The sequence below is a fragment of the Ochotona princeps genome, chromosome 24 (assembly GCF_030435755.1).
Source record: "Ochotona princeps isolate mOchPri1 chromosome 24, mOchPri1.hap1, whole genome shotgun sequence".
Taxonomy (NCBI): Eukaryota; Metazoa; Chordata; class Mammalia; order Lagomorpha; family Ochotonidae; genus Ochotona; species Ochotona princeps.
In genome coordinates this window covers 26379677-26447084 of record NC_080855.1, presented here as the reverse complement: position 1 = coordinate 26447084, position 67408 = coordinate 26379677, and the positions used below count along the sequence as shown (strand labels likewise).

The following is a 67408-nucleotide window of genomic DNA, read 5'->3' as shown; positions in this document are numbered from 1 at the left end:
TGTGGGAGGTGGCAGGTGACAGCTCGGTGCTTGGGTACCTACCACTCAGGTGAGGGACCTGCCTTGAGTTCCCGGCTGGCCCCGCCCCAGCCATTGCTGGCATCTGGGATAGGTACCAGTGTATGGCAAATTTCTGGCTGGCTGCCCAGCTATCTTTCCCTCTCTCTTTCAAACAAAACAAAACATAACAATTGAACCTGGAACTGGGTCTGACACCACCATCCCCACTACCACCCCCAAAGGAAAAAAAATCTAGCCAGCCCTGATCCTGGACCTGTACCCCAACGTGGGGAGAGGCTCTTCCCGCCACTCCTGCTGCACCCCTATCAGGTCAAGAACTAACAGGACCCAGTGAGTAAGAGCTGATGCAGGCAGGCGAGTAAGTGTTGTTCACATGGCAGCAGTGCCTGGGGACAGCCAGGGTCAAGGGTGCAGAAGGGGCCACAAGAGGCAGCTCCAAGGGACAGATAGTGGGTTGTATTTAGTATTGGTGGCAGGGGCATCTGACTTGGGTATGTGGGCCCAGGGAGCAGAGCCTACCCCCACTCCCCTTGCAGAACCATACAGGAAGTCCCTGGGGCAGGGGGGTTGGCACAGGTTGGGGCAGAACCACCCCTCCCCATGATGATGTTGGGGGCTGGCCTTGACCTCAGCGGCCTGTCTCTGCATTCATTGTCTCTCTCTAGGCCAGGAGGGTCTTGACCCCAACAGGGGAAGCAGCTGCAATTCAGTGTGAGGCCCAAGATGGCCGGATATATCCCCTAGCTGCGTGGACCCTCTTGGCCCATCCAGCAGAGTTGCTCCCCTGGCCTGCCACCTCCTGCCTCCTCTTCAGCCCTTCAGCCTCTCATGCATGGTCAAGCTCATGGCCAGGGGCCAGCCTGTCTGGACAGGAGGAAACCGAGATGGGGACAGCTGGAAGCTGAGTGTTCAAGAGCAAAAATTCCACCGGAAAGAAAACAAATGCGCAGGGCACAGAGTCACCTCCAGGGAACCCAGGGGCAGGGCCCCTGGCGGCTGGGCCTTCCTGTCCAGCAAGATAAACAATCCGGTCAGGGGCAGCCCCCCACTCCTCCTGTCTTCCAGGTGTGGACACCAAGGAGGAACAGTGAGGAGCAATGATCCTGGTACTCTCTCTGGCCTCGGAAAGCAGATGGGAGAGACAGGCAGCTCGCAGGAGGCCCGGGAGGTGGAGGGGACGAAGATCTTGTGACTGCAGAAGCCAGGCTGTGGCTGAGGCCTGGCTGGCCACAGCCCCCAGTGCTTCTCTGGCTGCAGAGACCCAGAGGGGCAACAAGCAAGGGAATGGAGTACCTGAGGGGATCTCTCTCTCTCTCCTCTGGGATCCAGACCCTGTGAGACTCTGGGAGATCCCAGGCAGTCCAGGCTGGGGTGCGGGGAAAGATGAATGCCAAATGTGGGAACACACTGGCCAAGACAACACTGGTGACACCCTTGTTGGCTTCTGCAAGTGGCTTGTGGTCTGCCCATTTGTTAGGATTCTGGGGTCAGCCTGCCTTTTCTTGGCTTTTAAATGTTCTCTTTGTCAGACGGCAGCAGTGGCGCATGCTGAGATACCTGGAATCGCTGCTGCTCACCGGATGTCCTACTCTTTGTCTTATTTTCGTGTGTTTTAAAGAGGAGCATTGGGCGGCTGGAGTTGTGGCATAGTGGGTCAAAACTGCCACCGCCATACTGCCGGCATCCCAAGTGGGCGCCAGTTGGAGACCTTGCTACTCCACTTTTGATCCAGTTCCCTGCTAATATGTCTGGGAAAGTATTGGAGGATGATCCAAGCCCTAGGGTCTCTGCATCCTATGTGAGAGAGGAACAAATTGGTAGGCATCTTGGTCAAGGCCAGTAGGCTACACAGAGGAGCTGGCTCCACCTCTTCCTTGTTTATTCTTGCATGTTTGACCCCCAAGTCAGCACAGATCCTTGTGGCCCACAGGAGTCAGCCAGGGCTGGAGTGAGAACTCCATGTTAGATTCTGCTGCTGGTATTTGGAGCTTGGCTGACTTACAGCATATTCCTCCAGGACGGAGACCAGCCCCAGTGCGGAATGGCACACACCTGTTGCCACTAGCAGGTGGATAGAGGAGGCCCTGTTATCTGAGGGCCCCCAGAGGCCAGGTCACCAGGCAAGCAAAGCCAGCATCCAGCAGAGGGGGACGTGGAGGAATCACGGCCTTGCCTTTTGGCCCGGTTGTCCCTGGAGCAGCTCTCTCCCCACCCCCTGTCCTGTGCCTGTATCTGATTTGCTCGTTTGCTGCCGACCCTGGACTTGGGCTGCTGCACTCTGGGGTGGCTGCTGGAGGGAGACAGAAGACAGGAGTGCAGACTGGCTTCTGATGGCTAGTGAGACGGACCTTGAAGAATGACTGGCTACTGTTGATTGTCATCTGTCCCTAGACTGGAGCTATGGCTTAAACTCTGGATGTCCTTAAGGTCCTGTCCCACGATCAGAGTCAGCTGCCTCCAGAGTAACTCATGAGAGAGGAGGCTTTGGGTCTGGGGGAACTGGGAGCTCCCCTGAGGGAGCCTGGGGAAGCCTCCCTGGTCCCTGCCGAGCAGCCATCTGCCTGGACCTGCAGACTGAGTCAGCACCTGTGCCAGGTGCACCCTCCCTGCCGCTCCAGGCCTGTGATGAGGCTCCCGTTATTCACAATCGGAGCAGACCGACCGACAGCTCAAGCACCACCCAGCCTGACAGCTCACTAGGCTGTCGCCACTGCCACCGCCGCCATCCTGGGGCTGGCCCCGCGACCCAGACAGTTCCCTTTGTGCCGAGGTCAACCTGGAGCCCTATGGGTGGAGATTTCTTCCTCCTAGGCCAGTTTTGCTAAAAGATTCGGCCGAGGCAGGAAGCAGATGGGCAACTGTCCCATGGTCGAGCTCCTGCAGAAGGGTCTGCAGAGGGAGACTTCAGAGCGGGGCGCATTGAGGTCCTGGACATGCAGGGTGCACTCTCCTCCTGCCTAGCCCCTGCCTCGGTCGTGTCAAGCAGCTCTCTGGTCCCTGAACCTGAACTGCAGAAACTAGGCTCTGGGAACTGTATCTTCAATGGGTTGCAGGCAACAGCACGCCAGGCTCCTTGGTCCTGGCTTAGCTGAGCAGCAGTTGGGAGTGGAGGAGGGAGAGACATGGAAAGCCCCAGACAGGGGAACTCCTTGAGTGGTTTCTGAGAAGACCAGGGTGTGGTGTGCGGGGCGAGGAGGCGCGGATGGGGCAGGTGTGATGTTGTGTCTGCATCACAGGCCTGTTTCCTGCACTCACAGCAGGTGGAAGGCTGCAGGGCCGCCCCGCCTGGTGCCCTTTGCTCCACTAGGGACCACAGGCCCTTGCATCTGGGTAGATGAACATGCATGCCGTGCATGCAGGGGGGCTGGACATCCATCGCCGCTGCATTCCCTGCCAGCCTCCGGGGACTTCCTGTTTCTGCACAGGCATGTGCAGGAGCAATGTGGGCAGACAGGGAAGCGGGCAAGGGCCGCAGCTGCATCCTCCACCTTGGCCCACCTGCGTCATCTCCTTTCCCGTCCAGCCCATGCCAGTGAACAGGTGCACCCACAACTCCCCGCTGCCGAGGCCTGATTCTGGGGTCTTCCTGGCTGCCCCCTCCCCTTCCTCTGCTTCTCCATCCTGAACTGGCCCCTCTCTCTCAGAGGCCAGCCTTCCTCCAAGCCCACCGTCCCCTGTCTCTCTGTCAAACTGTTTCCATTCTCAGGCCCACACCCCGTTTGGCCCTAGTTGGTGTTTACACAGTGTCGTGTGCGTGTATGTGTGTCCCACTAGATGGTAAGCCCCTCAGGGGTGACCACCTGCCCTCTGCACCCCCTCCACACTGCCTGGCATGGGCGATGCCGGAGGCTGATGGCCAGCAACCTTAACGTTCACATGGCCTTCTCAGAATTCGATTAGGAAGAAGCACAGCTGAGCAGAGGATGTGAGCTCTGTAGAAATGGCCCAGGAGACTGCCTGACTGTGAACAGCCCAGATCCAATTAAGGAGACCTGGGTGAAACCTCAGAGGGTTGGATGCCCTTCCAATGCCAGTGACTTGGTGTGGGAACTGCATCCTGTGTGGGCAGGGGATGGCCCCTGGGGGTGTGCATGTCCCCAGATGGTGGAGCAAGGCTGTGGGGGCTGGGGGGAGTGGTATCAGAGGACAAGTGTCCAGCACCCCGGCCCTGCTCAGTTCTCCGAGCCATCCCCCATGCCCATACCCCTCGGAGAGAGATGTATCCATGTAGGTCCCTGGACATACATGGTGGTGCTGGGGTGGTCCCTTGGGTGTCTGTTTCCTGCTCATGGACTGGACATCAGCCAATGGGCAAGCGCTGGACTGTGAATGATGTCACTGCTACTGAGCTGCCTGGTCTGGGTGGCCAGCCACCATGCCTAGCTGGTGGTGGTTTCCCCTGCTATCCTTGCACTTGTTGTTTATAGTGGTTCCCTAGAGCCAGGGCCCAGTAAATGGTCTGGTGGATGAGTGCACAGGACTGGAGGGAAAGGGTGACCCAGCCCCACAGTTTTAACTCAGAAAGGTATGGGGAGAAGGCACAGGGTCCCCAGGTGCTGGGGCAGGGCTGAGCAGGTACACACTGAGAGAGACTCTGTACTGCTCTGCTGTTGGTCTCAGGCATTTATCTCAGGACCCTGACTGAAAACAGAGGTGCAACAAGGCCAAAGATCCAACTCAGGGGCATAGAGGGTTAAGCCTACTCCTGCAGAGCCGGCATTCCATAAGCATGCCGGTTCAAGTCCTGGCTACTCCACTTCCTGCTAACTGTGCCTGAGGAAGCAGTGAAGCTCCTGGCTTTGGCTTATTCCTGTTCTGGTTGTTACAACCATTTGGGGAGTGAACCAGCAGATGGGAGATCTTTCTCTTTCTGCATGTTTGTTTTTAAATTAATAAAGCAATCTTTTTTTAAAAAGGCACCTATACAGAGATTGCCCAGTGAGCAAGGGTGAACCTCCCTAAGACCCCCCTCTCTTTTTTTAAAATTCAGATTTACCTTATTTATTTGAAAATCAGAGTTACACAGAGTGATTTTCCACCCACTGGTTCATTCCCCTAATGTCTGAGCCAAGCCATCCGGGTCTCCCACATGGGTGGCAGTGCCCCAAGCACTTGACCATCTTCTGCTGCTTTCCGAGGTACATTAGCAGGGAGCTGGGGAGTGGGCTGTTGACATTACAGGCCACAGATTACCCCACTGTGCCACGAGTCTCTCCACAAACCTTTCTGAAGCATCCCCTTCCAGAAGGGAGTACAGTGCATCCTGTATCCACCCCAGGGGTGCCCTGGAACGGGCAGGACGGGCCAGGAGGGACTGGAGGCAGGCGGGCTAGCTGCGAACTGGAGGAGGGAGTTTGGTCCTTGGTGGAGGATGAAATGATAGGAAATGAGCTTTGGGGAAATTCCAGTTGTGATGTTTGGATGAGCCGAAGCTGGCCCTATGCCCTGCCTGGGAACACCCCGGCAGACTATAGGGAATTACCCCCTTGCCCCACACATAAGGACACCCCAGCCCTGGCCCCCGGGGCACTGTCCTCCTTCAGGTGAGGTCTGTATACCCCCTGGGGCCGCTCCTTTTCCTCCCACATTCTTGGGTTTCTGGATCACACCTGCCAGCTACCCCAGGCCCCACCAACTGTCCTTGCCAATGTCTTCCTTCCCCTCCCCAGCCCTGCGCTCCACAGGCTTTGTTCATGGACCGTTCCCAGGTTTGACAGCCATGAAGGGGGTCCCCCAAACCCCTTCCTATCCACTCTCCAAGACTGAACCCAGGGACAGGGAAGGCCTGCCCATCCTAAAAGCCCAGTTCTACAGGTAGAGGACAGGGAGGGAGTCCAGCAAGAGCTGAGAGGCCAAAGTCAGGAGTCTGGACTTCAGTCCAGGTCTCCCCAACTCGCTGGGCCGTCACTGCTGCCTCCTGCCATCATCAGCAGAAAACTGGAGTCAGCTTGAGCCTGGGCCTGGTTTCCTCCCCTTCCAACCTCTCCCAGTCCTCCTCTCTGCCCCGGGCCTCCACCAAGCCTTGTTCTCCTACAAGGGACAACGTCTTCCCAGTTGGGAAGAAGCCAGGCCTCACAGGAGCAAATGGCTTCCCTGGATGGCCTGAGGCACCGCCCCCGCCAAGGCTTGGAGAAGTTGGCCCAGGTTGGCCCCAGCCGGCTGGCCTTGGCCTCTGACCAGCGACGTGCCTGGCTACTGGGCATCTTGCACGTGTTACCCAAGTCTGACCTCACCGTCCCTGGCCTCAGACCCAGGTGATGGTGCTGCCTCCGCTAGTCACCGACCACAGACGTGCTTAAGGCAGGAGGAGGCAGAAAGAGCCTGCAGTGCAGGTTGGAGGCAGGTGTCCAGGAGGGAGGGAGGGAGCTGTATCTGTTGACCACCAGGGAGCCTGGAATTCCACTGGGGTCCCCCACGCCCTGAGCCAACATCTGCCAACCTCCCACGGTGCAGTGTCAGGACCCTGGAATCCACAGTGGATCCAGGGCTAGAGCCCTGGAGTGCGCATGTCCCAGGCAGTAGCTGAACACACTGTACCTCCAGGACCAGCTGATGGACTCTTCCCTAGTGGGCTCCTGGTGGGTGGAGAGCTGTTTATCTGAGCTGGCCCTTGAGCACAAACAAGCCTTGCAAGCCCCATTCCCAGCCCCCAGGAGCGGAGAAGGACGCTGTGACCATCTGGGCCCAGCCTGTGACGCATCCCGCTTTCCGTGGAGGGTAGGCGGGGTGGTTGTGTCTCTCAGGCTGGGAGGCCAGCCTGACCCAGGAGAGAGAGAGGCTTGCGCCCACAGCTCTTCCCCCCCCCACCCAAGGCCAGCGTGCTACTGGGCACAGCGGAGAGCAGAGTGAGAGGGCGGACGTGCGGCCACACGGCTGGGAACATGAGGCCCTCGTGGGTCTGGCCACAGAGGCGGGCGCCCCGCCTGGGGCTTAGAGCTGGGAACAGGCTGTTCTCCCACAGTGGCCGCTCACATGGACTGCGGCCGGCTCCACGGCCACCCAGCCCCCTCTCGCATGCTGAGTCACACTCCCCGGGGCGCGTTTGAGAGGCGCCCGGGTCCAAAGGCGGCTGAGTCATCACATGATGAATTGTGGAATTCTTGCTCGGGCTGTCACCACCGTGGCCGAGGGCGCTGCGTACTGGCCAAGCTGTTTAAAGCATCTACGCTTGGCTGTGCTCTCCCCGCCCCACCAACCCACCCTGCACTGCTCCATGGAGAGGGAGGCCAAGATGGCAGTGGGGTACATACATGGCACTACAGGCCTCCTAGGATAGGCCGGGGACCTGAAGTGCTTCCACAGTGAGGAGGCTCAAATTTCATGCTGTTCTGTTCACTCTCTTTTTACAAACCAGACAGAGTTAGAGGCAGGCGGGTGTGTGGGCTGGACTGGGAGAATGCAAGGGCAGCTGTTGGATGCTGGAAATGGAAGAATTGGCCTGAGCCAAGCCGTAGCCTGGATTTAAACCCCAACCAAGCTTTGCCTGGCCTCAGTTTTACTGTCTGTAAAATCAGGGCCAGGGGAGGGGTGTTGTTGCAGGGTCTGGGAGTGATTTTGTCTGACCTGGAGGCTACCAGCCAAGGCCTTCCACGTCCTCCAGTTCAAAAGCACTCTAACGGGACAGGGAGGATGCTATTTGAAGGAGACCAGGCCAGCGGAGTGGGCTGGGCTTAGATGATCCCACAGCCCTTCAAACAGGGCCTGTGTGCAGTGTGCTGGTGCAAGCCACAGAGGCTGACAGAGACCAAAGTGGTGGGCACAGGCCGTGCCCGGCCCCCAAGCCCACTCCCGCTCACAATCTTCCATGCCACACACAGACTGATACACCTGCTGGTGGCATCATGACTGCCCCCGCCCCACTGTCCTGCAGGAGGCAGTGGCTCCTGCTCAGATCACAGACATGGGGCCAGGTGCTTTCGCTCCTGTCCCTAAGAAACCTGTGGGGCCATCCCAATGGCCACAGAGCTCCGGTTCCCACAGCCCAGCAAGCTTGAGTGTTGAGGGCACACCTCCCCCACAAATGTTTTGGAGAAAAGGCAGGGGGTTTTCCAAAGAGCTTTATTCAAAGATCCAGAGGACAGATGCAAAACACCAGAACCACAGTCACAGCTCACCGGCCTTCCCCATGGCAACCAGCAGTAGGGGGCTGGGCTGAGGCCACGCAGGCACGGGGGCGCCTAGGGCCTGATTCCACTCTGTTGGCTGCCTGCTCAGGCTCTGGGAGAGGAGCTGGCTGTCCCCATGCCTCCCTCCTAGCATCACCCTGCCCAGGCTGCCCTCCAGCTGCCAGCTCCCTGGTCCCCAAGATCCCTTGGCCAGCCATCACGGCGAGGTCTTCCCTGCTCTTTTGATAGCCCTTGGATCCCTGGTCCCCAGCAACCTTTTTTTTTTTTTTTTTTTTTTTTTTTTTTTGTGGCTCCTGTCCCAACCCACTTCATTCAGATGAGCCAGCTGGGTAGGCTGGATTTGCTCCCTGCAGCCAAGTGACCTAGTGTCTCAAGCCTGTATGTGAACTTGGTTTTTCTTCTGCAAACAACCTCTATCTCACATGAGGTATAAGATGGCTCTCACTCCCAGCTGGCTTGCTGAGGAGATGTACATCCAATCTTACTTGGATTGGATCAAGACCTCACCACTTGGTCTGACTTCTGCCTCTGGAATTTTCTCTCTATAGATTTGGGTTGGGACAACACAGATACAGCGGTAATATTAAGACAAGAGTGAGAAGAGAGCTATTCCCTCCCGAGATGTATTTCTCTAGACTATGCAAAAATCGGGCCACGCTTGCCGTTTTTATTTCTTGCTTTATTTTTCTAAGATGCCTAGGGCTCTTGGTCCTTAATTAGGCGCCCGGTTCCCAGCTGGCCTCCAAGGTTGGCGCCGAATCCTGGCAAGCAGGCCCTTGGTCTCTGCTACCGCCATGGTCACATACCGTGACCTGGCTTGGGGTTCCTGCAGGCAGCTGCTGCAAAATGAAGCTGGACCATGTCCTGAAAACAAGGACCCTGTCGGGGAGCTGCATCTACCTCGCAGAGCACACAATCCAGCGGAAATCCTTCCCATCCAACCCCTTGCTTTCCAGCCCACTGGACTCAACCCTGCAAGGCTGTCCCACAGGGTATTATCATTCCCATCTTACTGGGGCACAAGCGGTAAGGCCCGGTATGGCTACAGTCTAAGAATGAGATGGCACAGCCAGAAGTGACAGAGCCGGCATGCAGCCCAGCTCTTGGTCACCTCCTTCTTGTCCCGTTTTCTCCAGCACAACGACAGAAAGACATTGTCTGTTCCCATCCTCCCCACCCCGGCAGCATTCTCTACCAGTCCCTGTCCAATCAGGGAGGGGCTAGCTGTATGGTTCACAATAGATCAGATTCCTTAACACTGTGGCTTAATTCGGAACATTTTCTGTCCGTGCTGGGTAGTGGTCTGAGGCCATGGTCAGTAGGTTGATTTGCTACCACCCTTCCTACCTACTTTGTCCACATCACCAGGATGCTGGGCCTTCCCACCCTGGTAATAAAGAATATTTAGGATTTCCTTCCAGTTCCCAATACCTCCTGGGAAGCCACCAGACTCCTTCACCCTCAAAAACCTCTTGCTGGCCCCAGAGACACCTGCCCTCTGAAGGTCTCCAACCCCTACTTCGCCCCCCTGCCTGGGCTCCAGCTGACTGGAGCCAGCTCCCCAGCCAGGCCCTCTGTCCCTGGTTCCTATGCAGCTCTGGGGAGCTGCTGCCCAAACCCAATGGTGCATGGCCCCTAGAGACCCTGTTTCTCTCAGCCATCACCTCCCCAACCAACCCCTCCATGTATCCCAATTTTATCACTCTTAGGAGCCTTTGCAGAGGGGGACAACTGGTAGTCCCCGGCCACATCGCCAGAAGCTTATGCTTTGGACTGCTTGGTCAGCTGTGCCCACAGCAACTGAGGTGGAAAGACTCGGACCACCGTCTCGTCCCTCCCTAGATATCAATGCCTGGTCCCAGGCTCATAGTAGGCTCTGCGCCTACTAATACTTCTAGCTCTCCATGCCAACAAAGTTTGGCAGAACTTTCCCTGGGTGACCAGTTGTTCCAAAATCCTCATGCGTCCCTACGCCTTTTGGGATTCTGTCAAAATTCTGCCACTGCAGCACCCCCAGCTCTAAGGAAGCACCCTGCTCAGTTAGGACTCCCTGCCTTGGCTCACCCTCCACCTCCATTCAATCTCATCTCAAAGAATGATGTCATCCGTGCTAATGGACGCACTAGTTGTCAGATCCAACGGCAATTCCTATACAGGTGTATTTTCCTGAAAGTCAATATTCAAGCGTGTGTGCCATGCCCTAGAGCATATTCACTTAAGTACAAACGTGCCTGTTTGAAGCAAAAACACACAAGCAACTCACCAAAGACCCAGCCTCCCCAGGTCGGCTGTTTACCAATCCGGAAACTACTTCCCCGTGCCGCAAGTCACACATACTTTCACCCTATTATCATACTGTGATCATAATTCCAGCTTCTTTTTCTTTCTTGACTTATGATTACGTCACACAACTATTTCTTCCGAATAGTCCTCAGAGCTGTCCCGTGGTGCAGAGCCAGCAGCCCATGCCTCCGACAGACCACAATCTATTATCTGCCACCCTCCCACAGGCAGTTCCAGTTAAAGACTTGCAATACCCCCTCATGGCCACAGATGTCTCCAGGCAAGCATTTTTTTGTTGTGTGTGTGTGTGTGTGTGTTTTGGGAGGGGGGAGGAAGTGATTTTTCCCAGAATATATTCCCCAAAGTGAGATAACACATTCCTACATTTTTTCTGATGCTCGTCAAGGATTGGCTAACTACCCTAGCTCACACATCACTACAGGGGACATCCTCAGGGGCCAGCAACAGGCCTGCCTGGGACCCTGACTCAGTGGGACTCAACTGTCTCCACCTCCAATGCCAACCAATGTGTTCAACGTCATGTCTCTCATCATTTAAACCAAAAAAATCTTTCTTATGCTTTGTTGTACACACCTATCCTTGCTTGTGCTCATCAATTTCATCCACCTGGACGCTGGCAGTGTCCCTCACCACCTCCATAAACAGGGGAAAGGTCTCCCACCATGAGAAAGCCTTCTCCCCACCCGTTGCCCTACCCTCACCTGCACTTGACCAAAATCTGCTTCCCGCAAACACTCCACCTTGTTCACGGACCCAATGTTGAGATTCCATCTGCGTTTCCCTCTGACCCATTGCTGCCACCACCATGGGGAAGACCAGTGGTCTCAGCCCAGCTCCACCCACCCCCAGCCCTGACTCCTGGGGTCTTGGGGGGGGAGTCCCTTCACCTCCCCACATAGCATGGCTAAGCCAACGTCAACGTTTCTCAGAAGGAATGTTGCTGAAAAATGGAGAGAGAAAGCATAAACTTCCAGGATTAAAAAAAAAAAAATGTTCCCTCGTGGAGCTCAGATACCCCCAGACCAGCTTAGGGAGGAGGGGGCTTGAAGGGCTCCCTCTTCTATGATACTCAGAACCCCAGCTCTGCCAGGTTAGGCTTCCCGGAAGCCCACTTCCTTGGAAGTCATAGATGTCAGCCTCCGTGCCCACTTCAAATCACCCTTGGGCGTCACAGGGGGGCAAATGAGGCCATCACTTGCTGTGCCCAAATCTCCAGCCCTCTTCCTAGAGTGGCTGGCTCCCAGCTTGTCTGGCACTCCTAGGGCTCCCCTCTGCCCAGCTCCCCAATACCTTGCCTCGGCTACTCCACCAGTAACAGGGAATGGGACAACAGAAATCAGTACACGTGGGTCCATTCCAGAAGCCTAAACCAGGCAGCGGGCGGCACTCACGCCAAAAATCACCCTCCTCGCCACCACCAGTATAGGATGGTCCCTGTCCCCACACCCCAGAGGAGGGCAGGCCTTAGACACTGCCAGCCCCTTCACTGCAGGACTAAGCCCCGCCCCCTCCCCTTCCCCGCCCCCTCCTGCCCTGACCCCCAACCCCTTCAACTGTCGGTGGCACGGATCCGAAAGACATGGATGGTCCCATTACTAAGGGACACGACCAGGTACCTGCCGTCCACCATGGTGGTCACGCGGGGCTTTTCCAGGCCATGGTAGGCTGTCAGGAAATCCCCAAGAAGGGAACCCTTGGGGTCCAGGATCACCACCTTGTTGATCTCCCGCAGGGTCAGGAAGATGTAGCCCTTCTTGTCCACGGTCAGGGACCCAGGCTGGCAGCCGTGCAAGCCTGGCCCCCGGTACTCCCCAAGCACTTGGCCCAGCCCGTCGCACACCACCACACTGTTTTGCTGCCAATCAGATCCCACGAAATTGCCCTGGGGGCTAGCAGTCAGGAACACAAGTGCTCGCTGGCCGCGGCTGGCCCTGCCACCAGGGATGAACCGGGTGGCTAGGCTGCCCTCCATGTTGTACACTTCCACATGGCCCGCAACGCTGACCGCCACCCGGTCCCCGCTGGGCAGCGCAGCCACAGCGTGGCTGGCCTGGGAATGGCTCAGCGCCCGGCGCCACTGCACCTCGCCCTCGGAGTTGATGAGATAGAGCCGCGCACCGGCTGAGAAGGCCACAGCCCCCTGCTGAAGGGTAGCCACGCTGCACGGGGAGCAGCCCTCAGGCACAGGCACGGCCCCCTTGTAGTCACCATTGAGGGAGAAGCGCTTGAGTGCTCTGTTCTGCTCATCGGCCACCAGGATCTCCCGCTGGCCAAAGGGGCAGAGGCCAGTGATCCGAGGTGACCGCCTGTCTCCAGGCATGCGCGTGGGGAAGCTGCAGAAGAAGACGGGCCTGGGCAGGAGGCCAGAGCCTTCCAGGTTGGGGCCCGGAGCGGGGCTGGGCTCACGGGAAATGGACTTGAGCCTGCCCTTGAACTTCCTCTTCTTGTTGGCCTTGGCGCCCCTCTCTGCCGGGGCTCCCCTGTCTTCTTGCGGAGATGGGGTTCTGTCCTCCTTGGGAGTCACCTGGGGTTTCTGGGGCTGCGACAACTGGGCTGTGCCTTCTTTGGGAGCCTGGGCAGCCCCGTCTTCTGCGGTTCCATGGGCAGTGTCTTTCTTCAGGCACTGAGCCTCAGGCCCACCCTGGCCCTGACTCTCGGGGGCTTCACCCACTCCCTGGGTGGCAGTGGCGCTGGCAGCACCTGCTCTCTCTCTGTCGTCTTCCTCCCTGGGCCTCAGCTCCTCAAAGGAGAGTTGAAGTAGGTGGCAGTTCTTGTCCAGGAGCCCAGGGTGGAGGTCCAGCCGGGGCAGCAGGCACAGGACTGGCCCGTAGGTCCAGGGACGATCCTGTAGGTGCCGGAGCCGCTGGGCAATAGCCCCTTCCAAAGACAGAATTTCGGCCTCGCGGCCCAGGCTGAGCACCCGGCGGGCAAAGGCAGCAGCTGCCTTGGCCACCTGCTCCCGGCCCTCAAGCTCTGCCAGCCTCTCCCAGGAAGCCTCTTCTGCCGCCTCCACATGGGCCCGCAGCTGCCCCAGCACCTCCTGCTTCTGGGACAGGAGGGCCCTCAGGACTCCCTCGGCCGCCTCCTCCACCTGCAGCCCCACTCTGGCAGCCTGCTCCCGCAGCCGGGCCAGTGCGTCCTTCTCTGCAGTGCGGGCAACCTCCAGCTCTGCCAGGTTTCTGTCCACACCTGCTAGCAGCTCCTCCAGGCCCGGCCTGCGGGCGCGCACCGCCTCGGCCAGGGGCAGGCAGGGGTGGTCCAGGTGGGGGTCTAGCCGGCACTCGCGGCACAGCAGCTGGGAGCAGGGCTGGCACAGGAAGCGCAGCGCCTCCCCAGGATGCTGGGGGCACTGTGCAGCCTGGCGCTCCCGGGCCTCCTCATCATACCAGCCTGCCCTGTAGCCCACCAGGTCCACCACACGGTGCGAGTGGGTCTGGCGGGTGCAGCGGTGGCCGTCGGCACAGGCCTGGCACAGGTCGTCGGCGCAGTCAAGGCACCGGGCCGTGGCCGGGCCCCCAGTGCTGGTGCCCCCCACCAGGGGACAGAGGGCACAGGCAGGCTTCCCCGCATGCAGGTCTCCCCTGGCCTTCACCAGGTCCAGGAGCCCATTGACAAAGAAATTGGTCTTGAAGGCTGCCACGCCAGCGGGCGGCACAGGCACGGTCTCGCGGCACTCAGGGCAACGAATGTGGCCACTGTCAGCCAGCTGCGCCAGGCACTGCTGGCAGTAGGTGTGTAGGCAGGGCAGTGTCTTGGGCACCTGTAGCTGCTCCAGGCAGATTTTGCAGGCCAGGAAGTCACTGCTCAGGGCCTCCAGCAGGGAAGGCGCGGAGCCCTGGGAGACCATGCTGCAGGAAGAGGGGCCAAGGTCAGGGCTGGATCGGGGCTTTTACCCACCCTGCTGCCTGCATCGTGGGCGAGTCCCCAAGGCCTGGGGGCTTACCTGCCTGGCCAGGAAGCTCCTCTTGGTCTGCTGGGATTCTGGGCCACTTGTTCTTGCCCTAAGGAGGCAGGCAGGCAGGTTCTATAAACGCTGCTGGGTGAGTGGGACCTGGGAGGAAGGATAAGGCAGAGATAAGGCCCTCTCCCAACTCCACCTTGGAACACTGGTAACTCCACAGGGAGCCTTCACAGTGGGAACAAGACCCTGGGGCCCTGATGGTTTGTTGGGGGGCTAGGGTGCCAGAGCACCAGGGTGCAAGATGCAGGCAGGGAAAACACAGGTGGGGACTGCCTGGACCCTGGCTTCTGAGATTAGGGGACCCCACTTCCTGTCCTGACTTTTCCTGAAAAGCTGCAAGGCAAATGGAAAGTTGGGGAAAGGACCCCACCCCAGCCCTTGTTGGTGAGCCCATTCCAGAGAATAGAGAGGGCGGGGCAGCCAGCAAGGGTTGTGCAGGGGGGGTGGCTTCCTTCCTTCTTCCGATGGTTTGGTGGCACCTCCTCCTCTCCCGGGCTGGGAGGGTGGCTCAGAGGGTTTGGGAGGGGTAGTGTTCTCAGGGGCGCCCCTGATCGCAGTTTTGGGGGAGTAGCGGGCTGGACGCTGCTTCCAGGCCCCCATCTCTCGCTTTCTTCCGGGTCCCTGGTTTCTCCCTTCCCTCCCTTCCTCTTCCTCTCCCTCCATCCCCTTCCTTCTCTTCCCTCCCTTCCCTCGCCTCCCCTTCCCTCCCGTGCCTACCCAGGGCACTCGGACTCCAGGAGCGCGGTGGACCCCGAGGCCCAGACCCCGCTGGCGGCCGCTGGGAGCCTGCGCGAGAAACAAAACTGAAACTAATGGTACCTGTGGTGCAACTTCCGTCCCCGGCCCGGGACAGCGACTGGCCGCCGCTGGCCCCGCCCTCCTCCCCACCCTGCGGCCGCCGGCCCGGCGGGGCTCCGGGTGCAATGCGCCCTCCTGGGCTGCCTGCTGGGCGACGTGGGTCGCACCCAGAGCCGCCCCAGGACTCCTCCGGAGGATTTGTGGGCGGGAAGAAATGGGAGAGTAGGGTCAGGTCCCGCTGTGGCGCGGACGCCCTTTGCAGGCGATCCCTGCCCAGAGTGGGACCTTTTTGCTGAGTACAGGAGAGGCTTATGGGGGACCTCTTCAGGGGCCTGGGAGGAGGAAGATCCAGAGGTTTGGGGTTCTGGGAGATGGTGTTCGTTCGAGGGCGTGCTGGGCTCGGGAGCAACAGTGTGTGGGTCCAGAGGAATGAAAATCACAGCCATCCCCAACTCCCCAGCCAGGGGACTGTGTGAAGGGGATCCCTGAGGAGCAACAGAGGAGGTTGAGCCTGAACTTGTACTCCAGTGTTCGTTTGAAAGGCAGAATTACACAGAGAGACAACGGGGGAGACGGAGAAGGTTTTCCGTCTGCTGGTTCACTCCCCGAACAGCCATAAGGGATCCGGCTGGTCCAGGCTAATGCCAAAAGCGGGGCACTCCATCCTGGTCTCCCACGTTTGTGACAGGGGCCCAGGTACTTGGGCCATGTTCAGCTGCCTTCCCAGGAACGATTGCGGGGAGCTGGGACCATCACCTCTCCCATAGAGGAAGAAGTCATTGCAGGTGACAGCCTAACCCACCAGGCCACAGGGCTGGCTGTCAGCAGAAGTCATAAATCTTAAACTAAAACACAACAAGGATAAAGTAAAACAACGTAAAATACTCCTGGGGCAGGCACAGGCAAAAAACCTGCTCCACTTTTTCTTTCTTTCTTTTTTTTTTTTTTTTTTTGAGATTTATTTATTGTTATTGGAAAGGCAGATTTACAGAGAGAAAGACAGACAGAAAGATGTTCCATCTTCTGGATCACTCCCCAAGCAACCACAGTGGCCGGAGCTGAGCCGATCTGAAGCTAGGAGCCAGGAGCTTCCTACAGGTCCCCCACGTGGGTGCAGGGTCCCAAGGCTTTGGGCCGTCTTCAACTGCTTTCCCGGGCCACAGGCAGGGACTAGATGGGAAGTGGAGCAGCTGGGACACAAACCAGTGCCCAAATGAGATCCCCACACATGCAAGGCGAGGATTTAGCCACTGAGCCATTGCTCTAGGCTCGGCTGCTCCGCTTTCAATCCAGTTCCCTACTAATGCACCTGGGAAAGCAGCAGAGGATGGCCCAAGTCCTTGCACCCGCGTGGGAGACCTGGAAGAAGCTCCTGGCTTTAGACAGGACAAGCTCTGCCTGTGGCAGACATGTGCAGAGTCTCTCTCTCTCTCTCTCATCTATCTATCTCGTTCTGCTTTTCAAATAAATCAATCAATCTAGAAAAAATGCAGGGGGCCGATTGCAACCAGGTTTTGGACTTTTTTCCCGTGTCTTCCCTTGAGTCTCTGTCTGAGTGGAGATTTTGCCTGCTGAATTGCCAGTGCCCGAGACATCTGTCTGTGTCACTTGAGTTGCTGGCAAGTGTCAGGTGGACACCTGAGAGGCCCTAGCTGGGGACCGGGCACCTGCACTGGGTCCCCAGCTGGCCAGACCGGACCAACATGGAGTCACTCACGCCGAGTGTGCTGCCTGCCTGTCCTAGGGGAGCTACAAGGAGGGAGGTGGCTCCCCAGCTGCGGCCAGCTGTTCCTGGGAGAGCGGAGCCCAACCCGCCTGGGGCCTGCTGCAGCCCAGCACCCTGTCCTCTGGGAATCCTGTCCCCTTGTCCCTGCCCTGCAAAGCTTTTTTTTCTGTCCCTGCCCCACAGGAATTGTCATTCTCTCTGCCCGGACTTGTAAAAACCAGTTTGTTCAGTGTTGAAACGTACAGTCGCTTTGGTCTTGGACACCACATTTTCTGTGTTTCTATGCATTCTTCACACTTAGTAGTGTGTTTGTTTTTTGGAAACATTTATTTGAAAGGCAGCATGAATGAGAGAAAGAGAAGGATCCTTTATCTACTGCCTCATTTCCCCAAACACACACAGCAGCCAGCGCTGAGCAGGCTGAAGCCCAGGAGCCAGGGGCTTCTTTCCAGCTCTGTCCCTTGGGTGTAGAGGCCCGAGACCATCTTCTGCTGTTTTTCCAGGTTATAAGCAGGGAGCTGGCTCGAAAGTGGAGCAGCTGAGACTCGAACCATTACCTATATGGGATGTCAGTGCTATAGGTGGAGATTAGCCTACTACATCGCAGAGCCACCTCATAAAGTCAATCTTTTAAAAATTTGAATCAAGCTTCTTTGTTTTTGACTTTTTATTGGAAAGGCAGAATTAAAGAGAGAGGAGAGACAAAGGCAGGTCTTCCACAACAGCTGGAACTTGGCCAGTTCAAGGCCAGGAGCCAGGAACTTCCTCTGGGTCTCCCATGTAGGTGCAGGAACCCAAGCACTTGAGCCATCCTCTGCTGCTTTCCCAGGCCACAAGCAGAAGCAGATAGGAAGTGGAGCAGCCAGGACTAGAACCGGTGTCCATATGGAATGCCGGCACGACAGGCAGTGGCTTTACCAGCTACACCATGGTGCCAGCCCTGAGCCCTCTGCATCTTTGTGGGTCCTGCACTCCTGGACTCAGTCTCCCTCAGGTGGGGAACATGATGAAGTTGTGTTCACCCTGACTGTGCAGACTTCTCATCTTGCTGTCACTTCCTGAACAACTCCGTCTAGTAACCGTTTTTGCCACATTGCCCTTGGCTGAAGCCCCCGGGTCACCCAGCAGTGGCTAAGCGGAGTTGGGGAGGACACGTGTGCATCCCTAGGCTAGCATGTATCAGGGACTTGAGTGTCACATGGGGGGAACCCCACGGGTGCCCCGAATCAGTCCCGTAGAGAATCCGAGGACCCCTGAGTGTTGTGGCTACTGGGCTGGTAGTGTCGGTTGCTTTACCCTCGCCTCGTCATGCCTGCAATTTAAGATCTACCAACTTTGCTCATGGCCAGCCTTGTGGCCCCGTGGGTTTCTTTAAGTTGTTGCTCGTAAAGGGCATTCCCTATTGGAGTGATGACAGTTTGAGTCCTGGAAGTGGTCCTGGTTGACCACTTCCGGTCCAGCTCCCTGCGAATGTACCTAGGACAGTAGAGGCTTAACCTACTATGCCACAGTGCCAGCCCCAAAAGTAAAACTAATGTTTTTTTTAAGTGCTAGGTGCAAACATTCTTTGAAGATGCCTTTTATTAGTTTGGGAAACCTTTTCTTTTTTAAAAAATAAAGTATTTGTTTATTTATTTGAAAGTATTACACAGAGAGAGAGAGGGAGAGGCAGAGAGATGTTCCATCCACTGGCTCATCCCCTGGGCCATCCTCTGCTTTCCCAGGTACATTAGCAGGGAACTAGTGGGAAGCAGAGCAGCCAGGACTCAAACAGGCACCTATGTGAATGCCACAATGCCAGCCCTAAGAACAATTTTTGGTGTTCCTAAGGGCTGCTTTCAAGTCTGATACAATGGCTCAATTGGTTAATGCTCTACTTATACGTACTGGCATCGCATGTTGGCATTGGTTTGTGTCCCAGCTGATCCACTTCCCATCCAGCTCCATGTTTGTGGCCTAGGAAAGCAGTAGAGGACGGCCCAGGCACTCATGTAGGAGACCCGGAAGAAACTCCTGGTTTCTGGCTTCAGATCGGCTCAGCTCCACTGCTGCGGCCATTTGGAGAGGGAACCAGTGGATGGAATACCTCTCTGTCTCTCTTTCTCTCTGTAAATCTGTCTTTCCAATAAAAAGAAACAAAATCTTTAAAAATTAAAGGGGATGTTTTGTTTCTTTTGCTTTAAACATTTATTTATTTATTTGCAAGTCAGAGTTACAGAGAGAAGAAAGGACAGAGGAGATCTTCCATCTGCTGGTTCACTCTCCAAATGGTTGCAACGGCCAGAGCTGAGCCAGGAGCCATGGGCTTCTTCCGGGTTTCCCACACAGGTGCAGGGTCCCAAAGCATGAAGCCATCCTCCACTACTTTCCCAGGCCACAAGCAGGGAGCTGGAAGGGAAGTGGAGCAGCCAGGTGGAGGAGGGGAATGCAGTATTGCTGGCAGCAGCTTAGCTGCCTCAGCCACAAGGCTGGCCTCCCTGGGAGCATCTTGACCCTCTGGGATTGTGCTTCATGCTGGGTTCCCTCTTGCAGCCTGCCTTAGGGGGCCTTCCAGCTGGGGTGTCAGCACTGAGTGCAGGGGTGCTGTTCCAACTCTCAGAGCCCCTAAGGCACAACTTGTGTGGGAACAGAGAGCTCACTTGGAGTCCAGCTGTTCTCCAGTCTCCCCCAGCTTCCTCTTAGCTTCCAGTGGGCTCCCTCTGGTGTCCCCTGCACACGCAGGCCTAACAGGCTCAGTGGTGGCATTTGCATCCCTGAAAAGAACCACAGAGGAACAGGTGTTTAGCACACCTGCAGCCCACATCCAGGTGCCGGGCCCGGCTCCCAATTCCAGCCTCTCATCATGCACACCCTGGGAGGCGGCGGGGGCGGCTCAAGGAGTTGGGTTCCTGCCACCTACATGGGATACCTGGATGAAATTCCCAACTCCTAGCTTCTGCCTGGGCTAGCCATGCCCCTTGCAGCACTCCGGGGAGAGAATCAGCGAATGGAACGCTCTCTGTCTCCCAAAGAAGCAAGCATCCACTCAGAAGGTAGCTATGTTGCAACGTAGTTTATAATGCAGTGATTTGGGGGCATGGCTAAGCCTCTGTCCGCAACACTGGCATGCCATTTGGGTGCCGGTTCGAGTCCCGGTTGCTCCACTTGTGATCCAGCTCCCTGCTAATACTCCTGGGAAAGCAGCAGCAAATGATCCATGTCCTTGGGACCCTGCACTGTGTGGGAGACCTGAAGAAGCTCTTGGCTTCAGATCAGCTCTGCTCCAGCTGTTGCAGCCATTTGGGGAGTGAAGCAGCAATGGATGGTCTCTCTCTCTCCTCCTCCTCTCACTGTGACTTTCAAATAAATAAATTGTATATTTTCAAATATATATTTTTAAAAAGTATGCAGTGGTTTTACAGCATTTATTGAAACGCAGAACCCAACCAGGCCCAACCTGCGACCTTGGTGTAGGTGCTGAGCTGGCAGTGGAAGCTTGGCCTGGAGGGGTCCACTGTTGGCTCCTCCCTCCAGCTGTCCAGGTGGGGCTGGCAGTGGTGCCCAGCTTCCCACTCCTCTTCTGGAACATTCTGCTCCCCAACCTTCGCGGCGGCTTGGGGCTGGACCGCACCCGGCCTCGCCTGCCGGCTGCGGTCTGCACGGAGCACCTGCCGCTCCGTCCGGGGGAAGCTGTTGTTACCGCCCGAATCCACCAGAGGGCGCGCTGGTCCTGCTAAAGGAGTCCAGTGGTCAGTTGTCAGCTGCCCGCAGAGGCCGCCTCGTTGCGTTTCTGCTTCTCGCGCGGCTGTGCCGCTGCCCCTCCTCCAGCATCCGCAGCCTCTCCTGGAATCGTAATGTTGCCCAGCAACTGCCGCCTGCCCTGCCTTTTCACCTGCTGGCTTATTCTGGAATCTTCCATCCCGCGCCAGGGCCCCTCTCTCCCTATCTGTGCCCCATGAGAGGCTCGCTCGCTCTCTCTCTCTCTCTCTCTCTCTGGGGTCTCCAAGACAACCTGCGATGCTTGCAGGCTCAGCCGCATGGGAGAGCGGAGAGGGGGGCTGGGATGGGCGAGGCACCGCAGCCCAGGGTCTGTGAGGTCCCCATCTGCTGGGCTGTGAGCCCCACCCTCCCCAGCTCCGCCTCTGATGGCCACATCAGGTGCAAAAACCAAAGGAGCCCAAACGGTTCACGCAGCCCCTGGTGACACGGGTACACCTGAGTGCTAAGGCCACACCTTTGAGGATTTCAGCTCAATTCCAGGCACAGGCATGTCCAGGGCCAACTGGTCAGCCCCTGTGTGCCCCGAACGAGGTTGTTTCTCAGCCCTACATGGCAGGAAAGCTCTGAGCCACCCCCTGCCGCCACCACCACCCCTCTGGGGACCAGCCTGCCCATCTGAGCTGAGCTCCTGGCGAACTTCGGACTGCGATAATACTGAGTGGTGAGTCCGTTCCTGCCCGGGCAAGACTCTGGCCTCGTCAGGGTTGCTGTGGGGATCGCACACAACAGAGCTGGGCCACGCGCGACCTTTGCTCACATCTGCAGTGGCATGCAGAGGACAGCAGGCCAGGGGCCGCCTGGGCCGTTGGCGGGTCCTGCCCCGTGCGTCCTCAATCTGCACTCCTGGGCACCTGCCAGCCGGGAGACTAGCATCCCTGCTTGGGCTCTCAAAGGAGGGTGAGGGGGCTGGCAGTGGGGTAAGGGCCTCAGTGAGCCAGGGCCTAGGACTAGGTCATCCGGGGCTTCTCACAGGCCGGGTAAAACCCTAGACCGCCCCCTGCCACTGGCACCACAGCTTTGTGTCACTCCCTGTGGTCTCCCCATATCCCCCACTACCCCGACCCCCTGCCAACAGGTGCTGCACAAGGGTATGGCCATCAGACACGGAGCAGATGGGGACACGAGACCGTGGACCTGCAGCCACCAGGATTGGGCATTCAATAAACCTGTTGTCCCCATGGAGGTCACAGCTTTGGGGACTTTGTCACAGCAGTGGACATCAGACAGGCAAGCTGTCCTGGCAGCAGTTGCGGACAGCTGACCTGGAGCCTTTGGCAGGGCTCGTCTGGCTGGTGCCCGCCCGCCCTGCAGCAGCAGCCAGCCAGCCAGCCAGCCGGCGGGAGGGGCTGCGGGCACAGCCCTGGCCCTGCTCCTGGTTTCCCACCCCCCACCCCCGCTCTCAGCCCCCTCCCTCCCCAGCAGGGTGCTGGTCTTGCTTCACTGGGGTGCACCTCCCAGCCGCCCTTGACCTTGGTAAACCCTGGCTCCTGAGCTCCCGGCTTCCCCCCAGCTCCCCCTGGCTCCCCATCACCCCGCCCCGGCTCTCTGCTTCTCACCCTTGTCTCCCTCCAGGAGGCACCGAGCTAATCAGCCTGATGATCAGCCAAGTTCACTTCCATCCTCCTTGGCTCCCCTGCCAGTCCTGCTCTCAGCCCTACCCCCTCCTACTGTGCCCATCACGTCTGCCCAACATAGGGGGCAGGGGAGGGGTGCTGGAGGCTGAGACCTTCCTGCACGGGGTGGGGGGGGAGCCGTGCTCTGTTCTGAGGGAGAAGTCATGCTTTTCCCCCCACTCTGCACGCCTTGGGGATGGGCTGGTGGCTTCATCTTTTGGGGGGGGAGATTAGGTGAGGATCCTTAAAGTCCCAGTCTCATTCCAAGCTTGTCCCACCCTCGGGCCTCTGCTGGCACCTAAGGGTAAAGGGAACTTTACAGCCATCACCACCGCCCGCTGGGAGGAAGAGGAGAAAGACCAGGCGGCTGTGTTTATCCCCCAGTGAGCCCGGCTGCCCGGGCCTCTCAGCCTGTCCACTTCTAGCAGGGGAGGGCTTGATGGGAAGCAGAGAGGAAACCTGACCGAGACGATTTTGATCCAATTAAACCTCCCAGGCCTTGCTGGCATGGGCCGTGTGCCAGGCACGTAGGACCGGACGGGTGGAATAGGCACAGTGATGGAGGCAGACGCGAGAGATCAGTTAGAGGGTCATCATGGGGAGGGCTCCCCGGAGAAGTGGGGTTGGAGTGAGAGGCGGGCAGGGTCCAGAGAAGAGGCCCCCAAGAGCAGAGGGTGGGGGAGACGTGGGATAGAGCTAGGGGAAGGGGTTGTTGGGGTGGGTCTGGTGACCACACCCTGCAGTGTGGGTCTTGCTGTCCCAGGATGCCCGTGCTGGGGGCAGGGCAGCAGGGCCGGGCAAGCATGGCTGGCAGCAGGGTGGGCCTTGGGGAGAGCTCTGTGAGGCTGTCTCTGGGGTGCAGTGGGGGGGGCAGTGCTGGGTACAAGGTCAAGGGCTTGGGGATGCATCGGTCCAGATGGAAGCCGCTTCTCCAAGCTCAGCCGAGGAGGAAGTGGCCAAGGGCTGGGCTCGGGCAGCGATTGTGTTTGGTTGCTCCATTCGGCCTCTCTTGACTGCCCATGGTCAGAGTAGAAAGCAGGAAGGGGCCTGCGTGGGTGACACAGCCCCTACTGGGCCTTTTAAAATGGCCACCTCTGCTGGCCGAGGACACCCGGGGCCTGCGCGAGGCAGCAGGCAGCCCTGAGACTGAAGACATCTGAATTCAGTTTTAGGAGCCAAGGGTTTTGATGGCAAACAGGGTGAATGCACCCGGTGTTGGTCGGGAGGTTAGCGCTGGGAAAGGGAGCCTGCAGATGCGCGGAGTGGCCACGAGGGGGAAGCAGAATCCAGGGCCTGCTTGACTACACTGTGTCGGCTTAGGATACACACTGGTCTGCTTAGGCCGCATTGTGTCTGCTTAGGGTATCGGCGAGCCAGTGGCCCGAGGCAGAGACCTTGCAGAGCACCAGCAACCCTGAGCTGCTTGGCAGACGGTGGTGTGGCAGGACATCGGTTGTCAGCATGTTGAGGAACATCAGAAGCCAGCTGGGCCTTCTTGGGCAAATGCAAGACCAAGTCCAAATGGTCGGTGGCATTACTACCAGGGGGCTCCTGAGAAAGACCCCAAACCTCTGTCGTTTTAGATTCCCAGGTCTGCAGAGGGAACCCGGAGAACTTGGCTGTCCACAGTGGGAAGGCAGCTGCTATGGGCACGTAGCAGGTGGTTCCTGGTTGCAGCTGTCCATCTGACGGCCCCGAGTCCCTCGCTTCCTTCCCCAGCCCCCCGCTTCCTCCCCCAGCTCCCCGCTTCCTCCCCACCCTCAGCCCCGCGTCCCAGGGGGCTGGAGGAGAGCAGGATGGCAAGTGAGGCGGATCCCAGCATCAGAAGGCTCTCAATGGAACTCATGTGCACATACATTGTATTTACAAGGTCCAGTATTTACACACAAATGCCAGAGCTCATACAAATAAGAACTTTGAATAAAAATAATGCTATCTGTGTAAATCCAAAGGTGAAAGCTCTGTACTTAAATAGCAAGATCAGAAAGAGGGGAGGCTGGGAGAGCCCTGTGGGTGGGCGCTGTCCGCGGTGCTGACAGCGCTGGGGGAGCCTCTCTGGGGTGGAACAGCCTGGAGGCCTCGCCTGTCTTCATGACCAGTCGCCCCCCCCCCCCCCCCAGGAGCGCCCGTCTGTCCGTGGGCGCGGCCCCTGTGAGTTGCTCTGGGCGGGGAGGTGTTCTTCCAGGCTTCACTCTGGCCGGGGTTTCCTCACTCCCAGACTCCATGGCTCCCTGCCTCGCTGCCTTTGCCTCAGAAGGATGTCACTATCACCTCTGGCCTTTGGATTTGGATCTGGAGAGAGAGAAAGAGAGTGCAAGGTGAGGGCTGAGTTGGTGGTGCAGCAGGCAGAGCCGCCGCCAGTGACACCGGCATCCCACAGGAGTCCCTGACTGCTCCATTTCCTATCCAGTTCCCTGCTAATGCAGCCAGGAGAGCAGCAGAGGGTGGCCTAGTTGCTTGGGCCCCTGCCAGCCATGTGGGAGACCTGGAAGAAGCTCCTGGCTCCTCGGCTTCCAACAGCCCTGGCTTTTGTGGCCAACTGGGGAGTGAACGAGCAAATGGAAGGGTCCTCTCCCTCTTCCTCTCTCCACCTGCTTTCAAATAGATAAAAGCATCCTTCTAAGAAGCTGGGACTTGGGCAGCGCTCAGGTGTTGGGGGAGTGAATTAATGGGCAAGAGCTGTGTGCATGTGTGCCTCTCAATTAAATAAAAATAAATGCAGAATATTACAGGAGAAATGACTTCATGAGGAAATCATTGGACAAAACCAGACAGAGGGGGGACATTCCTGCAGCCAGTCATCCCAGACTCTTAAAAAAAATCAGTATATTGAAAAGGTGAGAGCCAGCGCTGGACGGATGACCCAAGAGATACAGTAAAAGGCAGAGAATGAAGACACTATATCCACATCTGAAAAAAGTGAGGGTAAAAGAACCTCCCTGTTGGACTGGGCAGTCTGGACACTGGGCAGCCTGGACACTGGGCAGCCTGGACACTGGGCAGTGTGATGGAATCCTTGTCCTTGTGTGGTGTGTCACAGCAGCATTGGGGGATGTGCTTGAGTACTTAGGGGTCAGGTGTTAAACTGTTTGCAACTGACTTCCAAATGATGCAGCAAAATTCAGTGGCTGGATCAAAATGAGAGGCAAATACATGATCAATGACAGATACCGAGAGAAGGTGGAGATGACAGAGATATAAGTAGATGAGTTAGAAGACAGATGACGGAGATGCTCAATGAGATGCAGAGTAGAGACAGGGACACATTAGATAGAGGTCATGTAGAGATGACAGGTGGGTCTACGGCCAAACCACCCTGAACGCGCCCGGTCTTGTCTGATCTCAGAAGCTGAGCAGGGTCAGGCCTGGTTAGTACCTGGATGGGAGAGATGATAGATGATGATACAGATGAAAGATGTATAAACAATAGCAGATAGCTGATGGATCGAATAGAAGGTAGAGGTGTTACATAGATAGATGGGTAGATAGATAACCAGGGAGAAAATATGGCAACACGCTGAACATGGTTATTTGTTGGGGGCAAGTCTGCCTTCCCAATAAACATAAATAAATCTTAAAAAAAATGGAAATGACTGAATCAGCTGGCCATCCAGGGCATAAAGTTGAGAAGAAAGCCCAGAGCCGGTGGCCTCGGGGGTCAGGGAGGGGAGACCCCACCTGCTCGTCCTCTTGGCTCAGCTCCCATGTCAGGTCTGACCTTGGGGATGGAAGACTGGACCAGCATACCAGGAGCAGGGGGTTGCTTTCCTGAGGATCCTACTGTGTGGGAAGGGCGATGGGGGGCACTCAAGGCTCCTCTTACCTTTCTGGTAGAGTCCACGTTGTTCAGGGAGGGCTGGAAGTTACTGTAGATGGAATTCACATAAACGGAGCCTTCTTGCTCTAGGAGAATGACACAGGCATGCAGGAGGTTAGAAAGATGGGATCCTCCCACTCTGAGCTTCCCTGGGGCAGTAGGTCATACCCCCCCACCCGCCACCAGGAAACCAAAAACGAAGGCCTAACTCCCCTAGCCCTGTAACCGCCCAACACCAGCCAGCGTCCTGAGGCTATGCATGTCCTGCTGAGTACATGTGTGGCTGCACTCCACAAGCTCTGATACCAAGAACTCGCTTTCCTTATCACGCCCCAGCACCTGCTGCCTGCCCTGAGGGTTTCATGCGTGATCTGTGAGTCATCTAGAAGCTTTAAAATCATTCTTTTTTTCCTCCCAAAAATGTGGGATTTTGAATTCTGTTGTCTTCCAGCAATATTTCTGCTGTGGGTTTCTAACTTACACTGACAGCCAGATCATGGAATCCGACTGAAAGAGGTGTTTGGGAATTCACTGAAACTTTTTCTAAGGACCTTGGGCGTGGACCGTTCTTACGTGTTTTCCACGTGCTCTTTAATGAGCCACGGAAGTGCGCACTTGCTGCCATGTTATGAGCTGTCCCTTAGCCCGGATGATGTGTGTCCTGCTTCATCTGTCCACCATAGAGTGATTCAGCAGGTGTGGTGGCCTCCACCCATCATGGAGTGATTCAGTAGGGGCTGTAGCTGATCTGCTAAATCATTACTTGGCATGATCCGTGCGGGCACAGTCAGCCACTTGTCCTAGCTCATCCTACCCAGCAGGAGGCGCTGTGTCCCGTGTCCTCCACCTTGTCTTGGGAACTCCCCAGTGGTCAAGTGCACCTGTTTGCTGATGCAATCCCAGGACCCTGCCACAGCCAGCAGTGGGCATGGAGAGAGATGCTTCACAGCCACGAGGCCCACCCCTGCCTCTCTGCTGGCTGTCACGTCCTCCCTCTGAGCCCCAGAGGAGGCCCATACCTTCGTTGAAGCCGAAGGAGACGTTTTGGAAGGTGCCAGCTCCCGAGCTGTCATCCTCTTCTTGCCATTGGTACAGCTCGGCCTCTCTGGCCCGCTGCCTGTTGATGGAGATGCCAGGGAGACCCCATGAGGAGCGGGCAGCAGGGACACAGCCTCGCCGGCTGCCCACCTCAAGAACCGGTGGGAGTGGGGATGGCCAGGGCGGCTTACCTTTGGACGGCCCGCCTGGAACGGAAGGCGAACACCAGCAGCCCCACGAAGACGATGAGCAGCAAGCCGCCTGCCCCCCCCATCAGCCCGTATACCAAGCTCTTGGAGGTGGCCCACTCGCAGGTGTCCCCACTGTACCAGTGCGTGTCCGTCATCAGGCATCTGGGAGGGGGCGGAAGAGTCAGAGGGGAAGTGGGGGTGGTGGCAGGGCCCCCCCTCCAGCTCAAAGCTTCTGCTGCGACGCGGTCCTGGAGCTTGGCGCGCTCCGCTCTCTGGGGTACAAGGACGATGGCTACCTTGCTCCTTCTCAGCTTCAGCCTACTCTCTGCTGAAGATCCAGCCTGGACTACCCCACCCACCCAACTACCAAAGCTCTTCCTTCCCTGCAGAGCTGCCCCCTTGAGTTCAGTTCCATAGGAGCTCCTCCTCCAGGAAACTTTCCCTGATGGGCTCCTGGGGTCTCCTCCCAGAGACACCCCCACCCTGCCTCGTCTCTCCATGGGTTGGCTGGTGCTTCTCCCATCCCATCTCTCTCTATTTTGCCAGCACCGCAGCTGCTCTTTCTTGGGTCTGTAGGGGCCTTGTCCTCCCTGGTGGACAGGGTAGAAGGGAAGTGGTTCCTGGGCTGGAGGTCAGGAGAGCTGCTGGGTCAGGTGGGGATGGGTGCTCAGGCGGTGGGATACTTACAAGCAGCGGGGGCCACTGCGTTGGAGCTGGCATTTCCCCATGTTGCAGTTCAGGGAGATGTTGAAGTCGGGCACGCAGGCTGAGATGCAGTACGCCTGCTCGTCCTTGTACTCCACCGTGAAGAAGTCGCTGTACTCTGAGCCTGCCTTCTGCTTGCAATCCTCTGTGTGGCACACAGGGGGGGCAGTAGCCATGAGCAGGGGAACCCTCCCAGCCTCCCCCACGAGCCCCCTTCCACAAGGGGGTCCCTGGTCACCCACCTTCGGGGTTGTAGTCTATGGTGAAGTTCTGCACCACCGTGGCCGTGGTGTTGAAGCACAGCAGGGCTAGGTGGGAGACAGGGGAGCCTCTTAGAGAACAGGCTGGGGTACAGTGTGTGAGTGACAGTGGGGAGCAAGGCTGTGGTGGATGAGGGACAGAAGGCCACTGGGGCGCACCCTCAGGGTGCGTGTGCGTGAGCGACAGCGGGGACCAGGCCATGGTGGATGAGGGGGATGAGGGATGTTGGGGTGGGGGCAGGGTCCCTTCCCTATCCCTGACTGCCTGTGTTCCCCGCACCACCTCCATGTGTCCTCTGCTGTCATCCCCCCACTGCACACCACATTTGGGAGTCAGCAGGTGCGTCCCACTTCCCCTGGCTGCACCTGTCTTGGCCTCCTCCCCTCTGCAGTTCTCAGGACCTTCCAGTTCTCGCTCAACTAGGCCCTTTCCACCACCTCCTCTCTCTCTTTCTTCCCTACCCCAGGGACAGAAGGGGGTTCTCCGAAGTCCCCGCCCCGCCCCAAGACCTCTCCCGGAAGTTACTGGAGCAGGTGTTGTTGCTGTTGTTAATCTGCACGGCCGTCACGTTCTTGATGATCTTCTCCACGGTCTCAGTGGCCTGCTGGAACACTTCCTTGTACTGAGTGGTGTAGTTGGCCTTCAGGATGACGTCATGTTCCACCACCACACTGCCAGGCCTTGGGGAGGAGGAGGGAGGGCTGTGGTCAGTACTGGGCAGTGGGGAGAGCCACGGACAATGAGGAAAATTGCAGGGGGAGTACTGCAGGGGCTGTGACTCCCCCAACCTTCTTCCCTTGGCTCACTTGGGGCGATGGGGGAGGGGGAGTCACATTGAGGCCACACAGCGGGGCCATGATCCACTTTGTAGAGTGACTGCTCCAGACTCAGAAACGGGGGTTTGAGGGGTGTTGAATGGAGAGGGTGGTCGGGTACCAGACTCTAAAGCAGTCAGGGGCCACAGGGCTGCAGCATGCCCAGCACAGCAGGGTACAGGAGGGAGGGTGTGGGAAAGGTCCTGGCAATGTCGATTGCCAGGAGGAGACCTGCTTGTGATGTGTGTATGTGTGTGTGCATGAGTATATGTGTTTGTGTGTGCTTGTGTCTCATGGGAGCACACACGTGACCTCAGCTCACCCACCATGTCAGAGAAGCAAGCAAGAAGCCCCAGCTGTTCACACCCCCACTGGGGGACAGCTCAGCAGGGGTCCTGTACCCCCAATGCTGCCCGTCACTTCCCCCAGGGGACCTCTGCAGCTTCCCCCCACAACCCTGCCCCCTCTGAGCCCCACCCCTTCTGAGCCCCAACCCCTCTGAACCCCACCCCCTCTGAGCCCCACCCCACTGAGCCCCAATCCCTCTGAACCCCACTCCCTCTGAGCCCTGGCTACTCACGACAGCCTTGTGATGTTGACCCCTTCAAACTGAGGGAGATCTTTGTAAATCTGCACCATCTGAAAGGCAGGGCACCGGATCAGTCCTGGTATCCCTGGAGCCCTACCTCCCCCTTTCGCTCCCTCCCAGTCCATCCCTGGGGGACACGGAGGAGCTGAGCAACAGGCAAGCAGGTGATTGCGTGATGAGAGGGTGACCCTCAGCAGCTCTCTTAAGCCTGGGAGGGGGCAGAGGCTCACTTGTTCTGTGAACGTCTCGTTGAACTTCTTGAATTCTTCTGACGACCGGTCCTGCAGCTGCTCGCTGTATGTCTCGCTGGTCACCGTTACAGACAACTCCACCGTCGCAGACACGACCTGGGGCGGCTCTGAGGGCAGCAGACAGGGGCACGGCTGGCTGAGTGGATCCACACCCCTCTTTCAGTTTTGGAAGCACTCTGCCCTCCAGTCCCTTGCTTTGTTCTGACTTGTTCCCAGTGAGTGGCTGGGAACTCGTGTGACTCCACTGGGAGGGGCCGGGGCTGGGGACAGGTGGCCCTGGGCACTGCTCACCTAAGTCAATGCTCTCCAGTACGTTCTCACATCGCTGTCCGTAGAAGGGAAGCTGGCACACACATTTGATTCCATCCCAGACGCCTTCATTCTCACAGATGATGCTGACATGCTGGCATCTGTCTCCACTGAAGTAGGAGGAGCAAACGCAGGCGCCGTTTATCCATTTCCCTCCATTCAGGCAGATGGCTGGAGGAGACAAGGCCTGGTTTAGCTGGGCAGTCCACACCCAGCACCCTGCCACCTGCAGAAGCCATCCTGACCAAAGCCCAGGGTCAGCTGGCCAGGGCCCCACATAGCAGGGCGGAGCCGGGGAGGCGGCACAGCTCCATGCTCCTGGCTCCCCCACAAGCGTCTGGCCAGGCTCCACGCTGTGTTTCGTCCATGCAGGCATAAGGGGAAATGCAAACATTTTGTGGGAAAATGAGCTGAACAGTCCCAGCTGCTGTTGTCAGACACACAGACAAAATTTAGAAATATCTTCATGGCTGTTTTCCTTAGACACATTTTTCAGGAACTTTTTGAAGAATGCCTCATAAGCATGAGATTTTGTTTTATTTTGCAGAAGACAAACTTTTGTTAAGATTTATTGTATTTATTTGGAAGGCAGAATGACAGAGAGATGTGTACACACACACACACACAGATCTACCCACTGGTTCACTTCGCAAGTAGCTGTGATGGTTGGGACTAAGGCAGGCTGAAGCCAGGGACTTGGAACTCCAGCTGGGTCTCCCCCGTGGATGCCAGGGCCCCAGGCTCTTGGGTCACCCTCTGCTGCCATCCCAGGCACATTAGTAGGAAGCAGAGCAGTGGAGACTGCAGCGCTAGTGTCACAAACAGGGACTTCACTCACTACCACATCAGACTACAATTCTGCTTTCTGGTCTACCTCCACCACCCTCAGCAGGACAAGGTCCCATCCATGATGGCCAAGTAACTTAGACTCTAGTTACGGGCTGTGGGGCCAAAATTTTTGGGACGGGGGGGGAGTGGGAGAGCTGAGACAAGAGGTTTCGGCCCATGGGGGAGGGGACCTGGAAACACTCCACCAGGCTCCTTCTCCCAGCCATGTTCCCCAAAATGTCAAGGGTCCAAGCCCAGCTTAGCCAGGAAGTGCCAGGGCAGCTGGGTGCTCACCTGTGGCCTAAGGCTCTGGGGGAGGGAAAGAAGGATCGACAGAGGTGGGTCCCTCTGCTTGCGTGGACATTAGAGCCTGGGGGTGGCTGCTTCCTGGGAGACATGGAGCCCAGGACTGCTACCTCAAGATACCCAGAGCCTCTTCTGAGAAGCAGCAAGCTCAGTGAGACAAAGAACCAGCCCTGGGAAAGCTGAGGCCAGAGCCCCGTGAAGGTGTGCAGACTGGCGAGAGGGCGGCAGAGAGCATCCCAAGGGCAGAGAGAGAAGGGAGATGCCCTGGGCGGAGTCACAGGTCGCCCCTCGTCTGTCCTTTCCCAGAGTCTGCCAGCCGTCTTGGTCTGACTATGAAGAAGACGGAGCCATGATGCCATGCTGTGCTGAGGAAGCAGTCTGTGACAGACCAGCAGGTGCAGCTGGAGCCAGCTCTCGCTCAGTGCAGGGATGGGGACAGAGCTGACACAGACAGCAGAGGACTAAAAGCAGTGACACACACAACTTGGGACAAGGGGAGTGCAGGGTGGACAGTGACACAAGCAGCAAAGGTGTGGAGAGTGACGCAGAGCTGGCAAGGGAGCTATGCTACTGAAGTACACACTCTCAAATCCAAACAACCCCCACAAGGCGATGCCAACCCACAAAGAGACAGCTGCAAAGGTGTGAAACTGCCAAGAGGGTCTGCCAGGTGGTGTAGCATGCTATACTTCAACCTGTGGCACAGGCCTACCATATGGGTGCTGCTTGGAGACCCGACTGCTTCACATTCAATCCAACTCCCTGCTGAAACCCCTGAGAAACCAGATGGTTTAATGGTTTGTGCTAATGTCACCGATATATATGAGAGACCCAGAAGAAGCTCCAGGCTCCTGATGGCAGACCACCGCAGCTTTGGCTGATACAACAATTCACAGAGAATACCAGGAAATGGAAGATCTCTAATCTCTCTCTCTCTCTCTCTCTCTCTCTCTCTCTCTCTCTCTCTCTCTCTCTCCCCCACTCTCCTGATGCATAACGCTACAATTTAATGATTAAATAAACAAATGTTAGGTATAAAAACAAAAATCCAAGGACAACTCAGTCAAGAATGTCAACAAAGGTCACATGACGGGAAATGCAGAGCAAAAAAGGAGAGGAAACGGGGAGGAAGAGTCAAGGAGGCAGGAGAGGTGAAATGTGAGCTGCCGGTAGAAATTCAGGCAGAGACACAGGGAACAGGATGAAACAGGTAAAGAGACACAAAAAGACAGAAAAAGGCTGGAAAAGAAGAAAAGTAAAATGGAAGACAAACATTGACAGGCATCAAAAAGGAAAATCCAAGAAATGCAAATAAATATAAAATTCAAAAGAAATTTGAACACAACACATACATGTGGTAGCAGAGGGCTCAGTTGAAGTACTGGTGGTGGGCGAAGACGTGGTGGTGGTCAGGGTAGTGGCCGTGGTGGTGGTTGTGGTGGAAGTTGTCGTAGTGCTGGCCGTAGTGGTCGGGGGCACAGTGGTCGTGGGAGTGCTTGCTGGTGCAGGCGTGGAGCTGGCACTGGTGGTGGGATCAGTGGTGGGGGGTGCGGTTGTGGTGAGCGTGGTGCTGACCACAGGAGTGGTGCTGGAGGGGGCCAAAGTCGTGGAAACTGTGCTGGTGGTAGGAACAGGTGTGGTGGTGACAAGGCTGGTCTCTGGTGACGAGGTGGCAGGGGTGGACGTTGGCACGGCAGTGGTTGGTGAGCTTGTGTCCACAGTTGGGGTAGGCGAAGGAGTAGTAGCAGCCATGGTGGTGGTGGCCATGGTGGCAGAAGTGGAGCTTTCAGTGCTAGCCGTGGTTGATGTGACAATGGATGTGCTGGAGGGTGCGCCAGTGGTCGAGGGCGTGCTTTCTGGTGTGGACATAGATGTTTCAGTGGTGGTGGGCTCAGGGGTGGTGGAGATTTCAGTGGTGAGGGTGGAGCTGAGCTCAGGGGTGTTGGTGGAGGGTTCCCAAGTTGTGGAAGCCGTGCTGGCCGTGCTGGTGGTGCGCTCGGGTGTGGTTGTGTCAGGGCTGGAGGCTGCTGACGAGGTGGCAAGGGTGGATGTTGGCACGGCAGTGGTCGGTTTGGTTGTCTCCACAGCGGTCGTAGGTTCAGGGGTGGTGGTGGCCGTGGTCATGTCTGTTGTGGCAGAAGTGGAGATTTCGGTGCTGGGCATGGTGGATGTGGATGTGGGTGTGCTGGAGGCCACGTCAGTGCTCATGGGAGTGCTTTCTGGCATGGGCGTGGAGGTGGCAGTGGTGGTGGGTTCAGGGGTGGTGGAGATTTCTGTGGTGAGTGTGGTGATCACAACAGAGCTAGTCGTAGAAGCTGTGCTGGCCAGGCTGGTCGTTGTCTCAGGTGTGGTGGTGACAGGGCTGGTCTCTGGCGACGAGGTGGCAGGGGTGGACGTTGGCACGGCAGTGGTTGGCGAGGAGGTGTCAAGAGTTGTCGTGGAAGGAGGAGTGGTGGTGGCCATTGTGGTGGCAGTGGTGTCTGAAGTGGAGCTTTCAGTGCTGGCCGTGGTTGATGTGACGAAGGGTGTGCTGGAGGGTGTGCCAGTGGTCGAGGGCGTGCTTTCGAGTGTGGACATAGATGTTTCAGGGGTGGTGGGCTCAGGGGTGGTGGAGATTTCTGTGGTGAGTGTGGTGATCACAACAGAGCTAATCGTAGAAGCTGTGCTGGCCAGGCTGGTCGTTGTCTCAGGTGTGGTGGTGACAGGGCTGGTCTCTGGCGACGAGGTGGCAGGGGTGGACGTTGGCACGGCCGTGGTTGGCGAGGAGGTGTCAAGAGTTGTCGTGGAAGGAGGAGTGGTGGTGGCCATTGTGGTGGCCATGGTGGCTGAAGTGGAGCTTTCAGTGCTGGCCGTGGTGGATGAGGGCATGGGTGTGCTGGAGGGTGCGCCAGTGGTCGAGGGCGTGCTTTCGAGTGTTGACATAGATGTGGCAGTGGTGGTGGGCTCAGGGGTGGTGGAGATTTCAGTGGTGAGGGTGGAGCTGAGCTCAGGGGTGTTGGTGGAGGGTGCCCAAGTTGTGGAAGCCGTGCTGGCCGTGCTGGTGGTGCGCTCGGGTGTGGTTGTGTCAGGGCTGGAGGCTGCTGACGAGGTGGCAAGGGTGGATGTTGGCACGGCAGTGGTCGGTTTGGTTGTCTCCACGGCGGTCGTAGGTTCAGGGGTGGTGGTGGCCGTGGTCATGTCTGTTGTGGCAGAAGTGGAGATTTCAGTGCTGGCCATGGTGGATGTGGACGTGGGTGTGCTGGAGGCCACGTCAGTGCTCATGGGAGTGCTTTCTGGCGTGGGCGTGGAGGTGGCAGTGGTGGTGGGTTCAGGGGTGGTGGAGATTTCTGTGGTGAGTGTGGTGATCACAACAGAGCTAGTCGTAGAAGCTGTGCTGGCCAGGCTGGTCATTGTCTCAGGTGTGGTGGTGACAGGACTAGTCTCTGGCGACGAGGTGGCAGGGGTGGACGTTGGCACAGCCGTGGTTGGTGAGCTTGTGTCCACAGTTGGGGTTGGCGAAGGAGTAGTAGCAGCCATGGTGGTGGTGGCCATGGTGGCTGAAGTGGAGCTTTCAGCGCTGGCTGTGGTTGATGTGACAATGGATGTGCTGGAGGGTGCGCCAGTGGTCGAGGGCGTGTTTTCTGGTGTGGGCATAGATGTGGCAGTGGTGGTGGGCTCCGGGGTGGTGGAGATTTCAGTGGTGAGGGTGGAGCTGAGCTCAGGGGTGTTGGTGGAGGGTGCCCAAGTTGTGGAAGCCGTGCTGGCCGTGCTGGTGGTGCGCTCGGGTGTGGTTGTGTCAGGGCTGGAGGCTGCTGACGAGGTGGCAAGGGTGGATGTTGGCACGGCAGTGGTCGGTTTGGTTGTCTCCACAGCGGTCGTAGGTTCAGGGGTGGTGGTGGCCGTGGTCATGTCTGTTGTGGCAGAAGTGGAGATTTCGGTGCTGGGCATGGTGGATGTGGATGTGGGTGTGCTGGAGGCCACGTCAGTGCTCATGGGAGTGCTTTCTGCCGTGGGCGTGGAGGTGGCAATGGTGGTGGGTTCAGGGGTGGTGGAGATTTCTGTGGTGAGTGTGGTGATCACAACAGAGCTGGTCGTAGAAGCTGTGCTGGCCAGGCTGGCCGTTGTCTCAGGTGTGGTGGTGACAGGGCTGGTCTCTGGCGACGAGGTGGCAGGGGTGGACGTTGGCACGGCAGTGGTTGGCGAGGAGGTGTCAAGAGTTGTCGTGGAAGGAGGAGTGGTGGTGGCCATTGTGGTGGCAGTGGTGTCAGAAGTGGAGCTTTCAGTGCTGGCCGTGGTTGATGTGACGAAGGGTGTGCTGGAGGGTGTGCCAGTGGTCGAGGGCGTGCTTTCAAGTGTGGACATAGATGTTTCAGGGGTGGTGGGCTCAGGGGTGGTGGAGATTTCTGTGGTGAGTGTGGTGATCACAACAGAGCTAATCGTAGAAGCTGTGCTGGCCAGGCTGGTCGTTGTCTCAGGTGTGGTGGTGACAGGGCTGGTCTCTGGCGACGAGGTGGCAGGGGTGGACGTTGGCACGGCCGTGGTTGGCGAGGAGGTGTCAAGAGTTGTCGTGGAAGGAGGAGTGGTGGTGGCCATTGTGGTGGCCATGGTGTCAGAAGTGGAGCTTTCAGTGCTGGCTGTGGTTGATGTGACGATGGGTGTGCTGGAGGGTGCGCCAGTGGTCGAGGGCGTGCTGTCTGGTGTGGACATAGATGTTTCAGTGGTGGTGGGCTCAGGGGTGGTGGAGACTTCAATGGTGAGGGTGGAGCTGAGCTCAGGGGTGTTGGTGGAGGGTGCCCAAGTTGTGGAAGCCGTGCTGGCCGTGCTGGTGGTGCGCTCGGGTGTGGTTGTGTCAGGGCTGGAGGCTGCTGACGAGGTGGCAAGGGTGGATGTTGGCACGGCAGTGGTCGGTTTGGTTGTCTCCACAGCGGTCGTAGGTTCAGGGGTGGTGGTGGCCGTGGTCATGTCTGTTGTGGCAGAAGTGGAGATTTCAGTGCTGGCCATGGTGGATGTGGACGTGGGTGTGCTGGAGGCCACGTCAGTGCTCATGGGAGTGCTTTCTGGCGTGGGCGTGGAGGTGGCAGTGGTGGTGGGTTCAGGGGTGGTGGAGATTTCTGTGGTGAGTGTGGTGATCACAACAGAGCTAGTCGTAGAAGCTGTGCTGGCCAGGCTGGTCATTGTCTCGGGTGTGGTGGTGACAGGACTAGTCTCTGGCGACGAGGTGGCAGGGGTGGACGTTGGCACAGCCGTGGTTGGTGAGCTTGTGTCCACAGTTGGGGTTGGCGAAGGAGTAGTAGCAGCCATGGTGGTGGTGGCCATGGTGGCTGAAGTGGAGCTTTCAGTGCTGGCCATGGTGGATGTGGATGTGGGTGTGCTGGAGGCCACGTCAGTGCTCATGGGAGTGCTTTCTGCCGTGGGCGTGGAGGTGGCAATGGTGGTGGGTTCAGGGGTGGTGGAGATTTCTGTGGTGAGTGTGGTGATCACAACAGAGCTGGTCGTAGAAGCTGTGCTGGCCAGGCTGGCCGTTGTCTCAGGTGTGGTGGTGACAGGGCTGGTCTCTGGCGACGAGGTGGCAGGGGTGGACGTTGGCACGGCAGTGGTTGGCGAGGAGGTGTCAAGAGTTGTCGTGGAAGGAGGAGTGGTGGTGGCCATTGTGGTGGCAGTGGTGTCAGAAGTGGAGCTTTCAGTGCTGGCCGTGGTGGATGTGACGTTGGGTGTGCTGGAGGGTGCGCCAGTGGTCGAGGGCGTGCTTTCTGGTGTGGACATAGATGTTTCAGTGGTGGTGGGCTCAAGGGTGGTGGAGATTTCAGTGGTGAGTGTGGAGCTGAGCTCAGGGGTGTTGGTGAAGGGTGCCCAAGTTGTGGAAGCCGTGCTGGCCGTGCTGATGGTGCGCTCGGGTGTGGTTGTGTCAGGGCTGGAGGCTGCTGACGAGGTGGCAAGGGTGGATGTTGGCACGGCAGTGGTCGGTTTGGTTGTCTCCACAGCGGTCGTAGGTTCAGGGGTGGTGGTGGCCGTGGTCATGTCTGTTGTGGCAGAAGTGGAGATTTCAGTGCTGGCCATGGTGGATGTGGACGTGGGTGTGCTGGAGGCCACGTCAGTGCTCATGGGAGTGCTTTCTGGCGTGGGCGTGGAGGTGGCAGTGGTGGTGGGTTCAGGGGTGGTGGAGATTTCTGTGGTGAGTGTGGTGATCACAACAGAGCTAGTCGTAGAAGCTGTGCTAGCCAGGCTGGTCATTGTCTCAGGTGTGGTGGTGACAGGGCTAGTCTCTGGCGACGAGGTGGCAGGGGTGGACGTTGGCACAGCCGTGGTTGGTGAGCTTGTGTCCACAGTTGGGGTTGGCGAAGGAGTAGTAGCAGCCATGGTGGTGGTGGCCATGGTGGCTGAAGTGGAGCTTTCAGTGCTGGCCGTGGTGGATGAGGGCATGGGTGTGCTGGAGGGTGCGCCAGTGGTTGAGGGCGTGTTTTCTGGTGTGGGCATAGATGTGGCAGTGGTGGTGGGCTCAGGGGTGGTGGAGATTTCAGTGGTGAGTGTGGAGCTGAGCTCAGGGGTGTTGGTGAAGGGTGCCCAAGTTGTGGAAGCCGTGCTGGCCGTGCTGGTGGTGCGCTCGGGTGTGGTTGTGTCAGGGCTGGAGGCTGCTGACGAGGTGGCAAGGGTGGATGTTGGCACGGTAGTGGTCGGTTTGGTTGTCTCCACAGCGGTCGTAGGTTCAGGGGTGGTGGTGGCCGTGGTCATGTCTGTTGTGGCAGAAGTGGAGATTTCGGTGCTGGGCATGGTGGATGTGGATGTGGGTGTGCTGGAGGCCACGTCAGTGCTCATGGGAGTGCTTTCTGGCGTGGGCGTGGAGGTGGCAGTGGTGGTGGGTTCAGGGGTGGTGCTTTCTGTGGTGAGTGTGGTGATCTCAACAGAGCTAATCGTAGAAGCTGTGCTGGCCAGGCTGGTCGTTGTCTCGGGTGTGGTGGTGACAGGGCTGGTCTCTGGCGACGAGGTGGCAGGGGTGGACGTTGGCACGGCCGTGGTTGGCGAGGAGGTGTCCACAGTTGGGGTAGGCGAAGGAGTAGTAGCAGCCATGGTGGTGGTGGCCATGGTGGCTGAAGTGGAGCTTTCAGTGCTGGCTGTGGTTGATGTGACGATGGGTGTGCTGGAGGGTGCGCCAGTGGTTGAGGGCGTGTTTTCTGGTGTGGCCGTAGATGTGGCAGTGGTGGTGGGCTCAGGGGTGGTGGAGATTTCAGTGGTGAGGGTGGAGCTGAGCTCAGGGGTGTTGGTGGAGGGTGCCCAAGTTGTGGAAGCCGTGCTGGCCGTGCTGGTGGTGCGCTCGGGTGTGGTTGTGTCAGGGCTGGAGGCTGCTGACGAGGTGGCAAGGGTGGATGTTGGCACGGCAGTGGTCGGTTTGGTTGTCTCCACAGCGGTTGTAGGTTCAGGGGTGGTGGTGGCCGTGGTCATGTCTGTTGTGGCAGAAGTGGAGATTTCGGTGCTGGCCATGGTGGATGTGGACGTGGGTGTGCTGGAGGCCACGTCAGTGCTCATGGGAGTGCTTTCTGGCGTGGGCGTGGAGGTGGCAGTGGTGGTGGGTTCAGGGGTGGTGGAGATTTCTGTGGTGAGTGTGCTGCTCACAACAGAGCTAGCGGTGGAGGATTCCCTAGTCGTAGAAGCTGTGCTGGCCAGGCTGGTCGTTGTCTCGGGTGTGGTGGTGACAGGGCTGGTCTCTGGCGACGAGGTGGCAGGGGTGGACGTTGGCACGGCCGTGGTTGGTGAGCTTGTGTCCACAGTTGGGGTAGGCGAAGGAGTAGTAGCAGCCATGGTGGTGGTGGCCATGGTGGCTGAAGTGGAGCTTTCAGTGCTGGCCGTGGTGGATGAGGGCATGGGTGTGCTGGAGGGTGCGCCAGTGGTCGAGGGCGTGCTGTCTGGTGTGGACATAGATGTTTCAGTGGTGGTGGGCTCAGGGGTGGTGGAGACTTCTGTAGTGAGTGTGGAGCTGAGCTCAGGGGTGTTGGTGGAGGGTGCCCAAGTTGTGGAAGCCGTGCTGGCCGTGCTGGTGGTGCACTCGGGTGTGGTTGTGTCAGGGCTGGAGGCTGCTGACGAGGTGGCAAGGGTGGATGTTGGCACGGCAGTGGTCGGTTTGGTTGTCTCCACAGCGGTCGTAGGTTCAGGGGTGGTGGTGGCCGTGGTCATGTCTGTTGTGGCAGAAGTGGAGATTTCGGTGCTGGCCATGGTGGATGTGGACGTGGGTGTGCTGGAGGCCACGTCAGTGCTCATGGGAGTGCTTTCTGGCGTGGGCGTGGAGGTGGCAGTGGTGGTGGGTTCAGGGGTGGTGGAGATTTCTGTGGTGAGTGTGGTGATCACAACAGAGCTAGTCGTAGAAGCTGTGTTGGCCAGGCTGGTCGTTGTCTCAGGTGTGGTGGTGACAGGGCTGGTCTCTGACGACGAGGTGGCAGGGGTGGACGTTGGTACGGCAGTGGTTGGTGAGCTTGTGTCCACAGTTGGGGTAGGCAAAGGAGTAGTAGCAGCCATGGTGGTGGTGGCCATGGTGGCTGAAGTGGAGCTTTCAGTGCTGGCCGTGGTGGATGAGGGCATGGGTGTGCTGGAGGGTGCGCCAGTGGTCGAGGGCATGTTGTCTGGTGTGGACATAGATGTGGCAGTGGTGGTGGGCTCAGGGGTGGTGGAGACTTCTGTGGTGAGTGTGGAGCTGAGCTCAGGGGTGTTGGTGGAGGGTGCCCAAGTTGTGGAAGCCGTGCTGGCCGTGCTGGTGGTGCGCTCGGGTGTGGTTGTGTCAGGGCTGGAGGCTGCTGACGAGGTGGCAAGGGTGGATGTTGGCACGGCAGTGGTCGGTTTGGTTGTCTCCACAGCGGTCGTAGGTTCAGGGGTGGTGGTGGCCGTGGTCATGTCTGTTGTGGCAGAAGTGGAGATTTCGGTGCTGGGCATGGTGGATGTGGACGTGGGTGTGCTGGAGGCCACGTCAGTGCTCATGGGAGTGCTTTCTGGCGTGGGCGACGAGGTGGCAGTGGTGGTGGGTTCAGGGGTGGTGGAGATTTCTGTGGTGAGTGTGGTGATCACAACAGAGCTGGTCGTAGAAGCTGTGCTGGCCAGGCTGGTCGTTGTCTCAGGTGTGGTGGTGACAGAGCTGGTCTCTGGCGACGAGGTGGCAGGGGTGGACGTTGGCACGGCAGTGGTTGGAGAGGAGGTGTCAAGAGTTGTCGTTGAAGGAGGAGTTGTGGTGGCAATTGTGGTGGCCATGGTGGCTGAAGTGGAGCTTTCAGTGCTGGCCGTGGTGGATGAGGGCATGGGTGTGCTGGAGGGTGCGCCAGTGGTCGAGGGCGTGCTGTTTGGTATTGACATAGATGTAGCAGTGGTGGTGGGCTCAGGGGTGTTGGAGAATTCTGTGGTGAGGGTGGAGCTGAGCTCAGGGGTGTTGGTGGAGGGTGCCCAAGTTGTGGAAGCCGTGCTGGCCGTGCTGGTGGTGCGCTCGGGTGTGGTTGTGTCAGGGCTGGAGGCTGCTGACGAGGTGGCAAGGGTGGATGTTGGCACGGCAGTGGTCGGTTTTGTTGTCTCCACAGCGGTTGTAGGTTTAGGGGTGGTGGTGGCCGTGGTCATGTCTGTTGTGGCAGAAGTGGAGATTTCGGTGCTGGGCATGGTGGCTGTGGACGTGGGTGTGCTGGAGGCCACGTCAGTGCTCATGGGAGTGCTTTCTGGCGTGGGCGTGGAGGTGGCAGTGGTGGTGGGTTCAGGGGTGGTGGAGATTTCTGTGGTGAGTGTGGTGATCACAACAGAGCTAGTCGTAGAAGCTGTGCTGGCCAGGCTGGTCGTTGTCTCAGGTGTGGTGGTGACATGGCTGGTCTCTGGCGACGAGGTGGCAGGGGTGGACGTTGGCACGGCAGTGGTTGGTGAGCTTGTGTCCACAGTTGGGGTAGGCGAAGGAGTAGTAGCAGCCATGGTGGTGGTGGCCATGGTGGCTGAAGTGGAGCTTTCAGTGCTGGCCGTGGTGGATGAGGGCATGGGTGTGCTGGAGGGTGCGCCAGTGGTCGAGGGCATGTTGTCTGGTGTGGACATAGATGTTTCAGTGGTGGTGGGCTCAAGGGTGGTGGAGACTTCTGTAGTGAGTGTGGAGCTGAGCTCAGGGGTGTTGGTGGAGGGTGCCCAAGTTGTGGAAGCCGTGCTGGCCGTGCTGGTCGTGCGCTCGGGTGTGGTTGTGTCAGGGCTGGAGGCTGCTGACGAGGTGGCAAGGGTGGATGTTGGCACGGCAGTGGTCGGTTTGGTTGTCTCCACAGCGGTCGTAGGTTCAGGGGTGGTGGTGGCCGTGGTCATGTCTGTTGTGGCAGAAGTGGAGATTTCGGTGCTGGCCATGGTGGATGTGGACGTGGGTGTGCTGGAGGCCACGTCAGTGCTCATGGGAGTGCTTTCTGGCGTGGGCGTGGAGGTGGCAGTGGTGGTGGGTTCAGGGGTGGTGGAGATTTCTGTGGTGAGTGTGGTGATCACAACAGAGCTAGTCGTAGAAGCTGTGCTGGCCAGGCTGGTCGTTGTCTCAGGTGTGATGGTGACAGGGCTGGTCTCTGGCGACGAGGTGGCAGGGGTGGACGTTGGCACGGCAGTGGTTGGTGAGCTTGTGTCCACAGTTGGGGTAGGCGAAGGAGTAGTAGCAGCCATAGTGGTGGTGGCCATGGTGGCTGAAGTGGAGCTTTCAGTGCTGGCCGTGGTAGATGAGGGCATGGGTGTGCTGGAGGGTGCGCCAGTGGTTGAGGGCATGTTGTCTGGTGTGGACATAGATGTGGCAGTGGTGGTGGGCTCAGGGGTGGTGGAGACTTCTGTGGTGAGTGTGGAGCTGAGCTCAGGGGTGTTGGTGGAGGGTGCCCAAGTTGTGGAAGCCGTGCTGGCCGTGCTGGTGGTGCGCTCGGGTGTGGTTGTGTCAGGGCTGGAGGCTGCTGACGAGGTGGCAAGGGTGGATGTTGGCACGGCAGTGGTCGGTTTGGTTGTCTCCACAGCGGTCGTAGGTTCAGGGGTGGTGGTGGCCGTGGTCATGTCTGTTGTGGCAGAAGTGGAGATTTCGGTGCTGGGCATGGTGGATGTGGACGTGGGTGTGCTGGAGGCCACGTCAGTGCTCATGGGAGTGCTTTCTGGCGTGGGCGTGGAGGTGGCAGTGGTGGTGGGTTCAGGGGTGGTGGAGATTTCTGTGGTGAGTGTGGTGATCACAACAGAGCTAGTCGTAGAAGCTGTGTTGGCCAGGCTGGTCGTTGTCTCAGGTGTGGTGGTGACATGGCTGGTCTCTGGCGACGAGGTGGCAGGGGTGGACGTTGGCACGGCAGTGGTTGGTGAGCTTGTGTCCACAGTTGGGGTAGGCGAAGGAGTAGTAGCAGCCATGGTGGTGGTGGCCATGGTGGCTGAAGTGGAGCTTTCAGTGCTGGCCGTGGTGGATGAGGGCATGGGTGTGCTGGAGGGTGCGCCAGTGGTCGAGGGCGTGCTGTTTGGTATTGACATAGATGTAGCAGTGGTGGTGGGCTCAGGGGTGGTGGAGACTTCTGTGGTGAGTGTGGAGCTGAGCTCAGGGGTGTTGGTGGAGGGTGCCCAAGTTGTGGAAGCCGTGCTGGCCGTGCTGGTGGTGCGCTCGGGTGTGGTTGTGTCAGGGCTGGAGGCTGCTGACGAGGTGGCAAGGGTGGATGTTGGCACGGCAGTGGTCGGTTTGGTTGTCTCCACAGCGGTCGTAGGTTCAGGGGTGGTGGTGGCCGTGGTCATGTCTGTTGTGGCAGAAGTGGAGATTTCGGTGCTGGGCATGGTGGATGTGGACGTGGGTGTGCTGGAGGCCACGTCAGTGCTCATGGGAGTGCTTTCTGGCGTGGGCGTGGAGGTGGCAGTGGTGGTGGGTTCAGGGGTGGTGGAGATTTCTGTGGTGAGTGTGGTGATCACAACAGAGCTAGTCGTAGAAGCTGTGTTGGCCAGGCTGGTCGTTGTCTCAGGTGTGGTGGTGACAGGGCTGGTCTCTGGCGACGAGGTGGCAGGGGTGGACGTTGGTACGGCAGTGGTTGGTGAGCTTGTGTCCACAGTTGGGGTAGGCGAAGGAGTAGTAGCAGCCATGGTGGTGGTGGCCATGGTGGCTGAAGTGGAGCTTTCAGTGCTGGCCGTGGTGGATGAGGGCATGGGTGTGCTGGAGGGTGCGCCAGTGGTCGAGGGCGTGCTGTCTGGTGTGGGCATAGATGTGGCAGTGGTGGTGGGCTCAGGGGTGGTGGAGAATTCTGTGGTGAGGGTGGAGCTGAGCTCAGGGGTGTTGGTGGAGGGTGCCCAAGTTGTGGAAGCCGTGCTGGCCGTGCTGGTGGTGCGCTCGGGTGTGGTTGTGTCAGGGCTGGAGGCTGCTGACGAGGTGGCAAGGGTGGATGTTGGCACGGCAGTGGTCGGTGAGGTTGTCTCCACAGTGGTCGTAGGCTCAGGGGTGGTGGTGGCCGTGGTCATGTCTGTTGTGGCAGAAGTGGAGATTTCGGTGCTGGCCATGGTGGATGTGGACGTGGGTGTGCTGGAGGCCACGTCAGTGCTCATGGGAGTGCTTTCTGGCGTGGGTGTGGAGGTGGCAGTGATGGTGGGTTCAGCGGTGGTGGAGATTTCTGTGGTGAGTGTGGTGATCACAACAGAGCTGGCGGTGGAGGATTCCCTTGTCGTAGAAGCTGCGCTGGCCAGGCTGATCGTTGTCTCAGGTGTGCTTGTGATAGGGCTGGTCTCTGGCGACGAGGTGACAGGGGTGGACCTTGGCACGGCAGTTGTTGGTGACGAAGTGTCCAGAGTTGTCATGGGAGGAGGAGTGGTGGTGGCCATTGTGGTGGCAGTGGTGTCAGAGGTGGAGCTTTCAGTGCTGGCCGTGGTGGATGAGGGCCTGGGTGTGCTGGAGGGTGCGCCAGTGGTTGAGGGCATGTTGTCTGGTGTTGACATAGATGTTTCAGTGGTGGTGGGCTCAAGGGTGGTGGAGATTTCAGTGGTAAGGGTGGAGCTGAGCTCAGGGGTGTTGGTGGAGGGTGCCCAAGTTGTGGAAGCCGTGCTGGTGGTGGGCACAGGTATGGAGGTGATAGGACTTGAGGCTGCTGACGAGGTGGCAGAGCTGGACGTTTGCACGGCAGTGGTTGGTGAGGAGGTGTCAAGAGTTGTCATGGGAGGAGGAGTGGTGGTGGCCATTGTGGTGGCAGTCGTGTCAGAGGTGAAGCTTTCAGTGTTGGCCATGGTGGATGTGGGCATGAGTGTGCTGGATGGTTCTTCAGTGGTCGAGGGCGTGCTGTCTGGTGTGGCCATAGATGTTTCAGTGGTGGTTGACTTAGGGGTGGTGGGGAATTCTGTGTTGAGTGTGGTGCTGAGCTCAGGGGTGTTGATGGAGGGTGTCTTAGTCTTCGAAGCCATGCTGGCTATGCTGGTGGTAGGCTCATGTGTGGTGCTGTCAGAGGTGGTGGCCGTCGATGAAGTGGCAGGGGTAGATGTTGGCACAGCAGTGGTCAGCGATGTGGTGTCCACAGTTGACGCTGGTGAAGAAGTGGTGGTGGCAGTGGTGTCAGACGTGGAGCTTTCAGTGCTGGCCGTGGTGGACTTGACGATGGGTGTGCTGGAGGGTGCGCCAGTGGTCGAGGGCGTGGTTTCGAGTGTAGAGATAGATGTGGCAGTGGTGGTAGGTTCAGTGGTGGTGGAGAATTCTCTTGTGAGTGTGGTGCTGAGCACAGGGGTGTTGGTGGAGGGTGCCCAAGTTGTGGAAGCCGTGCTGGCCGTGCTGGTGGTGCGCTCGGGTGTGGTTGTGTCAGGGCTGGAGGCTGCTGACGAGGTGGCAAGGGTGGATGTTGGCACGGCAGTGGTCGGTTTGGTTGTCTCCACAGCGGTCGTAGGTTCAGGGGTGGTGGTGGCCGTGGTCATGTCTGTTGTGGCAGAAGTGGAGATTTCGGTGCTGGCCATGGTGGATGTGGACGTGGGTGTGCTGGAGGCCACGTCAGTGCTCATGGGAGTGCTTTCTGGCGTGGGTGTGGAGGTGGCAGTGGTGGTGGGTTCAGGGGTGGTGGAGAATTCTGTGGTGAGTGTGGTGATCACAACAGAGCTAGTTGTAGAAGCTGTGCTGGCCAGGCTGGTCGTTGTCTCAGGTGTGGTGGTGACATGGGTGTTCTCTGGCGACGAGGTGGCAGGGGTGGACTTTGGCACGGCAGTTTTTGTCGAACTTGTGTCTTCGGTCGTTGTGGCTGAAGGTGTGTTGGTGTCCTTGGGTACATCTGTGGTTACAGAGATGGGAGTTTCAGATCTGTCTGTTTTTGATGAATCCACGAGTGTCCTGCTCTTGCCTGTGGTGGGGACAGTCGTCATGATATCACTGCTGTTTGCTGCATTACCATCCTTCTCAGTCATGGCTCTTCTTGTAGCAATTGGGACTGTCGAGTCTCCCTCCCTCAGTGTCCATTCCTCTCTGCTTCTGCCAGCACCAGGCAATGCCTGGTCGTTGGAGATTGCCGTGGTTGTGTTCTCCCCTACAACATTTTCTGGTTACGAGAGCCCGTTGCGAGCTGCACCTGTATGTGTTGTGCTTCCAGGTCCCCGCTGTCCCTCCTCTGTCATTACATTCCTGGCTTCCTCTGCCTACCCCGATCACCAGCCCACACTCTACCCACTGGTCCGCACCGCCACCCCCAGAACAACTTCCCACCACGTCCTACCTTCCGTGCGTTTCTCCAGGGGCTGCTGGCACCAGGCTTCCCGGCTGCTGTTCAGCGTGCTGCACCCTCCTCCATCCCACACCGCCCTGTCATCGCTGAGATCTGTGAGAGAAAGAGCATTTAGCCGTCTGCAGCCAACTCCCTCTTATCCTGTTCTCGTTCTCCTCAAAACCCTGCAGTCAGGATTGGTGCTGTGGCATAGCGAATTGAGCCACCGCCTGCAACCCCAGCATCTCATTGCGGATGCTGTTTCAAATTGTGGCTGCTCCACTTATGATGCAGCTTCCTGCTTATGGCATGGAAAAGCAGCAGAAGATGGACCAATTGCTTGGATCCCTGCACCACATGGGAGCTCCTGGCTTTGGATCAGCTCAGCTGCTCAGCTCCAGTCATTGCAGCCATTTGGGGAGTGAACCGGTGAATGGAAGATTTTCTCTCTCTCTCTCTCGCCATAACAGCCTTTCAGATAAATAAATCAATCTTTAGAAAATTAAAAAAATATGACATCTATCGTGGTTGAACCATTTGTACACTTTGAGTGTATTTCTTACCGTGGATCAAAAAATATCCTAGGTCCTGCAGTGGGGAGCTGTGTTCAGTCCCCAGAGCATACAGAATGTCTCTAACTTACCTTAAGCAATTCAGACCCAGGGCCAGTGTTGTGGTACAGCATGTTATGCCTCCGCCTGCACCATGAGCATCTGCTCTGCTTCAATCCACCTCCCTGCTGATGTACCTGGGAAAGCTTGAATAGCTAGAACTCCTGCCACCCACTTGGGTAACTTGGATGGGGCTCCTGCCTCCTGGCTTCAACCTGGCCCAGATCTAGATGCTGTGAGCACTTGGGGAATGAACCAGTGGGTGGAAGGGGTATGTGTGTGTGTGTGTGTGTGTGTGTGTGTCCCTCTCTCTATTGCTCTGCCTTTTCAATAAATACATAAATCTTTAAGGGAGAATTAGGAGGAGCAGGGCATGACTCTCACACAGGGATGGGCACTTTGCTTTTCCTGCTGGAAAATGCACAGCTCACGACTACTGGGCAGTGGCTTGGAAAGGTGCCTCTGTGTACACAGCCCTGGAGGGGGCGATTCTCCAGGCCCGCCCAGAAAATCATAAAAGCTGGGGTAAAGTGGAGACCAGTGCAATGGCTCAACAGGCTAATCCTCCTCCTGCAGCGTCAGCATCCCATTTGAGTGCTGATTCTAGTCCTGGCTGCTCTATTTCCCTTCTAGTTCCCCACTTAACGCCTGGGAAAGCAATGGAGGATGGTCCAAAGCCCTTGGACCCTGCATCGCATGCATGACCCTGAAGAAGCTCCTAGCTCCTGGCTGCAGTTCAGCTCTGGCCATTGTGGCCACTTAGGGAGTGAACCAGTGGATGGAAGATCTCTGTGTGTCTCTCCTTCCTCCTGTAAATCTGCTTTTCAAATTAAACTAAAGAAATAGATCTTTAAAAATAAACTGGAAAAATTGAGAGACCAGAAGGAATTTGTTTCCAAGCGACTTAACTGCATCCCAGAATATAGTTTAATATTGTTTTTAGATGTATTTATTTGAAAGTCAGTGTTACAGAAAGATCTTCCATCTGCTGGTTCACTCCCCAGACGGCTGCAACAGTCAAAGCTGAGCTAACCCTTGCCGGGAGCCAGGAGCTTCTTTCAGGTCTCTCACGGAGTGCAGCCAAGCACTTGGGCCATCCTCTGCTACTTTACCAGGCCTTTATCAAGGACCTGGATTGGAAGTGGAGCAGCCGGGACTAGAACCAGCTCCCATATGAGACCCTGGCATGGTGGGTGAGGATTATTAGCCTGTTGAGCCACCACACCAGCCTCTGTGGTTAGAAGTTCTGTGTTCATGTTCATAAAAGACAGAGGTGTGCGGTTTTTGTCCTTTTCTTGCTGTCCTGGTCTAGTTTTTATACCCAGGTAAGTCTGGCCTCCTAGAATGAGCTGAGACGTGGCCCTACCTTTTGGTGTTCGTTGAGTTTGTGTAGAATTCTGTGATTTCTGCCTTAACTGGGGGAATTCACAAGGGAATTTCTCTGGCTCAGATTTTTTTTGTGTGTGTGAAAAGATATTTTCTTTAAAGATTGATTTATTTATTTTTACTTGAAAGGCAGCTTTACACACAGAGAGAGAAACAGCATAGAGAGAGAAATATCTTCCAGCTGCTAGTTCACTCCTCAAATGGCTACAATGCCTGGAGCTGAGCCAGGAGCCTGGACCTCCATCTGGGTCTCCCACATGGGAACATGGGCTCAAATATCCAGGCTATCTTCTGCTGCTTTCCCAGGTGCATTGGCAAAGAGCTAGATTGCAACTGGAATAGCCAGGATAGGAATCGGTGCCTGTAAGAGATGTCAACATTGCAGATGGGGGAATTTGCCTGCTATGCCCAACGCCAATCCAACCTATTTGTTCTTGAGTGAGCTTTTGCAATTTATCTTTTTAGCTTATTTAATTAAATATCAACTGTGTTAGCACCAGGGCAAGGAGCACAGGAGTTAAATCCCAGCTTGGGACATGTGTTCCGTGTTGCTGCTGCCTCAAGTCCCAGCTCCTCCGCTTCCCATCCAGCTCCCTGCTAATGTGCACCCTGGGAGGAAGCGGGGGCTGATGCAAGAACCTGGGCCCCTGCCACCATGGGGGAGACCGGGTGGAGTTCAGGCTCCTGGTTTCAGCTTTGTTGAGCCTGGCTGCTGAGGGCTTTTGAGAAGCATGTCAAGAGAAGAGCCATCTCTCCTTTTGAAAAGCATTTACTTTAGGAAACAAAGCATAAAAATCCTAAAACATGTGTTGGCATATTTATTTCAAAAATTCATTTTTTACTTCCTTAGACTAAGAACACCCTAGTGTTGTTTCTTACGCTTGGGCTGTGACAAGCTTCTGTAACTTGCGGGTGTGTAGTTTTTTCATGAAGTGAACATTTGGAGCTATTATTTCTTCCCATATTTTTTGACTCCCTCTTGATCTCCTGGCCCTTAGGGGATCCAATTGTTCATATTTTAGGTTGCATATATTTGTCCCACAGCTGGCCGTTAATCTCTTAAAAAGTTTTTTTAATTCAATTTGTTCTTATTTAAAATAATTGTGTTCAGCCAGTGTTTGTGATGCTCACAACAGTTCACAACAGAAAGCTCTTTCAAATTCTGGCTAGGCCACTTCCCACCCAGCTACAGGCTTGTGGCCTGGGAAAGCAGCAGAGGACAGCCCAAAGCCTTGGGACCCTGCACCCGTGTGGGAGAGCCGGAAGAAGCTCCTGGCTCCTGGCTTCAATCAACTCAGCTCTGGCTGTTGCGGCCATTTGAGGGGTGAACCAGAAATGGAAGATCTCTCTCCCTGCCTCTCCATCTCGCTGTAAATCTGCCTTCTCAGTTAAAAAATTTTAAAAAAATTCTAAATGCAATTGTGGCAGATTATATTGAACAATGTACTGAAATCCTGAAGAAATGAGACTTGTTCTGAGCATACAGAAAAAAACATCAATCCAGCTAGCTCATCATGTTGATAACCTTAAAAGGACAAATGATAGGATCACTTCAATACACACACACACACACACACACACACACACACACACAGAGACAATTCCAACATTAATCCCAGCCAACTAGGAATTAGAATTTCTTCCACCCAAAAGGGCGCGTGTGACCCCTGCAGCTCAAGTCACACTCAACAGTGAGAGACTGGCAGCTCACACTCTGCGCCCCCTCCGCCCTCCGCCCTCCGCCCCATCCGCAATTCCTAAATCAGGACAAAGCTGAGATGTCTGCCCTGCCCACTCTGATTAACCTGACCCTGAAGATGGAGCCAGGGCACGCCTCATGAAACAAAGGGAGAAGTGGCAGGTGTTCAGCGGAGCTGCCAGTCACTGCACACGAAGTCACAGCCGATATCAGAGCGTCTGGCTCCCAGCTCCTCCACTTCCAATCCTGCTCCCTGCTAAGATGCAGCCTGGGGGGCAGCAGGGGCTGGCACATCAGCTTAGGTCCCTACCACCCACAGGGATGAAGTTTCTGGCTCCTGGCTTTGACCCAGCTCAGCCCCAACTGGTGAGGGTACTTGGGGAGTGAATTGGCCAATTGAAGATCTGTCTTAGGCTCTGTGTCTGTTTCTCTAGTTTTCAAATGCAGTGGAAAAATAAGAGAATGGGGCGGGGTGGGGGGAGAAGGGGAAAAAGGAGACAGAGAAAGGAGAGGAGGAGAAGGCTCCCGCAGGCCAAGCAGCACTCTAGCTCCCCAGCATAGAGCAGGAGCCCAGCAGAGGCCTGGAACCGACCCTCTGTTACTTGGAAGAAGACGACGTTGCCAACCCCTTGTCTCGGACCCTTCAGCCTCCAAAGCGGTGAGAAAAGATGTTTCTGTCCTCACAGCCACCTGGCTTGTGCTACCTGGTTGTGGGGCACCCCAGGTCCCCGCCACCTGGGTCACCTGGGGACTCACAGCTGAGACCTCCACCCACTCCAGGAAGTTGTAAATAAGCAGAATCTTTATTATCTGTCACAAATGAGAACTTGAAAATGCAAGCGCTAATCAAGTTCCTGGTTCCAGACTCTACAAATGAAGCAAGCACACAGTCAGAGGACTGGGACAGGTATGACGACTTCAGAAAGCAAACGTGAATCTGTGTAAATCTTCCTCAGTTTTATAGAAGGTAAAGGAAGACGGGCATTCGTCCGAGGAGTTGAGACGCCTCTGGCATGTCCAGTGCCTGGGTTCAAAGCCCGGCCCTACTCCTAACGCCAGCTTCCTGCTACTCCACTGAGAGGTGGCAGGTGATGGATCAGTTGGCGGGCTCCCTGCCAGCCAGGTGGGAGAGCCGGGAGTTGCCCACTCACCCAGCCTGAGCGACTCAATGTGGGAAATGAACAGGTACATAGGAGTCCTCTATGTGTCTCTCTCTCGCCCTCAAATAAATCAGTAAAAACTAAAACATTTTAAAGGTAGTTCATTGGAAGTATTTGTTTTCTTGTGATTTTGAAGCAGGAGATAAGAGGTGGAAGATTTGTGAAAACGCTGAAAATGTTTTAGAAATTTTAAAATGCAAGTGATTTCCTTTGTAAGCATTCTTCCAGGTAAGAAGTAAAATCATCATCATCATCTTATAGTTTAACCAATCAAAGCAGTAGAAGAAAATACCTACCTCCCCCCAAATCCATCTCAAGGAGACAAGATAATAATAATAATAATAATACCTATAGAAACTAGGCTTTTTTTTCAGATGCCCTCTCCACCCTGCCCCTACTTCAATAGAGGAGGAAGGTGTGGCTGGGAAGGTATTTTTTTTTTCATTTATTTTTTAAAATTAAGGGTTTTTTTTTTGGTGGGGGGGCCCGGCGGCGTGGCCTAGCGGCTAAAGTCCTCGCCTTGAACGCGCGGGGATCCCATATGGGCATCGGTTCTAATCCTGGCAGCTCCACTTCCCATCCAGCTCCCTGCTTGTGGCCTGGGAAAGCAGTCGAGGACGACCCAAAGCTTTGGGACCCTGCACCCATGTGGGAGACCCGGAAGAGGTTCCTGGTTCCCGGCTTCGGATCGGCACAGCACCAGCCGTTGCAGCTCACTTGGGGAGTGAATCATCGGACGGAAGATCTTCATATCTGTCTCTCCTCCTCTCTGTATATCTGACTTTGTAATAAAATAAATCTTTTTAAAAAATAAAAATAAATAAATAAATAAAAAGGTTTTTTTTTTTAATCAGTTTTCCATCCATGTGCATGGCTAGATGGGTTCCCTGTGCTTAGGGGGCCTGGCACTTGGCTTCATTACTCCCTTGCCTGTTCCCCAGTTGCAAACTATCCTTGACTGAGGGACCCTGCACCTCCACGCTGCCCCAGGCCCTGCCAATCTCACAGTGAATCCTGGCCAGAGCCCAAGGGAGGCCCCAGGCCCATCAGCTACACATGGGGAGGTGCTGGTAGCCAGTAGCGCCCACTGGGCCAAGGCTGAGCCAGGGACACGGTGGAGGGGCATCCCACGGCCCCTGGTGGGCGTTACGGCCACACGGTAGCCGGGCCTCCTAAGCCAGCCCATCCCGGCAAGGCTGAGGGGGTTCCTCATGGGAGGTGAACTTGGCACTGGGGTTGAACCCCAGCATGCACTTGGAGAGGCAGTACCTCTGGCTGCAGCAGGTAAATTGAGCCAGGTCCAAGGGTTCATGGCCAGCATCTTCACCCTACCCTGCCCCTTGGCCCTGACCCCACTGACGCTGAGTTCTGAGGAAGGCAGTGTACAAAAGCAATTGATGACTTTACAAGGGTGGGGATGGGGTGGGGGGGCAGTTGAGGCAGGAGGAGTGACCTTGGCCTTGGGCCAATTGAGCACTAGGCCACCACCCTTGTCTGTCAGTCATATTCAGGTGTCCACTGGGCCAGGACTTGACACTTTCCAACTGAGCATTTTGTTTTGGGGATGGTTCCCTCCTTGTGGGCTGGGAATAGAGCAGCATGTTAGGTTTGGTGCAGCTGAAAGAGTTGATTGGGATCTCACATGGGAGGGCTGTGGGCTGTGAGCTGGGGCTGAGTGGCAGGGCATGGGGGTAGCAGGGAAAGGAGGCAGGAGTGGCTGAAGTCACCACGGGTCTCCTCCCTCCATGCCCATTCTGCCGGGGTCACACAGCAGCTCTCAGCCAGCTTCCCAGAGCCCAGGCTCCTTGGAGTCTCTGTCTTTGCAAGCAATCAAGTTACACTAGGGTCTTTAGCCTGGGCCCTAATCTAATACGTTAACCTGCTACCTGAGATGCTGACATCCCTTGTGACCAGCAGTGAGAGTCCCAGCTGCTCCACTTCTAACCCAGCTCCCTGCTAATGGCCTAGGAAAGCAGCAGAGGATGACCCAACGGCTTGGACCCCTGCACTCACATGGGAGGCCTGGCTCCTGGCTTCACCCCAGCTCTGGCCATGGTTGCTATTTGTGCAGTGAACCAGTAGATGGAGACTCTCTCTCTCTTTCTCTCTCTCTCTCGTTCTCTTTATGTCCCTTTCAAATAAATAAATCCTTAAAAAAGAAAAAAAAAAAAAAAGAGGAGAAATCTGGCTCCAGACAGACACAGACACAGGGAGAGAAGTTTCCACAAAGATGGGGCAATCATAAAGGGATAGTGGGGGACTCATCTCCAAGCAGAGGATCCTCTACCATGGCCAGTGAGGACCCAGAAGCTTGGCCTGGAACTGCGCCCTCTTCGGGCCCCCGGGAGAGCTCAGCCTGGCTGCCAGATCCATCTGGCACTTGGGGGTCTCCAGGGCTGTGAGAGGGTCGAATCTCTGCCACTCTGAGGAAATCCTCGGCGACAAGAGCTCCCCAAAGCCAATCTTGCTGAGTCTGAAGTGGGAGAAGCTACCGCAAGCTCCTCACAGGAGGTGACCCTGGAAAGTGTGCTGGCCCAGGCAGGCACTTGGAGGAGTGGTGTCAAGACCCTCAGGAGGAAGAAGGAGTGGCTGAAAAGGGGGCAGGAGAAAGACCCAGGATGGGGGGAAGACAGAGGGATTTGTGTCGGACACCAGTGACCAAGTCCCAGGCCTTGGTCACACTCAGGCTGGGTGTGGAGGATAGAAGGCACCTGCTAGCAGGACAGGGTTGGGCCAGTCATTAGAACTTAGTGTCCTGTTGATAGAAACAGCACCTGGAGCTCTATGCTAAGAGGGCGTTTCCGTGTAGACTCGCACCTGCTCAGAGTCCATCAAGGTCATCAGATTCCTTCTCTGGGCTCACGCCCTGCCCTGGCATCCCCTGACAGAGGCAGAGTCACGTCCAGGGGGGCCTGGGAGGAGGCCCTGATGCTGGCTGAGGACAGCCCAGAGAGGAGAGACTCCTAGCACACTGGGCATCAGGAACGAAATCTGACAACTCCCCTTTTACAAAGGGGAAGACTGAGGTCCAGGAGGGAGAGTTCCAGCATGGAGCAGGAGCAGAGAGACCAAGGACGAGGTGAGGGAAGAGAGAGGGCAAGAGAGACAGAGAAAGGGGCCTAAGGAGGAGGATGGAGGCGAGGCGCAGAGGACAAGGTGGACAAGAGAGGCAGGAAGCCCTGTCCTGACAGTATCCCAGAACCACCATAAAGGAGCTCTAGGACCAAGCATTGTGTCCTGCGTCCACCACCCACCACAGCCCATGTCTTCCTGGCAGAGGCTGGGGCCTGGGGACTGGATCTGCTCCTGCACCTGCTGTGTGAGCTCCAAGCAGGACAAAGTCCAGGGCAGCCCTGTACAGGTGACATCTATGAGGGCTGGCCCTGTTGCTGGCTGTAAGCCCCTGCCTGCCAGCCCTGCCCCTCCTAGAGCAGCAGAGCAAACACCTGCTTGCAATTTGCTTTCCTCCTTCTTCTCTGGGGACAGGCAAGGGGCGCGGAGTTCCCAAGGGAGCAGCGACCCACTGTGCTCCCCGGCTGACCGTCCCCCCCATGGCTGTGGAGTTCCAAGCAGTAAAGATCCTTATGAGCCCTGAACCGTCTCTTTTTTGGGGGGCGCAAATTGAGACCAGAGATTAGAGTAGCCCCATGGCCCTCTGCTGGGCTGCGACTCCTGAAATCTCACCTTGTGTCCCATACCCCCTTGGCCACAGCAGGAGCCTCTCTCCCAGTTCTGGAACCCCTGCCAGCCACTGTGTGACAACACCAGGGCCCAGCAGAGTGATCAGAAGTGGCCAGACAGGAGCTGGAGGGAGACAGAGCTTTGAGACCCATGTCCTGTGTCCTATTCCAGGGCGGCCTGGGCATCCAGGACCTAGCAGGGGCACAGATGGCAAATCGGGCTGGGAGAGGACAACCCCAGTGTTGGTGGGCATCTGTCTACACAAAGCCCAGCAGCCTGGCCCTCTCTGCCCAGTCAGCCCGACCTAGTGGAAGAGACTCCACAGCCCTGACTTCTCCAGCACAGCGCACCCAGGAGAAGCTAGAGTTCAAGGAGCTAAGCTGCAGGTGGGAGTACCCCAGACCTGGGCCTCAAACATCCCCAGCAGGTGCTGCAAAGAGGGCCAAGGAGAGGGGAGCGGGGTGTGGGGCTCACTCACCCTGCTCAGCTGCACAGGGGACCACGAGCTGCAGGATGAGGGCCAGCAGGCAGAGCGCCGTGGCCATGATCATGGGCTTGGATCCTGCCATTGGAGTGCGGAGGCCGGCACGTCTGCCTGTCAGCTTCGAATGAAGCCCAGCCCGGGAGCCCAGGAATATATGAGCTCCAGAGACCTTTGCCCGCCCAAGACACTGAGAGTCTGGGGGCCCGTTGCAACCTGAGTCAGTGTGGACTCCTCTCTGTGCCTGGGGTGCGGGCCAAAGGGCAGAGGGAGGGGTTCCCTTCCCTGGCCAGGCTGCACCCCAGACTTGTCACACAAACAGAGGGACAGCACAGAGGCCCAATAAGCCAGGGGGAGGTGAGGTAAAACCCTTGGGGAACAGGGGCAGAGTCGGGGGTGGGGTGGCAGGCTGAACAGGGGGAAAGAGCTCACTGTGTCAGACCCCAACTTCTGTCAAGGCCAACCCCTCCTCCAACACCCTTCTTAAAGCTGCCTTTTGAGGAGCCCCAGCAGGAGACAGGGTGTAGCAGGTTGCGGCCAAACATGCCTCAGCACTCAGGCAGTCCTGGGCTCTGTGGGTTCAGAAGTGAGCAAGGGCCTCCCCCCAGCCCCCCATAGCATCTGAAGTGACCTTAGCCTCCACCCTTATCGCCACACCTGCAAAGGTCAGAGGGAACAGCTCGCCCCTCCCACCCAAATCTCGGGGGCCAGACCCTTCAAGCAGAGTGGTAGATGGTGGGAGGGCTGGCACTGCCTCAGTTGGAGCAGGCAGGGACTCCTTCCTGGGCCCAGAAAGACAAGACTCACAGTGTGGGAAGGCCCTCTGCAGCCCTCCACCCCTGCCTGGCTTTGGCCCTGTCCCTTCCCCAGAAATGGAAAATGCTTGCGTCACACTCTGCACTTGAAAAATTGCTTTTATTGATTGGGAAATTCCGGGGTAGGGAGTCACCCTGCACGAACAGGGCTGCCGAGCTGTCTACAGGCCCAGAGGCTCCCAACAGGGGCAGTGGGGGTGCTGAGGGCTCTGGGCTCGCAGCTCCCAGCAGCTCCCGGCAGCTCCCACAGGATCCTGGCTGGCCTCACGCCACCCTTGGCCACCTCTGTCTGTAATGATCTAATTCAGAGTCCTGTGAAGGGTGGGAACCCTTGTTCCTCTCAGGGCACCGTTTTCACCACCTCGGGTCGCTGGATGTGGAACTGTAGGGGGGAGAAGGGAGAGGTGAGGATGAGGGTGGCCTGTGGCACCCCACCCCAGCAGTGGGCTGGGGATCCAGGGATAGGAAGAATGCCCCAGAGTGGGCTGGGGGCCCAGAGGTGGGGACCCAGGGGTGCAATGTGGTCCTAGGGGTGAGGTCCCCAGGTGGGGTAAAGTCCAGGTGGGGTTTTAAGGCTGGGGTGCTCCTGGTTGTCACCTGTGTGTTGGGGCTCACGCTCTCCAGGGAGGGCCGGAAGTTACTGTAGACATTCTCACGTCCGTATCTGTCCCCCTGCAAATTCTTGCCTGTTGAGGGAGGGGGTCTGAGCGTGGGCACGGAGGTAGGGGCAGCACGGAGATCTCAGGAAGAGAATTGGTCCAGTCTCCGCCCTGAGCAGCCCGCCCAGCTCATGGCTCATCCCTGGAATCTGGGCAGTTCTGGGCAGGTGCAATGTGACCAGGGTCGAGTACTCACAACAAGCTGCAGGTTAAATGTCACAGCCACAGGCGCTGGCAGGCCCTGGCCAGGAGTGACGAGGCCGGGTGAGGCCAACGGCAGGATACAGCCACCTCATAGCAACGGTAACCACAGCAGGCAAAGCAGCCTTCCTTCTGCCCCCTCCCGTCTGGTCAGCACCCCCACCCCTGTCTAGGGAGCCACCCTCGCTGTCTCCTTCCAGACCCCAGTTCAACTTCACCGCCTCATCACCCGCTACCCATACCCTTCCTGGGCTTGAGGCTGAGGGTACACAGAGCAGGTGCAGGGACCTCCAGGCAGCAGCAGCAGTAGCAGTGAGCACACCAGGCTGTCGCAACTGCAGGACTGACCTGCAGTTCCCCCACCTCTTCCCACCGCCACCCCAAGCCTGCCCCCAGTACCTTCCCAAACGCCTATGTTCTGGAACGTTCCAGGGATGTTCTCTTTCTGCCAGTCTTGCGACACGTCATACTTGTGCCTGGCAACGGAAATGCCATGAGCAGCCCGAGGCACAGGAGGGAGTTCAACATGTCCTGGCCCCCAGCTTCCCCCCACTGGGGACAGGGCCAGGGGGGACTGTCCCAGCCACAGTCCCAAGTTGGTGACAGATGGAAGAGCAAGGTCACCAAGGCCTCCTTGCCTGCCTTGGGCATGGGGCGTTGCACCTGACTCAGGGTAACTCCCTCCCAAGGCCGGCCCAGGGGCAGGTATATTTTGTGAGACTCCATGGCCCAACCAGGATCATTAGGATCACCCAGGAGCAGGCAACTTCTGTAATTAGTTCCATTTCAAGAGATGAGTGACTTCCCTAACAGGTGGACCCAGTCCCATCAGATAGCTATGCCTGGGGCCAGGAGGGGCTGGGCACCCTCTGTGGCCTCAGGTGACAGGTACCTGCCCAGCTGACAGAAGCTGTGCTTCGGGGACAGTCAGACAGCGGCCACCTGACCCCACCAGCTCACCTATGCAACTTCCTCTGCGATCGGCCGAGGAGGAACACAAGGACCACCACAAGGACTGCCAGCACGGCCAGCACGGCCCCCACTATCCCGTACACGAGCTTCTTGTTGGTGCTGTGTTCACAGGTCTCCCCCCAGTACCAGTGGCTGTCTGTGTTGGAGCACCTGGGGGCACACACACAGGTTCTGGCTCCAGCCCACGGGCAAGTACATCGTCTCCCCAAAGCCAAGTCCAACACGCAAAGCAGGGCACTCTCACAGCTGGTTAGGCAGCTGGGAGCCTGTGGAGCAGGCAGAGAGTGGGGGAGTCCAGGACTGGGCAGGGGGTGCGAGGGGGAGGGGATAGCCTCTCCCCACCCCCACCCCGGGGCTCACAGGGACACGAGGAACACTGATGCCTCATCCCAGCTTCGTGATGTCATTTTGCCATCACCTGGGACTGTGGTGGACTTGTTATCACCTATTACAGGTCACACCTTAATTTATGGCCTCATGAACTTGGTGTCCAGGTTATGGTTAGAAGTGACAGCAACTCAGTAGCTGAGATGGCATAAGGGACTCTAGAAGCGGAGAGAACGATAGAAGCAGGGCAGATAGGGACAAGCAGACGGAGAGACGTGCATGCTGTTAACTTGAACTTGCTCAAGAGATAGCTTTTATAGCCCTGGCCCTGGGTGTCCACAGATTATGATCTGTACCTGCCCTCCAACCCCCATGGGAGTGAGGGGGGTGGAGGGGGGTGGCGTAGGAACCCCACATACAGAGGAGAGGAGGGAGCAGGTAACCTCCCTGTTCTGTCCACACACACTCTACCCCCCACCCCGGCATGGCCACCATGGGGTATGGGGACAGCAGAGGAGGGTCTCCCCCCAGCAGGGCTGGGCACTCACACACAGCGGGGGCCGCTACGCTGCAGCCGGCACTGGCCCTCGTTGCAATTGAGCTGCGACTTGGTGCCTGGGGTGCACCTGGTCACACAGGCCAGCGTCCCATCCACCTCGTCCACGTAGTAGTACTGGGAGAAGTCCTTGGCAGCCTTCTTGGTGCATTGCTCTGCAGGAGGGTCGGGAACAGCACTGGTCAGCATGGTAACAGCAAACCCTCCCCTCTCCACCGCCACCTGTTTCCTCCCGGGAGCCCCACACAGCTGCACTCACCCTGGAAGTCAAAGCCTAATGTGACCCCGTTCACAATGGTGTAGCTCTCATTGTAGCACAGGATGGAGTCTGTCCCGGACAGGTGAGAGACAAGAACAAAATAGGAGTGCTTCTGTCTGCCCTCCAGGGTGGGGGGAGAGGGCAGAGGCCAGAAGCCCTCCCCCAATACCCCTCCATGCTGGCCGCTCCCCAGCTCTACAAGGGGACATGGCAGGGATGGGGGTGATGAGCTCAGCCAGAGAGAGAGGTCACAGGGAGTCACATAGGATTGGGGCCGAGGGAAGGAGGCACCTGGGTCTCCAGGACTTGGAAAGAAAGCAACTGGGCACGGGGTTGGCAGGGGACAGTGGGGAGGGAGTGTCCCAAGCACGGCTTTGCAGGAGACCCCACCTTCGCAAATGGTGTCATTATTCTGGTTAAAACTTGTCTCGTTCATGATCCTGTCCCTCACGACCTTCTCAAGGTTTTCAAACTGCTGCTGGTAGTTGGGGGTGTAGTCTATTTTCAAGACCACATCATTCTGCACCATGATGCTGCCATTGCTGAAAATGGGAATTGTTTCCTGGGTTACTCCCCCCGCCCTGCTGCAGTCAGCCACCTGCCAACCCTGCAGGTGGGGCCCCAGACAAAGCAGAAGTGGGAAAGAATGGGGGCTCTGCCCAGGAGCCGCTGGCAACCCGGAGAGACAGGGCAAACCACACAAAACCGGTGTGGGGATGAAACTCATCGCTATCAATAGAAGTTCATGCGGCCTGGCAGCATGGCACAGTGGGATAAGCTGCTACTTGCAATCCAGGCATCCTACATGAGCGCCACTTGGCGTCTCGGCTGCTCGGCTTCTGATCCAGCTCCCTGATAATGCTCCTAGGAAAGTAGCAAAGGATGGTCCAGGTACTTCGGCCCCTGCTCCCTCGTGGGAGACCAAGAAGAAGGTCCTGGCTTCTGCATGGCCCAGTCCTGGCATTGTAGCCATGGGGGAAGTGAGCCAACAGATGGAAGATCTCTCTCAACTCTTTCAAATAAACACATGAATTTTTCAGATAGCAATCTGTGGCCAAGAATGAGGGGGGATATCGGGCCCTTTGTGCCTTCCATGGAGGGAAACAGTGTGGTGGTTCCATCAGAGCCTAAGCATAAACCCAGCACATGACTGGGGCTGTACTTCAGGCACCTGCTGAAGGCGGGAAGGAGACATTTGCCCACCGTGTATGTAGCAGTGTTATTCATGATAGCTGAAAGGTGGAGGCCACTGAGAATGCCATTGACAGACAAAATTTGGCAGCAATACACGGTGGAAAATTCCTCAGCCTTCGAAAGGAAGACAGCACTGCTTAGCATGTGAGGCCTGGCAGAGAAGTCAGTAGCAAAGGGGAACCCTGGGTGACTGTACTCGGATGAGGTGCCAGAGCAGTCCTGTTTACAGCAACAGAAAGGACAGGGGAGGCTGCCACACAGAGGCTGCGGGGGGCCCAGGGAGACAGAGATGGAGGCAGACGGAGTTTCCCTTTGGGAAGACAGCAAGTGCTGGAGCAGCAGGTGTTTGGCATAAAAGTTCAGGCACCCCTTGGACCTGCACGCCTCCTATCAGAGTGCCTGGGTTCAAATCCCACCTCTGCTTCCAATCCAACTCCCTGCTAGCGTGTACCCTGGGAGGCAGCAGGTGATGGCACAAGCAGTTGGGTCCCTGTTTTCCATGTGGGAGACCTGGATGGAGTTCCCTCGGCTCCTGGCTCTGGCTTGGACCATCCCACCAGGCTGCTGTGGGTCTTTTGGGACTGACTGGCAGGTGGCTGTCTGCCTCTGTACCTCCCAAATAAATGAGTTTTGCTAAGCTCTGGATGGGGGCGGCACCAACAGCATGGCCATATGGTCATGTGGCCGCCCTCAATGCCACTACACCGCTCAGGAAAAAGTGGTTAAACTGGCAAATCTTATCTTCCTACAATAAACCAGTTTTAGTTCGGTAAGGGAGGCACTTGAATGCTATTGCGAAAGTCACATTAGCAACCTGGGGAGAAGGATGCGGCCCCATGGGAAATGTGGGCTTCCATCTAGACATTCTTAGGATGGAGCCACAGACGCTGCCAGGCAGAGAACTCTGGAGACAAGAGAAGCCTCCTAGCCCAGCGGTGGCCGAGGACATGGCAACAGCAGGGCTCAGCAGGCCTAGAGCCTCCAACACCCCAAGCCAGGTGGAAGTGGAGATGGTGGAGGAATGGACAGTAAATAGCACATGAACAAATGAAGTGCCAGTGAGTGATTTGATGAGCAGGTGAGGAAGGAAGAAAGGAGCAAATGAGGAATGAGTGAAGTAGTAATGGAAGAATAATTGACAATGAAGAAAAACGTGACTAAGTAATGGAGAACAAAATGGTGATGTGGATAAAGGAGCCCATGGTGAAGGAATGAATAAACAGTCGACAAGAAGGGCTGGTGTCAGGGCTGCCCCAGCTCAGCCAGTGCCAACACCCTCCTGGTTTACAACAGGAGGCGGTGTGGTCCATTCACCTGCCCCCTGGTACTCACGTGAGGCTGCGGATGATCACTCCTTCGTAGCCAGCGAAGTTGTAGACTTTGTTCATCTGCAAGGAGGGAGGCGGGGGTGAGCTTGCACAGGGCTGGGAGTCCAGGTTCCAGGAGTCCCTGGTGGAATCCACAGGGAACAAGGGAAGGCCCGGGAACTCCCCTCTGCCAGGGCACAGCAGGCATTGGGCTGAACATCCCTTCTCGAGACTTGGGGAGCCACAACTGGGCATTCCTAGCCTTACCTCTTCCTTGAAGAGTTTGGTGAAATTTTGGTACGCCTGGGAGGAGGTGTTTTTCAAGTCTGCGGTGAAGTTCCTGTGAGTCACTTTCACGACCACGGTCACAGTGGCGTTGAGGAAATCGGGGATCTCTGTGAGAAGGGGGCCGCACAAGGCATGAGACACCCACCTCCCAGCAAGGTGCCCGGGATGGCAGAGCTCTCCTCCTATGAGTCACGTGGGTTGGAAGGCCACGGGCACCCTCAATGTGACCAGGGCTGAGAACGAAAAGGAGGGCTCCCCAAAGGCTCAGGATAGAGATGGGGGCAGGTGGGCAGGGGGAAGACCCTGCAGGTGGCAGAAGGGTGGGGTAGGGGATTTGAGGAGGTGGTTACCCAAGGGGAAGGAGTAGCTGAAGGACTGGCATTCCTCCCCGAAGAAGCCTGGGGCGCAAATACATTCGTGGCCATCCCACATCTCCCAGCTCTGGCATTGGCCTGCAGGGCAACAGAAGTCACACAGGTTAACACAGAAAACCCAAGGGACGAAACTGATACTAGCTCCTGGACCACACACTGTATCCAAAGGGGTTGGGTAGACATTCAGCCTAGTCATTAAGAAGCCAGGGGGGACCCGGCGCGGTAGCCTAATGGCTTAAGTCCTCGCCTTGCACATGCTGGGATCCCATATGGGCACCTGTTCATATCCTGGTTGCTCCACTTCCCATCCAGCTTCCTGCTTGTGGCCTGAGAAAACAGTAGAGGATGGCCTGAAGCCTTGATACCCTGCACCCTTGTGGGAGACCAGGAGAAAGCTCCTGGCCTCTGATTTTGGATCAACTCAGCTCCAGTTGTTGTGGCCACTTGGAGAATGAACCAACAGATGAAAGATCTTTCTTTCTTTCTTTGCTTCTCTCTGCAAATCTTTCCAATAAAAATTCTAAAATCTTTTTTTTTTAAAGATTTTATTATTATTGGAAAGCCGGATATACAGAGAGGAGGAGAGACAGAGAGGAAGATCTTCCATCCGTTGTTTCACTCCCCAAGTGAGCCGCAACAGGCCGGTGCGCGCCGATCCGAAGCCGGGAACCAGGAACCTCTTCCGGGTCTCCCACGCGGGTGCAGTGTCCCAATGCATTGGGCCGTCCTAGACTGCTTTCCCAGGCCACAAGCAGAGAGTTGGATGAGAAGTGGAGCTGCCGGGATTAGAACCGGCGCCCATATGGGATCCCAGGGCTTTCAAGGCGAGGACTTTAGCTGCTAGGCCACGCCGCCGGGCCCAAAAATTTTAAAATCTTAAAAAGAAAAAAAAGAGAGAGAGAGCGAAGCCAGTGGGGAGGGTGTGTCCCACACAGGAGTGCCTCGTCAAGCTCCTGCTCTCATTCGTCTGCCAGCTTCCTGCTGAATGCATGCCCCAGGAGATGGCAGCTGACAGCTCAGGTTCATGAGCTTCTGCCACACACCAGAGACACCTGGACGGATCCTAGCACTCAGCTTCAGCCTGTTTCTGCAGGCGGCTGAGCAGCGAGCCAGCAGATGGGGGTTCTTTCTCTCTCCTGCCCTTTCACTCTCTTTAAAAATCAACTTTTGGGGTAGCTGCATGGTGGCATAGTAGACAAAGATTTCACCTGCAGGGTCAGCATCCCATATGGGTGCCAGTTCTAGTTCCAACTGCTCCACTTCCTATCCAGCTCCCTATTTATGACCTGGAAAATCAGTGGAAGATGGCCCAAGTCTTTGGGACCCTGTACCCACGTGGGAAACCTAGAGGAAGCTCTTGGCTTTGGACTGGCCACTGTGGCCACTTGGGGAATGAACCAATACATGATTCTCTCTCTCTCTCTCTCTCTCTCTCTCTCCCTGCCCTCTTTCTCTCTCTAACTCTGCCTTTCAAATAAAAGCAAATCTTTTTTTTTTAATGAGATTTTTGAAGTATAGGACCCTCCAGCTACCACTCCCTCACACGCAAGCACAGGTGGGAAAAGGAGGAGGAGAAAACAGAGAGGAAGAAACAAACAAAACAAGAGGAAGGGCAGAGAACCCCCGGGTCCTATACATCACTGGAGGGCATGAGCCCTCGTGGGTGGCAGGCAGCAGCGCAGGCACGAGCTGGAGTGGAGAGGTGGTGACACGGGGCTCAGCAATGAAGAGGATGAGCGGGAGCAAGGCCAGGACAGGGGAACCAAGAAGCCAATGAGGGGCAGGGCATACCTGAGGAGCTGGACGTGGACAGTGTCGTCATTGTGGAGTAGCTGCTGGAGAACCAGGGACTGAGGGAGGAGGCATTGAACAAAGGGGGTGAGGAGGGGGTGGAGCTGGGGGAGGAGGACAAGGCAGGGGGGAAGCTGGCTGAGGTTTTCGTGGATGAGGGAGCAAGGGAGGAAGCTGCTGAGGTGGGGCTGCTGGAGATCATGGTGCTGAGGGCAGCCCCAGGGGTGGAGGAGAAGATGGAGGTCTGCACAGTGACCGTGGGGAAGGTCAGAGTTGAGCTGCTGGGGAACATGGTAGACTCTGCTCCGAGGGCGGTGGTTTGGGAGCTGCTATCAGGCAAGATTGTGTGTGCCGATCCAGAGCTCCTCGGGACGGTTGTGGATGATTCAGTAAGCACCGTGGTGTGGGAGGTGACAGTGTAGCCCGGGATGTGCGTTGAAGTTGTGCTACCTGGGAGGGGTGAGGGAGCCTCAGTGAGGACTGTGGTGTGAGTGGTGTCAGGGGACAATGTGGACTGTGTTGATGCTGGGCTGCTGGGCAAGGCCGTGGATGCTTCAGCAGTGACCGTGGAGTGGAGGCTGGCTGATGTAACAGTGCTGAGGGTGGGGCTTGCACTGCTGGCGAAGGTGGTGGAGGACTCTGCTGTGAGGACGGTGGGCTGAGAGCTAATGGTAGGCAAGGTTGTCAGTGGTGATGCAGGATTGCTTTGGGAGGCCGTGGATGACATGCCTGGCTTCGTGGAGGATGAGGTGTCAGGTGTCCCTGTCGTGGGAGCTGAAGTGGTGCTCCCTAGGAGGGTGGACGAAGCCTCGGTGAGGACTGTGGTATGAGACGTGTCAGGTGCCAGTGTGGACTGGGATGACAGTGGACTGCTAGAGATGACCGTGGCTGCCTCAGTGGATGATGATCGGGAGCTGACAGATGCAGCTGTGCTGAGGGTGGAGCCTGTGCTGCTGGGGAAGGTGGTGGAACCTGCCGTGGGTGCTGTGGCGGTGGAGCTGATAGGCGTCCCTGTTGGAAGGAGTGAGGGTGAAGGGCTGTGGAAGGTTGTAGATTCTCCTGTGTAGGCCGTGGTTTGGGAACTGAAACTTGGCGATGCAGTGGGTGCTGACCCAGAACTACTTCGGAAAGTTGTAGAGGATTCCCCGGGCACCGTGGGGTGGGAAGAGGCAGTGGAGCCCAGAGTGTGTGCTGTGCTGCCAAGGAGGGATGAGGAGGTTTCGGAGAGGAGTGTGGTAAGAGAGGTGTCAGATAGTGTGGGTCGTGATGATGCTGGGCTGCTGGGGGAGAGTGTGGGTGTCTCAGTGGATGCCGTGGGCTGGGAGGTCTCAGTCAGATCTGTAGTGTGCACAGGACCAGGGCTGCTGGGGGAGCTGGCAGAAGCCACAGGGAACACTGTGCTCCCAGAGCTGGCTGAAGTCAGTGCTGTCACGGCTGAGCCTGTGCTGCTACTGACAAAGGCTGTAGAACCTTCTGTGGGCACTGTGCTTGGGGAGCCCGTGGATATCACTGTCGGGAAGAGGCAAGTGGAAGTGCTCTGGAAGGTCGTAGACTGTCCGTTGTTCTCTGTGGTCAGGATGCTGTCCCAGGGCACGGTCGTGGTTCTGAATCCCGGGCTGCTGGGGAAGCTTGAAGACCCTCCTAGAACTGTGGTTTGGGAGGTGCCAGTGGGCAATGTCGCCATGCTGCTTTGGAAAGTGGTGGAATCTGTGGAGACAACTATGGTTGGAGAGCTGTGACCAGGCCATCTTGTGGGTGTTGATCCAGAGCTGCTTGGAAAGATAGTTGACTCAGTCACAACTGTGGTTGGGAAGCTGGAACTGGGCAGTATGCTGGCAGTGGAGCTTGGGCTGCTGGGCACAGATGTCAACTCTGATATGATGACTGTGGTCTGGGCTGTCTGACTAGTCTCAGTCATGGCTGTGGAGCTTGGGCTGCTGGGAACAGTGGTAAACCCTGATGTGATGACTGTGGTCTCAGATGTCTCTCTAGTTTCAGTCGTGGCTGTGGAACCTGGGCTGCTAGCAAACATGGTCAACTCAGTTGTGCTGCCGGAAGTCTGTGTTGTCTGACTAGTCTCAGTCGTGGCTGTGGAGCCTGGGCTGTTGGGCACACTGGTTGACCCTGATATGGTGATTGTTGTCTCAGATGTCACAGTGGGCTCAGTGTTGGCAGTGGAGTCTGGGCTGCTGGGCACAGATGTTAACTCTGATATGACTGTGGTCTGTGTTGTCTGACTCAACTCAATCGTGGCTGTGGAGCTTGGGATGCTGGCTACACTGGTTGACCCTGATGTGATGACTGTGGTCTCAGATGTCTCTCTAGTCTCAGTCGTGGCTGTGGAACCTGGGTTGCTCGATGAGGTGCTCGACTCTGATACAGCAACTGTGGTTTGGACTGTCTGGCTTGACTCAGCTGTGGCTGTGGAGCTTGGGCTGCTGGGCACACTGGTTGACCCTGATATGGTGACTGTGGTCTCAGATGTCACAGTGGGCCCAGTCGTGGCTGTAGAAGCTGTGCTGCTGGGTGAGGTGTTTGACTCTGTTGCAGTGCCTGTGGTCTGGGAGCTCTCACTAGTCTCAATCGTGGCTGTAGTGCCTGGGCTGCTCACTGAAGTGGTCGACTCTGATGTGATGTCTGTGGTCTGGGCTGTCTGACTAGTCTCAGTCGTGGCTGTGGAGCCTGGGCTTTTGGGCACACTGGTTGAGCCTGATATGGTGACTGTGGTCTCAGATGTCACAGTGGGCTCAGTCGTGGCTGTAGAAGCTGTGCTGCTGGGTGAGGTGTTTGACTCTGTTGCAGTGCCTGTGGTCTGGGCTCTCTGACTAGTCTCAGTCGTGGCTGTGGAGCTTGGGCTGCTGGGCACACTGGTTGACCCTGTAGTGATGACTGTGGTCTCAGATGTCACACTGGGCTCAGTGTTGGCAGTGGAGCTTGGGCTGCTGGGCACAGTTGTCGACTCTGATATGATGACTGTGTTCTGTGTTGTCTGACTCAACTCAGTCGTGGCTGTGGAGCTTGGGCTGCTGGGCACAGTGGTCGACCCTGATGTGGTGACTGTGGTCTCAGATGTCTCTCTAGTCTCAGTCGTGGCTGTGGAACCTGGGCTGTTTGACGAGGTGCTCGACTCTGATACAGCAACTGTGGTTTGGACTGTCTGGCTTGACTCAGCCGTGGCTGTGGAGCTTGCGCTGCTGGGCACACTGGTTGACCCTGTAGTGATGACTGTGGTCTCAGATGTTACAGTGGGCCCAGTCGTGGCTGTAGAATCTGTGCTGCTGGGTGAGGTGTTTGACTCTGTTACAGTGCCTGTGGTCTGGGAGCTCTCACTAGCCTGGTTCGTGGCTGTAGTGCCTGGGCTGCTAACTGAAGTGGTCGACTCTGATGTGATGTCTGTAGTCTGGGCTGTCTGACTAGTCTCAGTCGTGGCTGTGGAGCCTGGGCTATTGGGCACACTGCTTGAGCCTGATATGGTGACTGTGGTCTCAGATGTCACACTGGGCCCCGTCGTGGCTGTAGAAGCTGTACTGATGGGCGAGGTGTTTGACTCTGTTGCAGTGCCTGTGGTCTGGGCTGTCTGACTAGTCTCAGTCGTGGCTGTTGAACCTGGGCTCTTG

General features: G+C 57.0%; 3 protein-coding genes and 2 long non-coding RNA genes across 6 annotated transcripts; all 5 read right to left on the bottom strand.

Annotated features, from left to right (window-relative positions):
- Positions 1–11318: 11318 nt before the first annotated feature.
- On the bottom strand, positions 11319–15205 carry TRIM56 (tripartite motif containing 56). Of its 2 annotated transcripts, XM_058680608.1 has the most exons (3): positions 15130–15197; positions 14395–14452; positions 11319–14299 (listed from the first exon to the last, which is right to left on the bottom strand). In XM_058680608.1, the coding sequence occupies exon 3, from the start codon at positions 14296–14298 to the stop codon at positions 12001–12003; it is 2298 nt and encodes a 765-aa protein (XP_058536591.1). In that variant the 5' UTR covers position 14299; positions 14395–14452; positions 15130–15197; the 3' UTR covers positions 11319–12000. The 2 variants fall into 2 exon arrangements, with proteins under 2 accessions (XP_058536591.1, XP_058536592.1); XM_058680609.1 differs by lacking the exon at positions 14395–14452 and having other exon boundaries at positions 15130–15205.
- A 9252-nt stretch (positions 15206–24457) lies between these two features.
- LOC101527563 (mucin-2) lies at positions 24458–43910 on the bottom strand. Its single transcript, XM_058681100.1, has 13 exons — positions 40726–43910; positions 32994–40650; positions 32801–32940; positions 30267–30394; positions 29955–30082; positions 29716–29774; positions 28846–29000; positions 28302–28367; positions 28042–28204; positions 27355–27516; positions 27145–27242; positions 26132–26211; positions 24458–24600 (listed from the first exon to the last, which is right to left on the bottom strand). Exons 1-13 carry the CDS (start codon positions 43908–43910, stop codon positions 24559–24561), a joined length of 12063 nt encoding a protein of 4020 aa, XP_058537083.1. The 3' UTR covers positions 24458–24558.
- A 12034-nt stretch (positions 43911–55944) lies between these two features.
- LOC131483210 (uncharacterized) lies at positions 55945–57256 on the bottom strand. The gene is made up of 3 exons (XR_009247569.1): positions 57123–57256; positions 56461–56549; positions 55945–56245 (listed from the first exon to the last, which is right to left on the bottom strand). It is a non-coding gene; the product is annotated as an uncharacterized LOC131483210 (long non-coding RNA).
- Positions 57257–57683: 427 nt separating this feature from the next.
- Positions 57684–58993, bottom strand: LOC131483209 (uncharacterized). Its single transcript, XR_009247568.1, has 3 exons — positions 58838–58993; positions 58571–58733; positions 57684–57845 (listed from the first exon to the last, which is right to left on the bottom strand). It is a non-coding gene; the product is annotated as an uncharacterized LOC131483209 (long non-coding RNA).
- Positions 58994–59032: 39 nt separating this feature from the next.
- Positions 59033–62106, bottom strand: LOC131483287 (mucin-12-like). Its single transcript, XM_058681099.1, has 5 exons — positions 61977–62106; positions 61606–61733; positions 61364–61419; positions 59129–59379; positions 59033–59067 (listed from the first exon to the last, which is right to left on the bottom strand). Exons 1-5 carry the CDS (start codon positions 62056–62058, stop codon positions 59033–59035), a joined length of 552 nt encoding a protein of 183 aa, XP_058537082.1. The 5' UTR covers positions 62059–62106.
- Between the last annotated feature and the right edge of the window lie 5302 nt (positions 62107–67408).

Excerpts from the sequence above, each read along its gene's own strand:
- LOC131483287 (XM_058681099.1), bottom strand. The coding sequence starts at position 62,058 with ATGTGGGATGGCCACGAATGTATTTGCGCCCCAGGCTTCTTCGGGGAG. Across the intron at positions 61,420-61,605 it reads CCAAACTCTTCAAGGAAGAG|ATGAACAAAGTCTACAACTT; the intron begins GTAAGGCTAGGA and ends CCCTCCTTGCAG. Across the intron at positions 59,068-59,128 it reads TCCAAGTCCTGGAGACCCAG|CTCATCACCCCCATCCCTGC; the intron begins GTGCCTCCTTCC and ends TCTCTGGCTGAG.
- TRIM56 (XM_058680609.1), bottom strand. The coding sequence starts at position 14,298 with ATGGTCTCCCAGGGCTCCGCGCCTTCCCTGCTGGAGGCCCTGAGCAGT.
- LOC101527563 (XM_058681100.1), bottom strand. The coding sequence starts at position 43,910 with ATGAGCACTGACGTGGCCTCCAGCACACCCACGTCCACATCCACCATG. Across the intron at positions 30,395-32,800 it reads CACGTCTTCGCCCACCACCA|TGGAGACAGATGCCAGCATG; the intron begins GTACTTCAACTG and ends CTCCTACTTCAG. Across the intron at positions 27,243-27,354 it reads TCCAGGCGGGCCGTCCAAAG|GCAGCGGGCCAGAGAGGCCG; the intron begins GTAAGCCGCCCT and ends CTCCATCAACAG.